Below are 72,089 nucleotides of genomic sequence, written 5' to 3' on the forward strand. Positions count from 1 at the left end.
GTTCACTTAAATCAGAGAAAAATTTCCCCTGCTGGAGACATTTGTAATCTGAAGTAAATGTTTGGACTGTCTTCGTTTCATTCGTTTAATTGAACCTCTTGATAAGATGCCTGAGTTAGGCTAACATGGTACAAAGACCCTTAAGTTGCTTCTCAGTGTTTTCCTCATGTCACCATTGGTCAAATGTAAATGTGACACAACTTACTTGCCCTTATCAGCTAGTATTACTGCAAGACAGTTAAAAAAAGAAAAAAAAAAGAAAAGAAAAAGAAAAAGAAAAAAAGAAGGTGACATTAAACCAGCTAAAAAAAATCTCAAGAGACCTGTCAATCAAGAAAGATATTTACTGAAGCTTCTATTGACCCATATATGCTCTTATCTAGAAACCTTTATCTTCTAAGACAATGTTGACTAACAGCTTTTCCTTTACTCTTGTTTCTATCTTAAAAGAATAACAAATAAGCTTAATTCTTCACAAAATCTTTAGCAAATGCCTTTTAAGCCTAACACAATGGTGGTTATTTTAAGAAGGATGGCTAAGCACTGCAACACTTTTCTATTTTTCTGTCTTCGTTTTTGATATTGGAGCACTTAATCACAGTTAATCTTTGCGCACAAGGAAGACACATTAACTTTGTTTGCACAGGACTGATATAAAAGCTTTCAACTCCTCCGTTCCCTTCTTCGTCTCCCTGGTAAGCTGCACCATTTTAAATAACAGATAAAGGAAATGCTGCAGATTCAGTGATACAGTATATCCTTGCTCATGTAACTGCAGGGACTTCACTCTGCAAGCAAAGTTACAGCCTGACAGATGAGCCAGCTGAAGCTGAGCATCTGCAAATCCCATGGAAGGGTCTGAGCCAAGGAGAAGGGCCCATCTTACAAGGGTGTACAAAAACAGCTGTTGAGAAGATGCCAATACAGCTATGAGGAGAGCACCTCCCTGTACAGTAGAGGTGTTCAGATGTCTCCATTTTCTGCAGACACAAGCAAGCTTCATTGTCAGTGCTGCAGCCACTTCCCAACATTTGTCTGATGGTAACAGCCAATCATAGAATCAGAATTTTGAATTGGAAGAGACCCTTAAAGGCCACCTAGTCCAACTCCCATGCACTGAACAGGGACACCTACGGCTAGATCAGGTTGCTCACAGCCCTGTCCAGCCCAGTCTGTTCCCTCTGTGTTTTTCTTCAAAGGCTATAGTAATGGTTTGCTTAAGAGTCTTGTTTTAATAGGGTTTTATTCTCCAAGGAGGTGAAATTAAGGGCTAAAACTCAGCTCCACTGAAGTCAGTGAGCCTGAAATGAATAGAATTTCTTTTGGACTGATTCCGAATCTCACTGTGGAGGGTAATGGTAATTTAAATGCTTTTTATGGCCTCTTTACTCTGTCAGAGCAATAAAAGGGGGCTTAGTCTTTGGCTACACCCAAAAGTTGTCCTGCTTAATTATCTTCAAATAGTTAAAGTAATAGAAACCTTTGCCATATCATTGCCTCCTCCCTCACACCTACCAAAGCAGATTTGCTGGTACAAATGTACTGATGTGGGGCATGAAGGGAATTAGGCTACACTGGCTTGGCGGTGTTGGCTGGAAGAAGATAGCTGTATGTTAATTCATTAAGTTGGATTTTTTTGTTTGTGTGATCATATGGGTACTACTGAGATGAGGACGAATTATGGTCTCTTGCAGCTGGATGTATGCTCTGGCCACATTATGGTCCCAAATTGTGAGCAGCCAGAGATGTGAGTGGAGACAGGTGTGCCTTCATTTGCACAAGCAAAAAGTCTGGATATGTGACACAGAGGAAGTGTTATTGCAATAGTTCTTAATGAGGGCATGTGAGAATCTGGGCTCTGGAATATGGCATAATGCACATCCTTGACTTTCTCTAGGAAAATCAGTAGGAATAAAGAAGCAAGGATTGAAGACGAGATATCCCATGGCAACTTTTGTAGATGTTAAAACACAACTAGAGATCCTCTTTTGCTGATTCTTGCCAGTTCTGCATCCTGTTCTGTGTTTGCTAGAGTCCAGTAAAGCACAAGGAGTTGGTGCTGTTCCAACATTTCCCATCTCTGTTCTGGCATTTCTGGGAGCTATTCTCAGAGAACAAACTGAAAAACACTGTACATTCTTTGGCTAGGAACGATTATGTTTCTCTATGAAGTGCTGTAGTATAAATGAATGTGTATATATATGCAAACAAATACATAAAGAATATTTGTTTGGTGGTCAGAAGAAGCAAAGCTGCCCTTGCCCTTTCATCCTGAGATGAGAGGACATTAGATCAGGCTAATAACCAGCTAGACTTACTTTATTGTTATTATTTTAAATAAAAATAAAACGAACACTTTTTCTTGTTGCTATGTTTCAGTTGTACTATTTTGTCATAATACTAATTAGGTATATGAGGCTAATGCAGCCGGTGCACTAATTAGCCATCCAGTAGACTCAGAACCCTGAGAGTAAAAAGATCATGCTCAAAGTACTTTTCTATGGCAATAAATAGACCATGGCCCTGGTAGTGAGTGGTACAACATGACTCACATTCACAAAGACTCCCTCTGTTCCCTGTTACAAAACAGTTTTGCCTCCTCTGCAATGCTCACTTTCCACATGTATGCATTTAGTGTCCTTTGAGGTGGTCCAGGGCATGTCTTGCCTCCTCATCTGTTCCAAAGACAGTAGGTCTTCCATAGATCCCTGCTAGTATCTGACAATCTGGTGCAAATATTAGGGATAGTCTATGATGTCACTCAGATGTTGGTGTGTGGCCACAGGAATGAAGCTCCTAGACAGTACAGTCACTAGTGACAAGTCAGTTGATCAGTGGGCTAAATAAAAATGCCTTCTTTAAGGTGAGCTCAGTACATTTTAGAGGTCATTTTAGCACTGCTAGACTCTCACCAATTACAGTCAGAATTTGCAGGTTAATGTGTAAATATCTAAAGCTAGATACCCTAATATTGGAACTAAATTTCATCCTGAATACTCCTCTTCCTACTCTCATCCTTCTCCTCCTCTCATCCTCCTACATGAATATCTAAATGCCACTTGAAATGCATAAGCTTCTTCATGGATCTGACCCTGAGTACCTACGGCTCCTTTGTACTAATGAAAGAGTAAATATCAGGGAAAAAAAAAAGAACTAAGCTTGTGAAGTATTTTCATGTATAGTACAGATAAGGCAGAGGAACCCTTTCTTGCTATATTTCTTTTTATAAAGTGCCCTGTTTTGTTCCTTTAGGACAAGCAACCTTCTATCCTGGGGAAGTAAGTAGGTGTAAGGAGATTATTATTGCAGATATGCTCATTTCTAGCTCTGTGTCCTAATGACGGCACTGTGTGTGTCAATTGGTTCTCACTGCCTTTGTTAAAAAAGAAAAAAAAAACGAAAAAAAAAAAAAACCAAACAACACAAAAACAGGCTCCTTAGGTTTCTTCAGATTCCCAAAGGAAGTTTTAGTTCATTGGCTCTGGGTATCATCCTATGGTGCCTGAATACTGGTGCTACTGGTTGGGTCTTGGAAGGGATTCAAAGGCAGTGCTGTACAAGAAAACTGCACAGGTCTTGGCATGTTAGATAGTGGTGGGTAGTGGGGTTGCTTAATAAAGGAGTTCAGTTCAAAGTGAAGGTAGAGGGAGTGTAGGCTCATAGATCATAGCACACATGCTAGCCCAGAAATGCCAGGGTATTTCAGTTGTCATTAAAACATGCAGGTACATGAACTATTGGTGGAACTAACCATCCTGGGATGCCTGAGCATAGAGCCAATAGAGGTAAAGCATTTCCAATTTTTAGAAAGTTTGAATGCTTTGGCAAATTGTTTATCTTGGAAGTTACTGAAAGTCATATTCATTTAATTAGCTTTCCAGTGTACTGGCAACAGGTCCCAGTTTATCTGTGCTCAGACCCCCTCCATGGTAGGTGTTTTTCAGGTCCCACACACTGAATTTTGGAAGCAACTTCAGGAATTATGAACATGAAGAATAGATGGTACTTGTCTCAGTGAGGCAAGATGTGGGTGGGCTATTCTTCACCTAGCTTGCACAGCCAGTACCTGCCAGTACCTCTCACAACCCACCTGCCAGCCCAGGGCTGAGTTTTCCATAGGGCACGATAAGGATTTTGACATAGATACAGATGCGTTGGATTCAGAATATTTCTGAAGGAGTCTCAGTTTTTAGGGGATGAGCCATTCAGCAAAGAACAGATAGAGGCTCTGGGAGCCATGTTTGAACCACCTTCTATATATTGCATTTGTGTCTCAGGACAAGAAACCAGCAAGTGATTCAGATTACTCCTGTCTCCTCAACCTGAACAATCAGAACTGTGAAACGCCTAAAATACCCAAATTAGGCACTCCATTATACAGTTTGGAGATAATTAGAACTATATGCCAGTTCTGTGGCACTTGAAAAAACAGGGACAATGATTAAAAGAACTGATTTGTTTTTCAGAGGAAAGCAGGGAGGTCTTGACCTTTTCCCTGATGTTATAATCTCCTTTCCATACTTTTGGATGCTCATGAGATAGAAAATCTTTCCAAGTGTTTTTTTTTTTTTTTTTTTTTGGTATATATCCTTCCATTGAAAAATCTTTAATCTTTCATCATTTCTCATTTACATCTATCTCACTACCAACCCAGGAATGCTGGTCTGAACAGCGACAATCTCAGAAAAGAAAATAAGACAGGGGGAGTAGAAATGTGAACTTCATTTAAGACATCAAAGCAGTTGTTAGCTGAGCAGTCCAACTTATAATGTTGGTAAATTTTCAGTGCACTTTCATAGAATGGGATACATAATTAAAGAGTGGAAAATTTATTTTGATGAATAAGTTAAACATTTAATTTTTAGAACAAATTGTTTTAAATAAATTGCTTAAGGTTCTGTTTATAGTCCTGGTGTACTGGAGCACTGTCACACCTTGCTTGGGTAACATCTACCCTGGGGGACTCTGAGGAACCACATCTGGGCCTGTCTTTTTTTTTTTCTTTTTTTTTCAATCTAATCACTTCTAGCACCCTTTGCTTCCCAAAGCAAATACTTTCTCTGAAATTCATGTTAAAAAGAACTCCACAAGACACAATTCTGAATGACATGATGACAGAAGTGATGATCCTTATAGGCTCCATCCAACTTGGGGCAGTCTTTGATAACTACACCTTTATTTATTTACCTCTTCTTCTCTTCACTGAAAGTTGAGGCTTATACTCATGGAGTGTTTCAAGGTTTGGAGATCCTGGTGCAGGCACTACCAGAATGGGAAGATGGAGGAAGTAGAACATGATGGAGAGAGAGACAATCTGCTTGTGGCAAGGGACCTGAATGCTGTTCTGGACAAAGGGGTTTTGTCACAGGATTTCCTATGTGGCACCTTCCACAACCAGGACTCAACCAGCCTCATCTGGGACTAATTAGTCCAGGTGAAGGAAAATAGTACTATAAATTGATTTAAGAGTCCTGGTCTCTTGCTGCAGTATTCATCCAGAGATTACTTTATTCCAATAGGAAAACAGAAGAACTACTTGCAAGAAACATTTTTGCCTTTGTTTACTCTTGGTCGCCTCAAGCAATGGATAAAGCTATCCTGGGAGAGCAATCCAGGCTGCCCTTTTCCTCACTGATGCTCCTGCCAATACAAGCATTCTGCATTTCTCAGCTCACTGAATTCCCTGAATGTCATATGAGTATCATCTTCTATGATCCTTTCTATGATTTTTTAAAGAAGCTCCTGTTCATCTCTGAATGCTGAAGATGAAGTTAATGAAGCTCTCAATGCTCTAATCAGAAACCAAATAAAAGAGGTCACAAAATTGCTCTTTGGGAAAACCTCACTTTTTCTTTTTTAAGGCAGTCTCAGAGTCTGCAGAGCTGGATTCCCTCATTTTTAATGTTTGACATCATCACCATCATCTCAAAGACTTTCTGTTTGAAATTGTAAGCCAGTATTGAGCTGGGCTGGTTATTTTAAGATCAGAAAGGAACTCAGGTCAGACCTATTGGGCCTCATACATTGAACACAAGACTTGCAATATGTCATGCTTCCTGTAGCTGAGAAGAATGGGTACTTAGGGGAGAAGGAGTGTGTTATGGCTAACATTGGCAAACAATAGATACCTTGGAAAAAAAGTTGAGAATAATCATCTAGTGATACTTCCTGAAACACTCTCCCAGGTGTCAGCAATTTGCATTTTCAAGACTTCCTGAGCCAGAGAAGTTGCCTTTGTATTCAGTAGCCCTTGGGTATTTTCTTCTATGAATTTCTCTAGCTGTTCATTGGACCTGGGCAAGCTATTAACAAAGACCTGTCACTCTTGGCTCTGGAGACCAATGTTGCAGCTCCTGTCCTGCTGTGTATTTTCCCCTGCCAGATGATGCTGGTAGGGCTGGTCTGGTGTGCACCAAGCTGTAGGCTTGAGAGGAATCACAGCAGTGAGAGAGGCTGCAGGGCTTTACTATAAATGAAACACTGCACCTGGAAGGACACAACCCTCATAAGAGATCTGACACCCTGGTGTGATACAGATAGAACCCTGTCCCTCTTCCCAGAACCAGAAACAAAGGAGGATCTGGATTCAGGCAAAGTTGGATGCTGCTACTAAGAATACATACGTGCAATCACAAAGTTATTTCATTAATGCCTTCTTGAATTTGGATGTTGTTCCCAAGACTCTCCTTCCTTGCCACTCCACACATCCCTTATCTCCCCAACTTCACACACACCTAACAGAAACATCATCACAGAGTTATAGAATGGCTTAGACTGGAAGGGACATTAGAGAACATTCAGTTCCATGCCCCCTGCCACAGATAGGGTTGTCAGTCACCGGCTCAGGCTGCCCAGGGCCCAATCCAACCCAGCCTTGAACATCTCCAGAGATGGAGCATCCACAACTTCTCTGTGCAGCCTGTGCCAGTGCCACCTGAGTAAAACACTTCCTTCTAACATCTAACCTAAATTTCCCCTCTTTAGTTTCAAGTTATTTCCCATAGTCCTGTCATTATCAGATCATGTAAAAAGTTGCTCCCCTTCCTGTTTGTAAGATCCCTTCACATTCTGGAAGAAAAGTCTGATGTTGACCCCAGTGTTGCACAGGCCTACATGGCATTATAATCCAAGGGGAATATTCTTAACCCAGCCAAGGCCTCTCTTGTGTGTGTGTGCCTTGCCATGCCTCTCCATGTCACAGGTCTGGAGGCATTGCCATCTCCTCTATGTCACTGGGGAAGTGAGCCAGGATGCCACGAGGAGGGCTTTGCACAAATCTGCCCTCTTACAAAACCAAATGAAAGGCAGGATGTTCCCTGAAACAGCCTCTGAGAAGAATGGGTTAACCCAGAAGGTGGTAAAAGCCACACAAGAAGTACACAGGTGCAGCAACAGTTTTTATTTGGTAAATATCACCTCCACAGCCCAATAGGAGTCTCATGAAAGAAGATGCCTCTTCTGCAACTAGGAAGAGTGTGGTTAGGAGAACTTGCTGGGTTAATAAAGGCTGTTGAAGCTTCAGCTTCCGTTGGTGGTTAACCCTGTGACATCGCTCAGCTCCTCTGAAAACAGCACCTGACTGATACACAGCTTAATAGTGTGCAATATAAACACGTCTTTATCACATTAGCCAGCCTCTGAGCGCCCAACTGAAAGAGACTACTTAATCGAGCAGAGGGTAATTTGTACATAACAAGATGGGGTTGTGCACTGCTGAATAATTTAGTGCTCAAGTTGACATGGGTAATCAGGGCTGCCCCTGTCTGTGAGTAACTGCTGGAACGGGTGCAGGGCAGAGAGCTGTGATGCGATAGGAAAATTATTGCCTTTGTGGTTGAAAACCAAAGCTCACCGACCTATTTCCTAGCAAAAGCGTTCTTTTTTTTTTTTTTTTTTTGTTCTGGTGCTTTCTCCATTTGGTGCTTGGATCTCCTGGCTGACAGCTGCAGCTGTCCATTTGTCAGAGATGAGGGCTGAACTCAGGCTTTGCAGCACTGCCACCTCAGTCTGCAGCAGTGATGTTTCCTCTAGGCCAGAGCTCTGCAGAGAAATGCAAGCTGCAGAACAGAATAGGGCCCTGAGCACTGAACTGACTTCTGCACTAGGAGTTTTTGTATCTCTAGCTCTCTGAGCCCTTATGCCCTTATGCATTCACAGGTGTGATGTTGAACAAGACAGAAATATACAAGCCTTGAGCTCCCCATATGTTGTGTTCATGCTCCAAAGCTGCTACACAAGCTCAAGAGCTATATTTTTCTCTTATCTCCTTCCTGGAGTAAACAATGTCAAAATTGGAGGAGGTTACATGAACCTGGGTTCACCCTACCCTATGCTAATATCCAAAATCACTGCTGCATCCTGAGCAGGGAATGACTGTTCTCTCTCACTATGTAATCCCATGTAACTGTTTAAAGGGTTTGTGAGGTTCATAATCTGTAAATATATGTTCATTTCCTTCATTCTTCTGCACTACTAATCTGTATTTCAGATATTGAGGGAAAAGAATTTGCAGTGAGAGCCAAGTTCACCCACAGAATCTGCAAACCAAGAGTTTTTCCCTCTGTAAACATAGACTTCTATTATGGCATTTTATTCAGAGTGAAATATATATTTCTTTCGTTCAGAATATTATTTGTCTGCAAAGCATCATCTGCACACCCATGGCTCTGTAGGTGCACTACAGTTTTAATACTGTGTTGTTCATGTTTCACTCACTTCACTTCAGCACGGAGATGTGTACAGTGTCATAGCCCACTCCAGGCTGGTAAACAGCTCCCTGGAGATCTTCCTTCATCTGCTCCAGCTCTGCTCTTCAGAGTTCAAATGCAAAATGACTGATTTTAACAATCCCTCCCCCACAGAAAACCAGCAGAAATATTCTCTTTTTTTCTCTGATGCATGATCAGGCCAACACTGTACTATGCTGCTGTGGGTAGATGCTACTCAACTTTCATTCCTCATACCTTCACCACAGGGCCTCCATTCATCAATAATGACAAATATCATTACCCCATCCTTTCTTCCCCAATTCTCCATCCTCCTCTCCCAGACACTCTCCCTTGCACAGCTGGGCTTGAAACAGCAATGATTTCTTCAGACATTAATTTATGAATGGTATAGGCAGAGCTTTGGAAATTTTCCCCTTCTTGCCAACATCCTGCTATGTAGAACACCTGCATTTAACAGCAGAGAAAGAAAACAACCATCACAGTAAACCTTGGGTAAAACTGGTTTCAATTAGGAGTGTTAATTGCAAGGAAACTGAAAGGTAACAAAATGGGATTTTTTGCTTATTTGAGCTCTCCTTCTCCCTGCCCACTCACCCTCACTCTTCCCCTTTTCATTCCCCGCATCCTGGGTGAAGCACCCACCCAAGCACTCAGCATCTCCAAAAGTGGGTCTAGTCCTCAAATTTCTGCCATCTTTCTCATCTGCTATCCTCAGAAGAGGCAAAATCTCAGGCGTTGGCTCTTACAGCTATAATGGACCATTAGAACTTTTGGGACAACTTCCACATCTCCAACCAAAACACATATGCTTCTCAGCCTGTTAACGTCATGTTGACCCAGTAACTTGCTTTTAACTAAATGAAGGATACAGAGACCTTGACTTCTCTCCTTTCTTCACCTCACCACTGCTCTCTAGAGCTTGAGATGCTTGACATCACACAGCCAATATAGCTCATTTCTTGACTGGATGAAGATCAGTAGGAGGCTGTGAGCTTCCACACGTGTTTCTCTCTCCCCCTGTGGCAAATATTCCCAATGAAAGAAACCTGAAAGGTGCAATTTCCCTCTTTTAACCCAGATCCGCTCAAGGTGCAGTTACTTTCATATTTCAATCAACACAGTTTCATGTCTCTTGGCAGAGTGAGCCTGGTGCCATATGTGGTGTCCACAGGTGTTATGGCTTTTCTCACACTAAGGAGGTGAGAGGAGATGGTTTGGAACCTGTCACACCTACATTTCATCATAAAAATGTTAATGGATCATTCCAGAAAGTCACTGCAATCATTTCAATTGCTTTTACTAGATGTCGTTTGGGACATTCTTGGCACAAGCACAGTCCATTTGTACCTAGCTGCTGCCCCTGGAGAACCAAAGGTGAGTTATGTAGAGCACTAGCTCTCAGCTGCAAGGGTATGCAGATTTTGGTTTCCTTCATCATTAAACTTGGAAATCGAAAGCACAGTGTTGCTGCTCTGAGCTGGCAGCACAGGACATTCAGCTTCCTCCTCCACCAGGAGATCCTGGTGATGATGGCCGTGCTGGCAAGAGGTTTTACAAATCTCCATCCTACATAATGATTTCTAGACCCAGGTTTGTTTATCCCAACATTGTTTCTGATGGTATTGTACTAACTGGAAAGAAATATATATATGCACTAACCTGACATGTAAAAATATTACCAGATTGCCCTAGCAGGTGTGTTATTGTGAGGCTGTAAGGTTTGCTCAGCAGTCAGGTTGCTTTGCACTCTCTTTCAGCAGGAACTGCATCGGGTTGTGTCTTGTCCTTATTGTCCTATGATGTCCTTTTCATCAGCATGACCTGGTGAAAGCAGAACTCAAGGTATTTAGGCTGATGCATTTTTCTCTAGAAGAAGCCAGGCTGTCATTGCCGGAGTGAATCTGTACTCTTTGTCATCTGATGTCACTGCAGGGCATTGAAGAAAGGTAGGACTCAGATCCCATGCATCAGAGACTAATTCCAACAAAATTCAAGCACATAAAGAAGAATGATTGACTTTCTGTGATACCAAAGAGATATCAAGTAACATTACAGGGCTGATGCAGACTCAGAGGACTCAAGAGCTCTCCTGTCTCTGACTGTAGGAGATGGCCCCTTGGTAATTCATGTGCAGCATGTTGGTACTTAGGGCTAAAGCATGGATGTGTGGTTCATGTTCAGCAAACATACAGTCCATTACATTACTTATTAGGAGATACTTAGATTGGATATAAAGGGAAAGTTTTTTATGGTAAAGGTAGTAAAGCATTGGCACAGGTTGCCCAGAGAGGTAGTGGACTTCCCATCCCTGAAGACATTCAAGGTCAGGCTAATCTGGCTGTAGGTGTCCCTGTTTGTTGCAGCAGTTAGACTAAATGAATTTGAAATGTCCCTTCCAATTAAAATGATTCTATGATTCTAATTCCCAGCAGTGTCTCTTCATACCTCTGCCACCATCAGGTGGTTCTTGTTCCTTTCCATGCCAGTGGCCATCTTTATTTCAAGGAGGCAAAACCAGACTTGTGGGAGGTTATCAAGATGAGTCTGCCACCTTTCTTACAGCTAAGCCTCCTGTTACAGCAAAGCTTCCTGCTCATGACACAGGCACAAAGGCAGTGCAGACAGCGCTCAGCAGAAGAAATCTTTTGCCCAGGCAGGAAGGTTCATCTGCCATTCTCCCACAGCGCTGGGTGCATGTGGTGAAACTGAAATCTTGTTCAGTGCAGCCGAAGGACGTAGCTGTGGTTGCTTTGCAGTGAGGGAAGGTAGATCAGTCTGCGTTTGATCTGGGGAATGTCCCGGTTTGCCCTGCACCAGCATTGAGGCTCCCAAACTTGCTGTGGCCAGGGTGAGCTGAGCATCAACGCACAGTGAGTGGCATGAACCTTCCTGGCTGTGATCCAGCCCTGACCATGGGGGAACTGTCTCGCAGTTCCTGGTGTGGTTACAGCCGTTACCCCCCTTCATTCTGCCATGGCTTTTGTCCTCCCCTTCTCACGGTTATTTTCCTTCTTTGCTTTTGCAAAGCTGGGACAGGTCATTGCTGGTTTTCAAGAAGACCCGCACTGGGGAGCTGGAAATTATGTTGTTTGTGTGAAAGGAATGCAGCAGTTCAGCAGTGGACACAGAAAAATAAGCTTTTTTTTTTTTTTTTTTAAGCCCTATTGCAGATTTTTATAACACTTTCATCCTGACCTTTCTTCTTGCTCTCTGCCTTGTTTTCTCCACTTGTAAAATAAGGAAGGATGCTTATGTTTTGGCCAAGGTACATGCTGTCCCTTGCTGCTGTGCCTTGTCACAGAATGGGAGAGAAATACAGATTGTTCTTATCACTGAGTGAAAGGGCCTTAACAATCATGCTTTTCATAAGCCAAACCCAACCACGTACTTTTAGTGTGCATACCATTCCTACAAGGTTAAGCGCAGAGAATTGGAAGGGGATTTCTGGCTCATCACATTCAGTCCCTTGTTGCGCCTGTCAACTATCTCGTCTACTCCCTCTTCTAAAAAACTTGCCCTACTCTTATCCAAAGCTGCTCCATATCCTAATACATTAAAAATTAGTTACCTTTTTTTCCATAATGACTTGGAAGTGGGACCAAAGAGAAGCAAGACAGGAAAGACTGAAGGTCAAATCTTCATAGACCTTCTCGTGAGTAAGATGTATATCCGGATGGATGTGGCTCTACCATGGGAAACAGAAGAACACAGCACTTGTGAAGCAAAGTCAGAATGATTGCATCAATTTCATTGGAGGGCAGTGGAGGAATCACTTTGGAGTGTGCAAAGATCAGTATGCTTGGTAACATGAACAAGTGGTTGGGTGTACACTGCCACTATGCCACACATGACCATTTCAGGAGAAACTTTCCTATAGCCAGGCTTTTTTCCATAAGGAAAGAATGTCAACTCCAGGAATGGCTGCAGCATGGTCCCAACACTGCTTCCTCCATCAGTGGCAACTTTGCTTTCCACTTGCTTGCCCCTTAGTAGCCAAGTGTTCCCAAGCCATCTGTTTGCAGGGGCTCTCAAGAGGATGAATAAGCAAAGGTGTGAAGCCAATCTACACCAGCTAAAGACCTTTAAGTATTTGTGGGGATACTCTCATTTAAGAATAAAGTGGCCTTACATTGCTATAGCTTAATCCTCCTCTGAGGATTAAGCACTAAAGGCATTTAAATCCTAAATGAGAACATGCACAGCTGTAATTTACAGGCACTGACTTCACATTTGCAGTTAGTTGAGTTGCCTTCACTCACCTACATGTCCCTGTGCAGAAAAGCTCTAATAAGATGCAACTGGAATTCAGGTGATGCCATGGCTATTAGTTCTCTCTTTGAGGTTTCTGGGGTTTGGGTTTCAGTGCATTCCTTTCCCCCCCCCCCCCCCTTTTTTTTTTTTTCCTTTTTTATATATCCTTTCAATTTTGGTATGTATCTAAACGTTTGATTAGAAGAATCTCAGATGGCACACTTAGACAAACACATACTTTTGAGCATTAGAGATGTTTTGAATCCTTCCGGAGGTATAAGACAGCTTCCAGATGTGGCTTGGAATAGTTCTTTGAATGTGAGAGGACTCTTCCTTCAAACACATGCTTTTCCTCCATAGAGGCTCATAACTCTCAGAACTCAGCTAAGCTACTTAAGTTACCTATTTGGACTCCTAAGGCTCTATAAACATTGAAAAAAAAGTAACTTTCTCTGTGGTGGTTCAATTTAAAAGTATTTTTTGGAGAAATCTCTCTCTGCTAGCTAGATGCAAGGTATGTAGTCTAGGCAAATCAGACTCTTAAATTTCAGTAGTGAAACAGTTCTTCACTACGTAGGCTTGCTTTTTTGCTTCCAAAAGGGAGTTCACTCATGATATCTGTAAAGGGGAACCAAGACTGTCTACACTAATTTTCTCATAATCAACAGCCCAGTGTGAGGCAGCTACAGTGAAAGAATTTGGCAATTGGTGCTAATACACCAATACCTTTACTGACTGAAAAATTCTGCCCTAGACATCTAAGAATATCCAAGAACTCCCATTACCATGGAAGTTAATGTCTGCAATGAGAGGAACTTGGACTCATATGATGAACTCATCAAGATGGTGAATTTATCAGAAGACTGGATCTTCAGATGCAGTCTGAAGGTATTGACAGGCAAGGTATTGACAGCGGGATTGGGAACAAAAGCAAATCTCCTCTTCCTACCATGCTTTTTTTTCTTTTTTTTTCTTTTTTTAATATATATATATATGTGTAATAACATCTATTTTCTTTGCTTTGAACCTACTGGTGATGATTGAGGAATCTAAAGTCCTTTAGCAGTGACTTAAAACAGTTACTAACTTTGCAGATCAAGAAGTGTTTAGACAAAGATCTCAAAAATAAAGCTTGATGTTTGTGTGGTTCTATATGCAGCCAGGAGTTGGACTTGATCCTTGTGATTCTCTGCCAACTCAGGATATTCTATGAATTGATGATTCTGTGATTTGATTCATCTCTTTGACAAGCTTTTCTTCCTCCATTGACTACATGGAGAATTGATTTTTCCTAATCAAACAGGAACTTTGAGTAGTATTGAACCCCTTACTAGTGTTCTGGGTGAAAAAAAAATCAAACTAAAATGAAAAAGAATGGTGTATTAAGCTAATGTTATTATAATTATAACATATGCTCAACCTGATATATCATTTCCCCCGTAAGGCATGTGGATACCCTCTCCCATCTGTGATTACTTACTTTATTCCTTTAGCCAAAGGTGTTTATTACTTGATGGAACTGAAAAAAAAAAAAAAAAAGGCTGAAACTGCCTTTCACTCACAAGCACTTTCATCCACTGAAAGGGAAGGAAAATAGACAATTCTAAACTCAAAGGACTGTTCATTTTTGTTTTTTCTTTTGTTGAAGATGATTAGTCCGTGTCTTTATGGGAACTCTAAAATGCCCTCAACCTACATTCTGGTACCTGGAAATCCCCACAGTCCAGGTGACTATTTTGAGCTTTTTTCAGTAGATGATCCTTCTCTTTGCAGGATATGAGCTGATGTCAGATTTTCAAGGCCAGGCTGGATGTGGGTCTGGGCAGCCTGGTCTAGTGCTTGGTGACCCTGTCCATAGCAGGAGGGTTGAAAAGAGGGTTGAAATGGTCCTTTTAACCCAGACCATTCTATGATTCTGTGATTTTAATCATGTGAGTGATAACAACAAAAGCAATGGACTGCATGTGCTCCCAAAATGCAGCACACATCTTCAAGGCTGTTCTTAGAATGGAGCTGGTATTGATTTCTAAAGAATCAGAAAAATTGAGCCATATTGGTAATTATCAATTATCAAAAAGCTTTCAAAAGCAGCAGAAAATCTTAATTTGTACATTAAAATATGCTTAATTACACACAGGGAATCAGAAAACCAAATGATCTTTAAACCAAGATGTAGAAACATACTTCCTTCACTAAGAGGTGCCAACTGACCCTGAGTCTTTAGGGCTGAAAGCTTCCCTAGGTCTTGAGGCAGATGTCCTCTGACTTGAAATGACTCGTGTTTTCATTATAAAGTAATAATTAAAATAATATTTGGAATAAATTTTAAAGTGACAAGTTGCTATATTGCAGGACAAGCTTCAGCACTGCAGGCAAATGAGAACAAGCTGTAGCGAGTATTATTTTCTATCTTCCCCTGTGTCAAAATTCATTCATTTAAATCATCAAGCTCAGAAGAACTTAAAACAATTTACAAAAGAAATTCAATAAATTATATGAATCCTCTTTTCACAGAGGAGAAAACTAAGGCAAAGAGAAATGAAGTAGCTTGGCAGGCTCTGCTGCAGGGGAAGGCAGAATTCTTTGGACTACTTGCGGATGTCACACCATACTGTGCAATGCTATGTGTAAAAAATATATTCTGTCATTGTTATAGAATAAATCCTAAGCAAATAACAAAATACATTAATTCACACCTGACCTTTTTTCGTTTTTAAGCAATATGAGAATTACCCTTTGACCTTCTCCTCACTCTAAAACAAGATGTCACATACTCAACTCTAAGCATCCAAAACTGAGCTCAAGTCCTTCCAAAATCATGAAATCATGACATTCGTGTTTTTCAAAGTAAAATATATCTTTTTTTTTTTTTTTTCCCTTAAACATTTTCTAGCTCTTTGGACAGTGTGACTTTAAAGCATTTCCCCTGGAAAATACCATGATATCCATACTACCATCAGGCAGCAGGACACAGAAAACAGCTGCTTTCAGCGGTGATAATGAGAAAACAAACTTCAGCTCTGCACCAAATAATGCCACTGACAGAATGAGGAAAAAGACAACTGTCACACCCATGCTTGTTATTTATGACAACTTTATTCCTTTGAGGGGATGAATTCTGCCTTATCTTACATAGCTATGTTCCATGGTAAATATGTGCTTGAAGAGAGGTGCATTATTTCATGCCCTGGTGAATTTGGCCTCTAGGTAGCAAGTTCTTCCCCCTGTTATTCCACCAAAATTTCACGTGCTTTCTAGGGTAGGGAATGTCTTTTTGTTCAGTGCATGTAAAGGGCTGAGTGAATTGTGGTTCTAGGCCATGGTTTGGGGCTACTAGACACTACCACATGCTGCATAATTAATATTAGTAATGAATAATAATAATAATAACAATAATAATAATAATGACTGAATGTAACTGAACCTCATAACCTTGCCCTTGGGTGCCTGAGTAGGAAATTCAAGCCAAGACAATTCAAGAGAGACACCAACAGTGATCCTTACAGCAGCCCTAGCAGCTGACTGTCATAACAAGTATTATTAATGTGCCTGGGAGGGGGAGGCAGTGCATAGCAATTTCACATTGCTAGGCTCCATGTGCAGGGCAGTGTACCATCACCAATGGAGTCATTTCAGTCTCAACTGGAAAGCCAGTGGGAATTACTACTGCAGAACAGTTTTCATTGAAGGGAGAGCAGCCCCAGAAGAAACCTGTGTGTGTGGCACTGGGGTGTAAAATGAATTATAACTCTTGCTGTTCCGTCTTCTGTACACAGGTGCAAGTGATGAGACTAGCTATTATGGAAGGTTGCTTTGCTACTGCAGCTGTTGGCTTTCACTGGGATGATTAGCAGCTCTACCTTTTGCCTCTTAATTTAAAGGAAAGGGATGCAGTTTTCTTCCAACAGGTTTCTCCTAACAGTTTGTTTAGGAAGTACTAAACCTTTCCATCTTTCTGTGGTGCCAGTGCTTCCTAAAAAATAAAGGCAATATCCCTTGAGAAATCATATTTATACTCTGTGCTGGTGAGACCTTACTCAGAGTACAGTGCCCATATGTGAAATGCATAATACAAGAGGGAACTTGGACCTGTTGGATCACATCCAGAGGTGGGCCACAAAATGATGCAAGGGATGGAACACCTCCCCTGTGAGGACAAGTTGAGAGCTGGGGCTGTTCAGCCTGGAGAAGAGAAGGCTCTGGGGAGACCAGAGAACAAACTTTCAGTGTGGAAAGGGTTCTACAAGAAAGAAGCAAACAGATTCTTTAGTAGAATGTCATGACAGGACAAGGGAAAATGGTTTCAAGCCAAAAGAGGAGAGATTTAGATTAGCTATAAGGAAGAAGTCTTTTCTACAATAAGGTGGTGAGGCACTGGAACAAGTTGCCCAGAGAAGTGATGCATGCCCCATCTGTGGAGACAGTCAAGGTCAGTCTGGATAGGGATCTGAGCAATCTGATCTAGTTGTAGGTGTCCCTATTCATTGCAGGGGAGTTGGACTGGATGATCTTTAATGATTCCTTGCAACTCAATTGATTCTATGAAATCATATTAAAAAAATGAACAAGTAGAGTTTCTATTTCTTATTCCAATGTTACTATTGCTACTTCACTTTCAAGTTCAGATTTCTTGTGGGTTCAGAAAGCTGTTGGATACCTGGAGAGGAGCAATGAGGTCTTCATGTCATTCTGGCTGCATAGCGTTTCTGGTCTTTTCCTAGGAAAATTTGTCCTTCCATGGCAAAGCCCAGAACACAACACAGGGAAGTTTAGCGCATAAATCCTATGGTAAATAAGAACAGAGTCAAGCCTTGCACTCAGAAAGAAGAAAGTGGTTTGGCCACATCTTCCAACAACAATGTTCTTCATGGTTTCCACTCAGCTTATTGTCATCACCTCTCCTAGGAACATCCTGGAGAAATAATAGAAAAATAACCATCAGAATATGCAAATACAGTATGGTTAAGGGGATTCATCATGGCAGGACAAATTCTGCCCTCTTCCAATATGCTTGAACCTATAAGAAAACTCTGGTGGTGTTGCAGTGAATGTAAATTCAAACTGTGCAGGGCTCTTCCCAGTTATTCCTGGAAGTGAGAGCCTCCATTCTCAACTCCACCACACCCCTGCTCTTGCCAGCATCCAATTCTTAGGTCACAGCTGTTAACCTACTGTCAGTGCCTTACAATTAGCTTTTTCTGCCTCAGCTCCTCCTCCCTGGAAAGCTTTTCCTGAACTTCACTGCTCAGATGTTTAGAAATCTCTTAATTTCCAGCCTTACGGCCAGTTTGTTCTTCTGCCAACATTGTCCTTTTGCTTAAATAGCTCATTTCCCTCAGTGGCGCTTACCCGCCTTCCCCTCCTTGCCACATATTTATAAAGAGTGTTTGTAGATTCCATTTGCTAGTGCATGCTCAGCACCTTCCAGTATAGGTCCCTGGCATCCGTCTTGTAGACATGGCTTGAAGTGCTTCCTCTGTGTCTGAAGGCAAACAGAGTTCCCACCCTGTTCCAAACATGGTGCTTGCACATGCTGGACCTGGTCCAAACAGCCTCAGGATTGCCTATATCCTTCATTTAAATGGCAACAAAAATAAATTTCAGCCTAAGCGGCCTCATGGGATGGGCTCTTTGCAGAAAGGGAGAGCCATGCTCTTCTGCTAGCTCCCTCTGCCCAAAGAAAAGGGCAAGTTCAGATGCTGACTGATCAAGTTCAGATACTGGATACTCTTCTCACCCCTCTGCTCCCCTCTGCCTTGTTTTTGGGGTCCCACAGGGGAGGGGAGACCCTGCAGTAGTGCTGATAGGACTGAATTGTCTGGCTGCCAGGGTGAATCAGAACATCTCTATCTCCAGCATTCCGCCCGTTAATTAATGCATTAATGAATTGCCTTCTAATTCCTATAATAATCCTCATTTTATTTTTTTTTTGGGGGGGTGAGGGGGTGCAAACAGGCTTTCAAGTTTGCTTAGCTTGCCCAAGGCCATGCAAGAAGTCAGTGGCAGAGCCAAGGACGAAACCTGTATGCCCTGACACCTGGCCTGGGCTGTGCTCAGCAGGCAGTAGCTTTCACTCCACAGCTGGGCCAAATGGCTCTCTTTTGGGTAAAACCTCCCATGTACAATTCCCTTCACTCTAGCTTCATGCAGCGGTGCACCTTTTTTCTTTTTGCCTTGCAGTAAGACAACAGAAAGCACGTAACAAACTGAGATTTGAAGCTTCCTTCAGCAGTTCCTAATCTCTACAAATGTGATACTCTTTTTGTGGTAAGGAGCTTGGGAAGCGCTCCCTACCTCCTTTGTGAAGGCTGATATGTTGAACTGGCAGGGTATTGTTTTCACTTCTGAGTTGAGCTTGCCTTCTGTATGCAGATAAAAGTTCCTTCAAAGTCAATAAGAGTTCTGCCGAAGTGCATAAGCCTGATTTGTTTTTAACTTATGTGTTACTTCACTGACATAAACAAGTTCAAACTAGTGCTAACACGCTACTGCAGCAGGAGCTGTGTTGTGATCTGGTTAGTGCATTGCAGGGAGAACTGTTCAGTTCTGATCCATAAAAGTCTGTTTTTCTGTAATTAACAAGAAATGGACTTTTTTTTCATTATTCACACAAATATATTTTTATCTGCACTTCTAAGTAAAAATAACCCGTCAGAACTGCATGCATTAACATGAGTGGGATTCTCTATGGTACCGCTGATACTATCACTATTATTTGTTGTTATTTTACTATCACCATTATTCAGAGTTCATTACAGAGGTAACATGTGAAGACAAATTAGACAGAGTTTTTACTGACCAAATTCATCCTAGAGCTACTCCACAGTCTTTGAATTGACTCATCTGGAGTTGGTTTCATGGACTTTGTATATAAAGTGACAATTACCTTATTTTCAATTTCCTGTGTAGTTGTTATTCACCAGCTCAGCCTTTCTACTCACCAAATGAGGATTTAACTAACAAAAATATGCATGTATCTTATTATATAGATTCATTCTTCCAACACATTAATGTTTCCTGTTAGAGGTGGAGAGTGTTGAATTTACATTGATGGTTATGACTTTTGGGTGGGAAATCTTCACCTCAAAAAGAACCCTGGCTGGAAATAACCTGTGTATTTTAATACTTTTTTTTTTTCTTTGAAAATCTACAAAAATCTATAGTGACACCAACAGTACTAAGGGGTTTGCCTGCTCTCTGCTTATGACTAAAATTGAAAGTGGCCTCAGTTTTGTAGCAAAGGTTATAAAATGCACAGAAGTTTGACCAAGTTCAACTCTGTATCTCATAAGCAGGACTTAAAGTGTCTTGTAATCAAAGGAAAAGAAACAAAACGTGTGAAGTCCCAAACGCACAGATTTTAATTGCTCCAAGGGCTGCTCAGCCTGCAGCCTCCTGCCTGGAAAAGCACCTATCTGGGGCAACGGGCTGAAAAGTGCTGTTCTCACTGCTTACGTGAGAGGAGGCATAAAGACGCTGTTGAGGATTTATGGGGAAGAGGCTGTGGAAGTCCTAAAGAAAGAGATCAGAGGAGGAGGCAGAAGGGAGGCTCCTGCCTGGTGGTATGAAGACTGCTGAATCAGGGCTGCAGCCCTTGCAGGAGTTAGTAGTTCACTCTGTAGTGCGAAGGGAGCCAAGCCACTTATGCAATATTAATATTAATAACTGCTTTGCACTTCTATAGTGCCTTTCATCCGAGGATTTCAAAGCGCTTTACAAACATTAATTAATTAAGGCCCATAACACCCTGTGAGGTAATGCAAGTAGATATTACAGCTCATGCAGAGGCCAGAATTGCCAGCATTACAGGTATAATCCTCTAGCAAGAGTTAACTTATTCTTGAGCAAGCTTTCTGACTTATAGGCATAAACACGCTTCCCTTTAACACTGAGCATGTCCTTTTTTTCCTCCTTCTTCCCCTTGATCCACCAGTCTTCTTACAAGAAAAACTCCCATTACAAGGGATCCAAATGAGGTGAATGTGCAGTACTTCCATCCCTCTGCTCGCTGCTTCCCCTTTGATTGTCTGATAAAATTGTAGGATATGGAGAGGCTGCAGAGTCCTGTCACATATTAGTGTCCTGCTTCTGTGGGGTTTCCCTGTGCTAACTATACTTTGCACCAGGGAGGTTAAAAAAGGAAGTGAACTAAAATATGTTTTATGGCACCTGCTTATCAGATGACCTCCAAGCAACCTGCAGACTTTAGTAAATGCAGTGATCATAGCAGCTGGTCATAAATGTCATTAGTGACAATTTAGCCAAGTTTTTTAGCTGTTCCTAGCTCCTGTGTATCAGGGCCAAGGTGGGAGCAGGCAGGGAAAAGGTAGACCTGCCAAATCTGCCTCCCTGTTGATTGCAATCCTAGCTTAACACTTGTCCTTTCCTCTCTGTGCTCAGCATTTGTGCCTGTCCCATTGTCACTCTGCCTTTCCATGCACAGAGAGATGCAGGTGGCAGAGATATGAGGCCCGGTTGTCCCATGAAGCTCTACATGCACCTACAAAAGGGTCTTTTTTGTCAACAGTCACTCTCTTGCCCATAATGATAAACCCTCTGCTATGGGACTGGATGCTTTAAGTAACCTGGGCTGGAACTTTCCTTTTCTTATCTCTACACAGAAGGAGAGAGTTGTCCATCCTGCACAGCTGTTTTGATAATTGCCCAGTATGGCTGGAGAGGCCTTGAGAGGAATTTGTCCAGAGAACAACTTTGCAGGGATTTGCCCATTCAATTGCATTCTGAAACTGCGCAGACATTAGCTAATTAATGTGGTGAGTTCATTAAACCAATTAATTGCATTTCTTACTGTGAGTGGGCTGGGGCTATCTGTCATCTTCGTAGAGTGCAGTTTAGGGCATTAAAAATATTCTGTTCATCAAATTAAACTTTATTAAATAATAACTCCTTCCAAATTCTAGGTTAGGAATGAACAACGTCACTCTAACCACAAGAGCTGTTTATTGCACATAAACTTCGTTTACTGCCCTGCCAGCTGCGATAAAACCAATTCAGATGCATATTCTCAGTACAGTAAGCACTTTCTCCCCTTTCATAGCCTTGAATTAACCCAAAGACTCCATCCTTTTGTTCAAAACTTCCACTGGAATCAACAAGAATTTTGTGTGGAAAGAAGGCAAGGTTGGGAATTTATATATCCTCTTGGTGGCCAGCAAAGGCACTATGCTTTCCACAAGGGGCTTTTTGGCAGGCAGCAGAATGTCTTACATTTTTCAAAGATACACAGAACTGAAGAAACAATTAAAGGCCAAAAAAAAAAAAAAAAAAGAAAAAAAAAAAAAATATATATATATATATATAGAAAGGAAAAGGAAAGGAGAAAGAAGAAGAAAAAAAAAAAAAAAAAAAAGAGAAAGGGAAAAAAAAGAGAAGAAGGAAAATGCTTGGTCTTTTGCATGTTTTTATTCTGCATAATTCTAAAGTCAGTATGAATCTCTTTTTATTCTCAAAGAATCTTTATAATTTGTGTTTGCCTTTTTGTAAGGCAAAAAAATGTTTTCCCAGATTTAATCAAACCTCTCAAAAATCATGGCTTTATCTGCTAGTAAGAATCTTAGCGTGGCTTTCCACTTCTTTAATGTTTATTAAACAACAGAGAGGTTACTATAAACAAAAAGGGCTATTTTTTAATTGTCCAACAGAAATCCTTTTTTTCCTTAATATATAAATTTTGGCTTTCTAGGTCTAATTTATAATAATGTTTTTGATAGCTTTGTTTATAGCTAGCAGCTCCCAGAAATTTTCTATTTTAAGATATATTGTACACCATGTGATGCAAAATACATCAGAATTAAATTCAGAATTAAAGGATATTTGGGGTTGAAAGGGACTTCTGGAGGTCGACTTATTCAAACCACCTGCTTCAAAAGGGACACCTAAGACAAGCTGTCCAGAACCACACCAAGATGGCAGTTCAGATTGATCTGAACGTACACTGTATTGCCTGTAGATCAAGAACAGCAGCTGGCAGAAGATTGTCCCAGAAACAACACTGCTGCTGGTCGATCTGCTTATTGGCACAGACATTCAAAAATGAAGGCACTCAAAAATAATCATCGTTTAGTCATTTTCCTCCTGTACATTCATTCTTGAATGTCTGCTTGATTTTGTTATATGAATGCCCAGTAGCATGTAAAAGTAGCATAGAAACACTCAGGTTGGAAAAGACCTTAAAGACCATTGAATCCAACCACAACCTAACCATACTACCCTAACTCTAACAACCCTCCACTAAATCATGTCCCTGAGCACCACATTTAAATGGTTTTTAACACGTTCAGGGATGGTAACTCAACCACCTCCCTGGGGAGCCTATTCCAGTGCTTAACAACCCTTTCTGTAAATAAGTGTTTCCTGATATCCAACCTAAACTTACCCCGGTGCAACTTAAGGCCATTTCCCCTCATCCTGTCACCAGTGAGAAGAGACAAACCCCGCTCTTGCACCTTTCAGATGTTGGAAGAGAACATTTTCCAAGATTTATTAAGAAGGAAAGATGTCCATATCTAGGTCTCTGATGAAATCTTCCAATGGTCCTTGTGTCCAAGAGTGACTCCAGAAAGGACCAAGTAGCCATCCAGTGTCACTTTAGGATGTTACCTCACAGAGATCCAAAGAAGGAAAGACTTGTAGCAACCTCTTTAGTTGGAGAAGGACAACTACCTCCTCCACTTCCTTGTCAGCTATCTAACACATTAGTCACTCACTGGGAAAATATCCCAGGTTTTGAGTTCTTGCAATCTTTAAGAATCTATGGGGAGGAAAACCATTAGAAAATTACATCTTCCCTTCTTCCCACTCCTTTATTTCTACATAATCTCTATCTTTCTACGACAAAGCTTAAAATTGCTCAGCAAGTCAGGTTTTTTTGGCTGATGCGTCTTCAGCCAGACATACTTCACCTTTCAGGGGAAAGCTGAGTAGACGAACTCCAAGTTTTCTATTTCTTTCTTGGTCTCAGGTACCTAGACATTACTGTACCTAACTTCTACAAGTCTAAATCTTTGTATTATATCTGTCATTTACTTCTGCACCAGCTTTAGAATAAGAGGATCTGTGCTGCAACATTTAGGATGTTTACAGCAAAGCCTGATAACATAAAAGTTCTGATTCCCAGCTTCTTCAACTCACCTTTCCACAGGGCAATTCATATAAAACATGTTAAGGGTAGATAGTAGACTCTTGGAAGAAGTCCAGTCAATTAGAATGATAGTTAAAAATGAATTCATATCTAAAAGAGAAAGAAACCTGAAAGACCACAGCAGGTTACAAAACACTACAAGAACTTGAAAATAAAGCTGCAGGGAAAAAAAATCAATTGCATTGTGGCCAATATTAATCTCCCATCAATAAATAACCATATCTTTCACTTCTTATGGTAATTGGCTCAGTGATTCCCCTTAAAGTGGTTCTCAAGTACTTAGAGGGCCTTTTGATAGCATCTTATCAGGTCTCAGTGCAATGGTGAGAAAGTGCAAATAGGAACTGCAGCCTAGTCAGAGAGAAAATATGGTCTTTAGAATGTGCTGATTTGACAAAAGGTTGTTGTTTGTCACAGACATTAGTCTTTATCTGCTTAGCAGATAACTCTCCCAGAAGGAACCCTTCAGCCTCTCTGACACTGCCACTCAGAAACACCTCAGGAGGATTTTTCCAGTAAAAACAATTCTGAAGTCAAGTAGGCCCAGAGTTCAATTGCTGCTTGAAATGGTCTTTTTTGGGGAATTGCAGCATGGATGCTCCAGGGTGTTGTGTGACTGCATGGGTTTTTGCCTCAAGGAAGGTGCTTTCTTCAGCCTGAAAAACAACAGGAAGGAATTCATAGCACTGTGGAAGTGTTGCCATGAAAATCATTGTTGCGCTAAGGGAAAGTGGACTTGGTGTTTTTTTTTCTCTTGGAATTAATGTCCATGGAAGCTCATTGCTGACCTTAATTGACTTTGGAAATTGATCACAACATCACACTTGTGTGCCAAACAACATTCACAGTCTCCATTTATTACAAGGTCCAACAACTCTTGTTCAGTTTAGGAGTTATCCAGCGAACTCTCTCTGGATGCCCACTGTTGTAGGTCTGTGTTTCACAAAAGATACAGACGAGATCTGTAGCAAATACATAAATTGCCTTTGGTGTGGAGTCAGCTGATTGAGTCTGGAAATTTTGCATGCTTTTCACAACTGAAATGTCATTTCTCATGCACATTTTACCAATTGCTGAATGTCCCTGCCCATTCTGTCAGTGTAATGCTTCAAAGATGCTTAAAATGCCTTTATTGCTGGAGGTATTGGCTAAATATGGATAGATTTTTGGTCATCTTTTCAGGTAATACCACAGAAAGTCAGTCAGAAATATGTAGGTTTTTTCAGACAATCTTTTGATTTGCTTGAATTCCTTCTACTGAAATATACTTCAAAACTTCAGAAGTATTTGCATGATCACAAGGTAGCAAATGGTTATACCTTCAGAAACTGCATCCTAACAGCATCCAGAGCAATCCAGTATTTCCCGGGTCAGTTTGGAGGTGAATTAATTTGGAGACAATTAATAAGCTGCCCCAACTACACGTATTGAGCATAGTCCTGTGAATATTACTAACATGTAAATATTACTCCTCTTGAGGACCACATGCAGATTTTGATGTCTTCATGTTCCTTCATCAGTAAGTATTATATTTGGCTTATTATTTGGGTTTCCTTAGGCTTCAGTAGCATTTTCTAGATTTTACAGAAATGTTCCAGATTGTATCCCTTCCAAGGTGGCACGTACTATTTGAAATAACACTTGATGCTACTTTTAATTCTCAACTTAGCCATTGCACGCCAAAACCCCAGTTTTGATTGAACAAGGCTTTCTTCATTTTTTTTTTTTTTTAAGTAAACATCTTAATAAAAATTAAATTTTCATTGGCCTGCAACGTATCAGAAAGATTACACAACTCTGATTTACTTTTAGGATCAGAAATTAACTTCAAAACAAAAGAAATGGAAAATGGTGGCTTATTCTCCCATGGCATATTACAGCAATGAGACAGAATGATATAGTGATACAAGAAGCATATTTTCCCTTCAGATGAAGAGAAGAATACCACTTCATTCCTCACCCTACATATTTACTTGCATTTCAGGATGTTTTCTTACTATAATAAGGATCTGCGACAGGTCACAAGCTGATGTTAATATTATAAAATGTCAGCTGATAAACAAGTTAACTTTTATTCTAACAGTGATTCCAGACGCTGTAAGCTCTTGCATATTTTTAAGCTAAATTATGCAAAGTGTTGTGTTCTGGTTTGCGTCCAGCTGTTTGCTTTAACCCACTCAACTATAAGCACAAGTGGTCCTACTGAACCTGGTTATATGCCTTAATACAAGCAAGTTGAATTGCCCAGTTGGGTTAGGGCCAGGGTGCAGAGCATTTTGAGGATGCAGGCCATCCCACAGTCATCTGTATGGTTTCTGAGTATCTGCCTAAAGTCATTAAATTTTTCAAAATGGAATCTCTGTTGTGGTATGTTATCCCTCCTTTCTTCATAAAAACCTCTATTGAAGTTTCAACTCTGTCCTTAAGGCCTGATCCAAACCAGGATAGGAAGCACAATGTTCACAACAGCTGTTGGAACTGGCTGAAGTCATCCACCTGGGTTAAGGTATCTTGCTGGAGGAAGCCCTATTCTGACTCTGCTCAGTTTTAGCTCTGTGGACTTTTCTGAAGAGGGCACCTAGAGAAGAAAGTAGACAGTCTGGAGTGATTCACCATCTAAGAAGGTTATGCCACTTGCAGAACGTCCTAACACAGCAACCTAGGCAGGGACTTCAATGCTTGTTCCAGCAGGGGAACAGTAATAACTAACTCTTGGGCACACGTGCCAATAGTGGGCCCCAAATAGTGGACCTCAGGTTCAGCATGTAAAGAACATTTAATGCCTTAGAAATGGAATCACAGACCTCCAGATTGGGCAGTAAGAAGTGAAGGAAGAGAACTTGAAGTGAAAATGCCCAATTTAGTGCTGCAAGAAGCCACTGCTGGGATGTATGACCTCCAGGCTTTTCCCTTCAAAGGACTGAGCAAAGCCAGCTTTGTTTTGTTTCTGTAAAAGAATGTAGTCACCAAAGGAAAAGGAGGAGCCTCTCACCATTTTTGTTGTAGTCCAGTGGTTAAAAATGCTTGCCCAAGAAAAGCAAGGTGAGTTCTTGGTTTGCCTCTGCCTGGGAGGTTCAAACCTACGTTTCTCAATTGCCATGGGAGTACCCCAACCACAAGACTGCAGGTGACGCTGGGTGGAGAAAACATTTCTGCATTCCTTGGTCAAACTGTGGGACTGCATAAGAAACACTAAGAGATTCCCACGACCCTTTGTAAGAAACAAGAAATTCCTGGGTCCTGGGTCATTTTCCCTTTTCTTTTCAATTTTATGTCTGTTTATCTAGGCATAGTATGAGATTCAGATTTGGGAAGGAGGATTAGCAATTTTGGGAATGAGATGGGTAGGCATTTAGAATCACAGAATCATTTGAGTTGGAAGGGCTCCTTAAAGATCACTTAAAGATCACCTAGTCCAAATCCTCTGCAACGAGCAGGGGATATTAATATATAATAATTTATATTTATAATTAATATAATTAATAGTATATATTTATAATTAATATAATAAGTAAAGAGTCTGCTCCCATATCCTTCAAATCTCAGCCCGTAGCTCAGTAGCAGACAATATCCATGCAGCAATAACCAAAACTTATGACTTTTTAATCACTAGACCCTGGATTCGCGCTGTCCTTGTAAAGTCAGCTTGGGCTACCACAGCTCTTCCATTTCTTCCTCTCTATTCATTGGCATTGCTTGAATGAGGAAATTAATCCTTTCTCCTCCCCTCCTCCCTGTGCCCGACATCTCACCCTCACCTGGTAACTCGGTGTTTAGGATAGTTTCATGGGAAATGAAAACTTTGAACCCCTGAGGCTGAGGAGGGCCCAGAGCCCACTGTTCCACTTCCTGGGAGAGCGCTTTCATCCTGGGGTTATTACAAGAGCGGAGGGCACTGGCACTGCTGTCTCCTCCTCCACCAGCTGCATTTAAAAGAAGAAAGCAACTATGACTGCATTCTTGAAGGGTGTGATCCTGCAAGCAAGCAAGAGGTAGGTGTGTTCCCAGCATACCTCCAGGATTGGGCCCTTCGGGGTACTGCTGTGCTGCTTTGCCTTGCCTTGCTGGCTGCCGGGGCCGAGCCAGGAGGCGCACAACGAGCTGGGGCAGCTCCAGGGCTAGATGGCAGAAAGAGGGGCTTGAAGAATTTTTTTTTTTTTAAATTTTGTATTTCCCCTGTGCTTCTTCTTTCAGCTGAAGGACTGAAACTCTTCAAGAATAGCAGGTCCCGTGAGATCATGAGATCTCTTGATGGAGAGGTGGTCACTACTAGGGAAGGTTTTTCCCACCTGAAAGCAAAATCCCAGAATACACTCTCCTGTTCACAAAGCACAAAGAAAAGCTACAGAGGTGTCTTAATGTAGGTGCCTAATTATATGGGGTAAACAGCTGTCTGAATGTATGCTTATTCACTGAAAATGACGTGTGGGCTTCAGCAGTTTGTGCTGAGTTAAGCAGACGCTTAAGTGATTTGCTGAACTGAATCTTGGACAAGGCCAACTGCAAATTCTCATTGCCAACTGAATTCTCATTTTTACTGAATGAAATCCACGTAATGAAAGGGCTGCATCAGGACAGCAGACAAGATATGAGCAGTTTCCTTTGCAAATTGCCAATTACCTCGTGAAGGGCTGGGCACCTCTCTTTACTCCCTGTGAAATAAAGACATTTTTGTAGAAATGGCTCCTCGCGTGTGTAACTTGGAACAATAATCACGAAAAGAGGGGCCATGTCTTTGTGGAGATAACCCATTTGGCTCCCATACTGCCCATCTTTGCAAATTCCCACTCTGCAAGATGGGAATAGCTTTCTTGTGACTGAAGGTGGCTTCACATACTGTTTCTTTAAATTATCATTTGCAATCCCTCAAAGAGAAAGAAGCAAAGGAACTGGGTGGGAATTAGTTGCTTCTTCACGTACGTTGCACTAGTTACTGTGTGGGAGGATCATTATTTCTAATGATGATGGATGGTTCATATATGAAAGGGTTTCTTGCTTCTGTTGTTACCCAAGTTGGAGCAAGAAAGGGTTACTATTTTAATAAGACAAGTTAAAATACAATTTATTGAGAGGGATGAAAAAGAAGAAGCATAAAAGCTGAATCAAAACAAATGGAATGCTTTACCTGATCACTTTTATGGCATTGCTGCTTTCATAACGCACACAGCACACACGCATGCATGCACACCACTGCCATGCTTTGACTTACACAATTTTGTGCAATCTGTTTTTCTCCCTTGTATCTTCAGAAAAGATACCATTCCCCAAATAACTGTTTCCAGTGCACATATTTTATTCAAAACACAAAAGGGAGAAAATCTGTCTACAAATGTGTCTACAAATGCTTACTCATTGACAAATTCTTTTTTTTAATTCAATATCCCACTGATAGAGACAGTCTCTATCACATAGTGACAAGAACCAGCAAACTTATCATACCTAAGTGCTGCTATTATTTGGAGCACTGAAGGTGCTGTTCAAAACAATGGCAGGGAATGTGCTAAATGGGGAGCCACATATAAATACCAAATTTGCTGAATAAAAGCATCAGTTTATTCCAGTCCATGCTCAGCTGATTAAACTGAAGAGTTGGCAGGAAGATAGATAAATAGATTGATTGTATCATTTTTTAAAAATAATTGCAGCCTTCAGAATTAACATATTTTGACAGGGAAGTATATTAAAAACCATTAAAACAGCTGTTTTGCTGTAGGGAATATTACTAGTAGGTTGAATGCAGAGATATGTGTAGGTATTTATTCAGTAATCAATCATAGACAGAAAAGACCTTGAATTTCAGTTGGAAGTTTTTATTTTTATCCTTTTCCTTACTACTGGTCTTTAAACCTGCTCTGAGGAAAGCTATACATGCCCGGCTGGTGCTCATCAAAAGCAAGCAATCACAGCTAAATCAGCATGCAAAATGCCACTCAACCTTGGGCCTTTATTAAAATTTGCTGGGACTCAATTTGAGATAGCGATCGTTCTTATTAAAAAGCAAAATGTAAGATAGTTTTTTTATATAAATCTCTGGATGGAATGGAATTGTTAATCAGCATAGGCTGATGTGATTTCTCTGTTGCAAATCCTGCCGAGGGCTCAGAAGTGGCACATTACCATAATTCCTAGGCTAGAGCTGGCAGCTTGAAAAAGACCTGCAAGAATCTTTAAAATGCTTAAGCAAAGCTGTAAGTCACAGCAAACAACACACACTGAGGATGGTTACCACAGGTTCTTCGTGTTATATAACAAAGTTTCTTCCTTCGGTCTATTTGCTCCTACCACTATTTGCTTTTTTGTTGGGTAATTGTTTATGTTTTATTGAGAAAAAGGGCAGCAACAACAAAATCCCAGATGTACCCAAAGCTTACTATTTTCCATAAAAACCCAAACTATTTAAATACAATCGTATCTGCTTTACTGTCAGTTCAGCATATTTGAACACTGTCTGTATATTGGAAATATGTTTATATATAAAACCTAAAACTCACACCAAGTAATTCACAATCAGTTTAGCACCTTTTCTTTTTGCCTGTCCTTCACTGCTCTTCTACTGGGACATCTCAGCTCTGCCACTCAGATCATCAGCAAATAGATATTTCATATAACAATTTTAAAATATATTTGATCTATTTGTTATCTTGGGCACTAAGAACATTAAACTATTGTTGCTTCTAACAATGAACACTGAGTAGCTGAAATTATGATTATTTTGCACTGTAAGAGACAACGCTGAACCCTGCATATAGGCACTCCTCAACTCCACTATGCATTGCCAGTATATTTATGATTTATTATTAATATAGCATTCAAAATCTGCTATTGTAAGTAAATTAGAGACTGCACATATATAGAGCAAAAAGACAGTTTTTCTACATAAAAGATTCTTATATCTGTAAGTAAACACAGGTAGGTTCAACCATGAGCAAATTACTGCCAAATAGATGTCGTACTAATAACAGGTTTTGGGAGCTGTGGCATCAATAGGAAATATTTTCATTTACTTGAAAATTTTTGGCTCACAAGACAGACAGTTGGTTGTTCTCTTCTTGCCTCTAATCAGGAGTGCACAAGAAGCAAGGAAACAAGCAGCCTTTTAATGACTTATTTCTAGCTTGCTATTGTTGGTCCAAATTTAGCTTAGGCCAATAACAGCCTAAATATATATATTTTGTCTGATTTGTTTTTATTAAGGATTGGGAAAATAAAGATGTTACTCATACTTCAGTTCTCCCATGAGATGTGTCCACCCATGGTTTTGTTGAGGTGTTCTTTGTTAAGACACCCAAAACTCACTGCACAAAGAGCGAGGTACCTGCTGACCTACCAAACAACAAAAGGATGCATATGGAAACAAAAACTTGTTCTGATGCTGATTCTTCTGTACCTGCCTTGAAGACTGTGAAAACAAATCAGTCATAGATTGCTGCCTGATAGTCATGAGCAAATTTTAATTCCAGCATGCAGGCACTCCCTTTGGAAGGGAAAGATAGATTCAATTGCACATGGAGAGCCAGAACTGCAACCTTGCAAAAATCGGAGACTTTGTTTCAAGAGCCAAACAAAATTGAACATGTTGCCCCCCCTCCCTCCCCCCCAACATACACACACTATCATCAAATATTATCAATTTAATTGCTCAGCTTCTGCAGCTGTGAGCACAATAAATTAGCTTGGCTGGAATGGAATTCGTAATTCTCTAAGACATGTTCGAAAATAAAATACTGAGCAAAATTCTCAGCTAATGAGAATCAGCATAGTTCCACTAACCTCAGATAAGCTACTGAGCAAGTAGGAATCGTTCGAGTTCCTCTGACTTAGTTGGAATGCCTTCACTCAGATCAGCAGAAGAATATAAATTTACCCCAGGAATTTGCGTTTCTGTGCCTTTTAGGGATCTGATATAAAACCTGTGCTTGGAATTAATCAGTACAATGTGATATACCATAGCAGATCTTCACCAAACATCAGTGGGTCTCGTAGTACTGGGGAACTGACTGTCACAGGACGTTTCAAAAGCTCAATATCTACATTGTTTAGGGGACTACTGGAGAAGTTAATAGAGAAAAAAGCAATTTTATGTTGCTAAACACAAGGACACGATTTCTGGCTCAGAAATTCTTGATCTGCAAATTGCTGGCATATTTGGGAAGTACCATCATGTGCTTGCCCTTTCCTTATATCATTCTTCATGCATTTGTTTTCAGCCATTCCTGAAGCGGGATCCAAAGCTGGGGGAAATCTGCTCTGGCCAAGTAACACTGTTTTTATGTTCCTCAAAAGTGGATTATGAAACACAACATTTTTTTTTTTCTCGTTAGCGCTTTCGTCTGCTCTTCCCCCACTCTTACGCACTTTTGCCTTTATTTTGGGCTTATAAATTGAGAAAGGCAGCTAAAACAATGAAATGAAGATCAGAAATGCAACATGCTCATTTTCGGCAATTAGAGGAATAAGATAAAATTTTTACCCTGTGTGAATTTCCTGCTCTACATGATACTTTTAGCTCACAGAATTGCAGTAATGGGAATTTTATGAATTAAGCAGAGTATTATTGTCTTCTATGCTTTAGTGAAAGCATTATTCCTAGATGAAGTCTACATTATCTATACCTATTATGGAAATGCACACACACCATATATACGTGTGCACATATATGCATATATATGTAAAAAGAAAAATGGATGATTTGTTTCTCTCGGTTAACAATGAGTGATTGCACAAAGGAGATAAAAATGATAACACCTTTCACTTGTTTTGCTCTTGTCAACGCTGATTTTCTTAGGTGTAAAGCCATGGAGTATTGGGCCCTTTGCATTTAATTCTCTGTGTTTTCCAACTACAGCCATGTGGCCTATTTGAGCAAAAGTTTAGCATTCTTGAAGGGTTATGTAAATGTATACATTAGTGGATAAACAGATGGTCTTTAATGAAAAACAGACTTTCATGAGCTGTGTCACACTGGTTTGATTCTTCATTCGTAGTATCAGATCTTTGATATAATGGAAAAATGCACAGAGTAGTTACACAGTCCAAATTAGTTCAAGTATAAGTGGACATCCCTTAGAAAATAAGAAAATGTATACCTCATCAACTAGTGGTGGGTGAACTCGTGTAGCTGATTTTTCATTGTTACTGATTAAGAACGAGAAGACAAAAATATTAATCCAAGGATCTTTGCTCAGTAGGTCTATTTTCTGGTCACCAGAAGTGCCCGAACACATCTAGGAAATGTGCCACCTATTTTCTGTTTGAGACAGTGATCAGATTGGAAGAGACAAAAATTCTCTTTCAAAATGAGTAGAAAGAAAAAAAAAGGAAAAAAAAAAAAAGGAAAGAGAAAAGGAGAAAAAGAAAGAAGAAAGCTATAAAGAGGAGAAGAGAAAGAAAAAATAGAAAAAAGAACAACTTTCAAACTAAATATGCAAAGAGACACTTTATTTATTTCCATTTGTGTCAAGTCAAAATGGAACAGGAGTTTAGATGCCAGTGCTTTGCTTATTTATTTATTTTTTGAATGACTCGATATTTCAGAATCAGGTTGCGCAGCTGGACTTCACATTGCATTTGCTGCGGCTGCTTCATCAGAAATGCTGGTAGTATTTGTCAGCCTGGAAGTGTCTTGAGGCTGCTTCTGAGAGATACAAGGAGGCAACTGATAAGGAGAGCATCAGAAGGGCAGTTAATTGCCTCCAGTCTCTCGGTGCCGGGGAATATTTAAAATCTATGGGATTAAAGGCAGATTAAAAACTGTGGAAGCAGGAGCCCAATAGCGCTGAAAGATCATAATCAGCAAGGGTAATGGCAGAGCAAAAATGAATGTGGCAAATAAAATGACAGATAGGAAATTCAGATCCGCTTCTAATGCTCGAAGTTCCATCTTGTAAGCACAATTCATCTACGTGTAAATCATTTTTTGGCTTCAAGCTTATCAGCCAATCGGTGAATTAAAAATGCTCTTTCCTTGGAGGATTAAAGGGGTTGATTGAAGTCAGTGTGAAAACTGGCTAATAAGTCTGGAAATGTCAGGAGGGTGCTTCATAGGAACTCAGTGTACTTTTTCTATCAGTGCTATGAAACAGGAAGTTTGAAAAGCTCTGTAGTTCTGTTACTTTGAGAAATGCTTTTGTGCTGGTTTTTTTTTTTTTTCCTTTCTCTCCCATGTGTCAGAGGTGTCATGCAGAAATATTTTAATTTACAAGATGAATGGTGATAGATGCAAATGCTGAAAAATGAGATTGAGAGAATTTGCTAAAATATGCGCACAAGTAAGAGAAATTGCATTTCAGAAAGCAGAGCAAATGCCTGTATCACGGCCATGGGAAATTCTAAGTTCCAGGCCGTGAACTGCTTAGACATGTTCCACCTTGAAGGGGGTGTTCAAACTTTGCTCCCATACCATGCCTTAAAACCTAGCGTAGGTGGTAAGGCCAGAGGTTGTGTTAAGGCAGTCTCCCTGCTAAATAGGAGAGCTGCCAGGCCATCTCCAAGTACGGTGTGTATACGAAAACACACTCATGTAAAACATGAGAGCTTTCAGTCACTGCTATTAAAAATCGAACAAGCCTTTCAGAGCTCTACATGCACAGACTATGCTGTTAGTGTTATTTCTATCTTTAATGCCCACACAGGCAAGGGCAAATAGACTTACATGGATGTCTTCAGAGAATTTCACCACAGTTGTCAGCAGTGGTTGCATAGATTTTCTGGACTGCAGAATAATGCCCTGTCTTTGTTTCAGTCCAAAAGCACAAAGGAGGTTATAAGATGTCTGCAAATAAGTGAAAAATTTTTCCAGAGGGAAAGCTGCTACCTTGCAAGTTCATGATGTCTGCTGCTGACCACACCGGATTCTCTTCTTTTGAGATAAAGGAACGTGTTCATGAGAGAATCCACTTTATTGATTTTATTTTTCATTAGTATAGAGACTGCTTGCTCATTGAGTTTTTTAGCACTATGAAAACCAGTGAATGAATGAGGAATCTGATGGGGTGGGTAAGGAATGAACTGGTCATTCAAATCTCACACCCTAAGAATATCATTCTCATCCTTGGCTCTCAAAAAGGCAGGCTGGTATCCTTCCTGCTAGAAATGCAATATTATGCTTTCACAGCTATTGCAGCAGTCAGATGTCTGGCTAGCCGAGTCTGGAGGCTTACTGGGAGCTACAATTCCAGCAGCAGTTCTGAGCTAGGAGTCTTGTCCTTTGCCACAGGTACATGGCTCACTGCCTGGTCCCAGAAGAGCAGTTGCCTCCAGCATATCCTCCTTCTTTTGTGAAATTCTGGGGAATGTATATAAAAGTGATAAATACAGCTGATTGTAAAGAAACCTTGCTTATGGTTAGCTTGCAAGGCCTTGAAAATGCCAAAAGTAATGAACACAGATCACCAAATGAAATGGTTGAGCTAGGAAAAGACCTCTGGATGTTTACTTGCTTCTAATCTGTAATTTTATTTACCATGCCTCATGCCTGGGCTTGGAACACAAAACTGGCAGTCTGACTTATGTTTTCATTTGCCAGTTTGTTTATAATCACAACCAAAGAAAGGACAAAGATGCCCACAGGTTCACATAACCTGTGTTGAAAACTATACCTCTAAACACTCTGCAGCTGCCTGAGTCTTTGACACATTATCCTCCAGGGGGAAAGGCAATGAGAGATACTGGATTCCTCTCCTTCCAGTGAGGAGAATTTCTTTTCCTTCTGCCCAATGACTGCTCTCCAACTAAAAGGTGTTAAGCAGTGCAACTCTAACACAGAGCTCATGTCAGCCAGCTGAAAGCCCAACCACGAGGCGGCTGAGCAGTGCTCTATGCGTGTCTGGATTATGGGAGGTTGCTTTGATTTCTTCATGCCCCCTGGAATGCATTTCTGCGCAGCTTCAAGAAGAGGCGGCTGCGCATCCTATCTCCCCAATCTCAACCTCACTTTACTCCCGTTGGTTCGGGCCCTCTCTTGGGAGGTGGAAAATGTGGTTTGGATTGCTCCAGGCTGAAGAAGAGGCTGAAGCCAGATTTCTCACTCTGTGGGCCAGCGCTTTTGCTAACTCGATTCTTGATAAAATGTAAAAGGTGTGTGCACCTCTGCCTTGGTCCACGTTTCAAAAAGAGTGAGCAAAGCTCAGTTCCGAGTGCTTGCAGATGTCTCCCCTCAGGAGTGGGCTCGGCCCTTTGGAACCTAAGTGGAGGGAGATATTTTGCTTTGCAGACCTAATGCATGTACCTTAGGATGAGTTGGAGCTTGGACACACCCTGTGTGCTCAGCATTTCCAAACTGGTTTGCTTTCAATGGCTTCCAATGCACAGTATGGAGTCTCGCCCCAGGGCTGCTCCGTGTTGTGGCAGACTTCCTGGTTTTATGCCTCTGGGCTTGAGGCTGTAGCAGGACCAGAGAGGAGGTGTGTGGAAGTGCTCCATTCTCCTAGATAACAACCTTTCCTTATGCATTAGGTAGGGAGAGCCTAGAGGCCTAACGCTGCGATTTGGGTTTCTGTTTTGGGGCCAGGCAACAAGAAAAAAATTAGTATGTAACTCCTTTCCTTGGATCTACTGTTTAGTTTTCAATATGGGAAAACCCTGCTCAGAACCTTACTACACCATGTATTTTATCCCACTTCTGAGGTGCGATTACTGGAAATAGTTAGCCTTGTTAAAATGGAGAGGAGAGCATAGAAGGCTTTTCAAACTGTAGTGGATATAGGCAATAATTCCCCAGTCTTGAATGGTTCTGAAATCAGCAGGATTTTTGATTCCTAATTAACTGTCTGAAGTCATAGAATCATAGTATAGTTTGAGTTGGAAGGGACCTTAAAGGTCATCTAGTCCAACTCCCTTACAATGAACTGGGACACCCACAACTCAGTCAGGAGGTCAGCGCCCCATCCAGTCTGACCTTGAAAGTCTCCAGGAGAAGGAAATTCATGATCTCTCTGGGCAATCTGTTTCTGTGCTTCACTACTCTTATTGTAAAAGACAGTGAGGTTTGCAAACCTCACTGGATGCCTGTGTACAGTTGAAGGCAAAAAAGTATAAATATGGCCCTCAGTGATCCTGAGTGCCTCTTGGGTGAATTTGGTAGAGTCTTTCAGGTTTACAGGTGCCTTACCCAAAATGTTCCTTGTGTACAGGACTTTGCTAACTTTCAGGCCTGAACCCGATTCTGTACAATGTTTGACACTACCATCTGGGGATCTTGTATGGCCTTGTGGCAAAATCTCTCATGTTGGACTTGTGCTTTGAACCAACTTGCAGTTACCATCCATAAGGACAGATGGGATTTAAGCTGGGTATTGAGCCTACTTCACTGCACAAATGTGGTCCAGAAGCACAAAGTGTGATTTTTTTCCCCTTTAGAGATTGTGAAACTGAAACTCTTCAATTGTTGATGATGTTAAATCAAATTACCTTTGCTGAGCACTGAGTCAAGTGTACACAAACATCTACGATATAAATATCTATAGCTTTAGGTAGATGTAACTCAATTCAAAACCTCAAGGAACCTCCAGCTAACCTCAGGGTACCTGTGACCTTAAAACATGCTGAACTCCAAGACATATAAATAATAATTGAAACAATAATGGTAGTAATAATAACAGTAATTGCAATTCCCTGAATATAGCTGGACTTTTGTGACAGAAATCATCCTTAATAATGGCACGCATTAACAAAATATCTGATAGCAGTGGTTCTCCATACACTTTCTATAACTGATAGTCACAAAAACCAGAAAGCTGAGGTTCTCAAGCCCACTTGTCAAAAATGGACACCTCACTCTCTATCTTTGTAATTGCAGCTCTTTGGAATTACCATCCTATGGAAGACTGAGAGGACTTCCATGGGACTGATGTTATCTCAACCACATTATTTTCTTGTGGTTGAAATACACTTGTGAGTGCCATGAAAGTGTACTAAGGACATTTTAGACAATAGTTTATGGTTTCTGTCCTTCTGTCTGAGAAGATGATGCAGCTTTCAGGTAGATGACTTGTACATGGATGTGAGCTTTGCAGGTTTTGGTAGGATGATTGGTGTTCTTGATGTTGCTTAGTGTACATGCTTGCTAAATATTTCTGCAGAAAAAGCTCAGTGCCACAGCCTTCAACTTTATTTGATTAGCTATCTGGCTTCTCTGTATATCTAAAACTGCTAATGAATTTACGTTTTATATTTTTACCTGCTCATAAGCTTCCTGCATTGTGGCATGAAAGTGGTACTCTGGCATAAAGGTGGGAATGAATACTGCTGTGATGTATACAGTATAGTGGGTGAATCCTACACCTTTGTGTTTTGGCTTTGTACCTTTTACTCTCCCTCTTCTTTTTTTAGGTTTTGCACGGATCCACTCCTTCTGAGCCCTGGGTCCACGTCTCAGCCTCCATTTCTCTGCATCTCTCTGAAGAGAGTAAACTGACTCTAAAGTACATCGGGGCTGACTGCAACAGCAAAACCTGCAAAGAGATTCTCCTTCTCCTCCTCTTGTGAGGGCTTTCCTTGCTCAGTCTATCCCAAGGGCATTGAATGCCTTCTGCCACCTCACTCTCGAGACATTAAGACCTTGAAATTTGAAAGAGGAGTGGTGGAGTATGGAGAAAAATGGTTCTGTGTTCTAACCCATGCGGCTTGTGATACGCACATTGTCGGATGATAACAAAGGATTTACATAAGATTTACATTTTTCTTAGGGGACGTTTAGTGGAAAGGGAGCAATCAGTAGCAATGACAGCTGAATCCATTTGGCGGTGAAGGTGCCTCTTTGACAGAAATAACAGGCTTTTTCTTAATCTACAATTTGTCACTGTTTATTCGGCAGGGCAAGCCTTTCAATTGCCCTACAGCATCCTGTTTGTGATCCCTGAGAAGCAAGGGAGTTGTCTGGTGGAGTTAGAGGGCATTTCTGCCTCTTGCATCAACCTAGAAATCTGAACAGGGCTTTCCAGTGTTCAAGCAATACCTCTGGGCAATAATATAGGTGGAACATGACTTGATCTGTCAAGACTCAGCCAGGAGTATGGTGCGGGAGGAAACAACCAGGCTCCCATCAGCAGTTGGCAGGCTGGCATTGGTGTCCTTGCCTCTCATCACTTGTATTGCCGAGTTGGATGGTGAATTGGATTTGTAGCTTACTATTAGACTTCTCAGATCCTATTTAGCTTCTGATATAAGAACTATGAACATTTGGCTAGTTATCTCTGTTGCTTCAGGAAGGCAGATGTATAGGAATGGGAGGCAGAAGCGATCAAATAGATAGCTCCTTGTCAGCTTTAATACAGTCCTTCTTGATCCAGCCTCATGTTTACTCCCCATTCACATTTCACTCCTTGGTGTTTGGGATGCCTGTTAAGTATAAAAAATGCTCAGAAAGTTATGGATGCCTCATCCTTGGATGTGTTTAAAGTCAGGTTGGATGGGACTTTGGGCAGCTTGGTCTAGTGGAAGGTGTTCCTGCTTCTTACAGAGGGTTGGAGCTAGATGATCTTTAAAGTCCCTTCCTTATCAGATCTTTCTGATTCTATGATTTCAGGCTAATATTCTGGCTTCTGTTCTCTGATTCTGTTATTAATTCCACTCCTGTCATTAGTAGTTTATACTATTAATTCAACTTGCAGTTGTAAAGAGTGTTCAGGAATAGCAGTGATTTTGCCTTGGGGCTGGGAATCTATGTGAAACCTCTCACATCTTTCCAGGGCAGTCTGCTGGGCATGACTATGGATCTAATGCTCTATAGCTTTGGATGTCAGTGTCATTCACCTTGAGGCAAATCAATGTAAAGCACTGCTCTTCTAAAATTGTTCTCCACTCAAGTCATGAAATCAGTATAAGAATTAATGATCACTGCTTGGCTTATGCCATTCCTTGCTCCCCTGCTAGCTTGCTTATATAATCACCTTTCAAGGTATGTCTGGAAGATGCCAAACATTATTCAGGAAAGAGTGTCTAATTAAATCAATAAACTCAGTTGTACTTCCACACAGCAGATAATGTTTACTCCAAGCTTCAACATGTTTCAGGCTGGGTGGTCAAGCAAGAAATGCAATATTAAGGTTGGGAAGTCATATGCTTGAATATCCAGGTGGATCTTTGTCATCCTGTATATCTGTTGGAAAGTTTCTTATTATATGACTGAAGATTCTTAGCCCCAGAGTACAACATTGACTATAGTGTGAGCATTAGTTTAAGTATATCATTAGATACAAATATTTTTTCAAGCTTGATAGGGTTCCTGAGTCTTAATCGGATTTATGTATCAAACTAAGTTTGGAGAAATGATTGTTTCCTATTTCTTCTGTATTTATTCAGTGAAATTAGATAAACTTTCTTCTACTTTTTTCTGAATTAAAACAATTTCTGTGAGGGAGAGGGTAGTATATTTCAGAGAGATATGAACTGAAAATTGCCTTAAGAGCTGAACTTAATTTTACAATAGTAAAACCAACTTGATGTACATGTACAAAGAAAGCTCAGCTGCATGCTCAGTGGAATATATTGAATAATTGTCAGTGTCTACAGTGGAGTACAGATCTTTGTCTTATCTAATAACTTCATGAAAATATATATCAGTCACTGTAGTGGATTGGCTAGTTAAAATGTGTAACCTCAACTTTGTAAAAAAACCTGCATATGATTGAAAATCATCTATTTATTATCATCTATATTCATCTATAATAAAATCATCTATATTTAGTAGCAATAACCCAATATATTTAATTGCCAGGTTCTTTGGCCCAAAGACGATGTCTTTAAATCCTCTTCTTTAGAGGTGGTTCCAGATTAGTGACCATATCTCCTGTAAGAACATATTTACTATAGAAATTTGAAGGTATATACAGAACATGAAGAGATTTTCAGGAAAAGGAGACTCTTAATGTTAAGGAAGTTGAACACTCACCTGGAGAAAGAGAGACTCTTTCCCTCTGTCAGTTCCTTTTATTTAATTCTCTAGAGTCCTATGCAGGATTCCCTGGCTTGATTTGCAAATATGCCTAGACCTCACTGGAACAATCTAATGTAATGGCATCTGTACATCTGGAATGCAGAAAACTTTTTCTGCAGTGCTAAGGCTTTGGAAAACTCATGCCCTAGATATCTCAAATGAGGCACCTAAAATAAGTGGACATTTTTCTTACTCATCTACTTTGACTTCAATCTATCATTCTCAAGCATACATTTTCTTCCACCTTTAGATGGTATTGGAATACAGATTCAGGTATTATTACTATTACTACTACTATTATAATCACTATTTATATTAAAAATATTATTATTGCTAATATTATTTATAATATTAAGATGATCATTATTGATTACTGACACTAATACTATGAATAACAGTGGTTATGGTTTTGCAGTCCAGCTTGGGTAGGTTATTCTATGCACAGTCATTGGTAATGATCTCAGTAAGAAACAGGCACAAATGACCTTCTTTTCTTGAAGATGGGATGAATAATCTCTTGGTCACAATCAAGGCCAACTGGTAGAGCACTGTGAGTAATGTCTACTGTTTTCTTTCTTTATCCCTTCTTTTCTTCTCATCTGTTTCTGTTATATCCAAATAAAGAAGCAAAAAGATCTAGAGGAGGAAACTCCAAATATTCACAGAGAGGAGTAGAGCCCTGCTCCACATACCAAGGACCACTGCATTGTTTTGTTGGGGCTTCAAAAGGAATTGAGGTCATTTCACGTGCACATGTGACTTTGGAGTAGCTGTGACACTGGGCAGGGCATCCACTGAGCTATGCCTGCAGTCAGAGGAGGGACCTAACGGTGACACCCACAGCTTCCTCAGCATCCTCAATGAAACTGGACAAGATGAACACGGAAATACTGAAGTATTTTTAATGAGTACTTTTGGTCATAGGCTAAGTTTGCTGTGAAGCACTGTTTCAGCTATCATGCACACTTCAGGTCAAATCTATTGGTAACTTCCCCTGGGAAAGACATTTGTGTAGTAAGTTCACCAAATGCTGAAGGAGAAATAACAATACAACACAAATATTTCATCAGAGATTTCTCAATTGCTGTCATTGTTTCTTCAGAATATGGCAAATGCAGCTTCAGTTTTTCCTCTTTTCTAGAGAATGCCTGTGCTGCTAATGTATGAAGAAAGAGAGTGAATGTACTCAACCCTTCCAGTCCAAAATGTCTTATTTCATGTGATCTTGCAGTCATGAGAACCACAGACAATGTGTTAAGCATCACACTCAGGAATTAGCCTATTTACTTTTTACATCAACTAATACTTTAATATTTTTTTCAAGGCTGAACTAAATCCAATGGGATGAGGAACGAGCACCAGGCTCCCATAGGGAGCACTGCTCAGGGAGCTAAATAGGATATTCATCAAGAAGGTAGCTGAATCAGGAAGAAAGTTGGATTTAAGCATGCATTTCCCACCCAGCTGGTGAGTGTCCTAGCTTCTGAGCTGCAGGGTATCCAAGGGCAGCGTGATCCGGGATGGCTCTGGAGCTGTTCCACTTGGCAGGAAATAATTCAGAGTTCACACAGAAAAAAAGGCCAAGGTGAGTCACCAGTCTGCTGATTAGGCTGCTCTCCTGGGAGGGAGGCACCTGGATCTCAGATCCACGTTAGGGCTGTGAAGTGGAACAGCATCTACTGGGAGGGATTGGCAATACTTTATGCTGCCTGGTTAGGAGGCTCTTCTTGCGTAGGAGGCATGAATTTGAATCCACTTGGAGAGGAAAGAGAGTTTAATTCAGGTCTCCTAAAACTTAAGAAAAACTCTTATCACTACCGTGTAATTATGGGAATAGGATGGCTCTTTAGACATTGAGTACCAATGTGGATATTTGACATAAGTTTCTTATAAGTGCTGGAAATTCAACATGTGTTTCTTAATCCACTTGGACATTCTGGGAAGAGAATAAACCAACAACCCAACAATTTTAGTCTTCCTTCATGCAAAATAAACAATTATTCACACTCCCCTGACCATCAATGCCATCCCATACCCTGGAAAGTGCTGAGAGCATACTTGTGTGTGCAGCTGGGTAGATTATCTCTGAGAATGGTTTGGTGGACTAGGAGCCAGTGATAGCCACAGATAAGTCTGATGGGCCTAGAAGAACTTGTGTCTATGAAAAGAGAATGGGGAATTTTATTGTCTTGGCAAAGCCTCCATGTTTTCCTTTTGAATGGATATGCTAATAGTAAGTGGTAGATGTGTAGAGTTTTAGAGTTCTCCCTTTGAAGCAGCCTGAGACTGAGGACAAATCAGTTCAAACCCAAAGAATTACTCTGAGTTACTAAGAGAAAAGAAAATGGCCAAAACTATTCATTTGTGTCAATCCTATAAAACCTGTAGAGTCTTCCTGCCATTAACAGTCGTGATCTGAAAGATCCTATCTGATCCACCTTTGTCAGCTTGGCATCTTTGCAGTAGTCAGTGGTTGCACAAAACTGGCCAATTTTTCCATATATAGTGTTGCTAAATTACCCTTTCTGGTTTTGTTTTATTACCCCCTCAGAGCAATGATCTCACCCATCAGTGTTGTGTTGCTCTTCGGGAGTGGCAGGGGTGGAGTGGGGTGGGATGAGCAAAGCCCTGAGCTTTTTCCAGAGTTCCCTGCATATGCAGAACATTTCATTGTCTTCTCTAACACGCCCTCACCTTTCACACAGACTGGAATTTGACACACCGGGTTAGAGAAAGAAAGCAAAAAAAAAAAAAAAAAGCACAACACAAGAAAAAACCCAGCAAACAAGATCTTATCATAGAAAATATCCATCCACCCTCCTGATAATAAAAAAGGCCTCAGGTTAGGAAAACAAAAAAATGACTCTAATGAACACTCAAAATTAACATGCAAATACATTCATGGTTCCTGGCACAGATGGAAGGACTGAACGTAGCTGTCTTCTAAAGGCAATATTTACACTTCTTGTAAAAAGAAAAAATTATCCCTATTACTAATGCTCTGCATCATCCTGAGAAGTTTTTCTTCACTGTTGAGGAAAGCTCTGGATACTCTTTCTCCCTCACCCCACCCCATACCCCACATTCATTTCACCAGGTGGCATGACGAAACTCTCCAGATCAAGGCAGGTTTCATCAACAAGGCTTCATGCCATGCCACCCATAATTCTTCCCAGCCTGCTGTGGCTTTCTTTCAGTAAGCAGTACCTCTTGCAAAACCAGCCCTCACCAGTGTCTCACACTCCTTCCGAACTTGTGTTCCTAAGCACCAGCAATAGAAATGCATGATTCATTAACAGAGCACACAGACCTTCGCTCCACTCCGTCCAGTTTGTGTCATTGCCTTAATGTTAATTACACACCATAATGTGAGCATTTAATTTCCGTGGTGTTTCAATTAAATTAATCAGGCAATTAAATTAATTAAAATTACAGAAATCACCTGCAGAAGTGCTCGAAACATGGGGGAGGGGAAGGGAGGGGCTGGGAGGGAGCTGGGAACGTAGATGGCTGTGTTTTCACAGACCTTCCTTCCGTAGATTAATTTAGGGGATAGACTCTTTCAGAGCAGGTTATTTAAGGATTTAGAGGCTGTTCCAAGGTCCATTGAAAGCAATGGAAACCGTTGGATTGTCACTGATAGGCTTGGGACCAAGCCACTAGCCCCAAGTGCTGAGGATAGAGGCAGTTAAGGGGCAGGTGATGAAAGACCTGATGCTGAGCAGAATTCACCTTTGAGAAATAAGGCCAAGGCCTTGAGGTACCAGCCTAGGGTCAGATTTTGGAAGGCCACCAGTTCAAGATGAGAATGATGTCTGTGGGAGTTGGGTGTGTCAGTACTTCCAAGAACCTGAGCTAGGGAGGTATTCTAAGAAATTAACAGGTCTTTAAAGTGTGATAGGACTTTTAGAACATGGCCATATGTATCTCATCCTGAGCTCCCAATGACTTGATGTGTTCAGTGGCAGGGGTCCCAGCTCCCAGCTTATAATCATGAATTCATCCCTCCTGAAACCTCTGGCAAATTACTTAGCCAGTCTTTAGCAGCTCCCATCTATTAAGAAGGGAATAGTGCATTCAGTTGCTTCGCAACTGGAGAAGAGTTGGAAGAATCCATGACAACCTGGAAAATAAACCCAGACAGATCCCTCAGCTCTTATGCTCTTTTCACCAGGCAAGCGCAGATGTACATTTGCCTTTTAGCCAAGACAATTTTTTTCCTACCATGGAAAGGACAGCTTTTGAACAGCTACATTCCCCATGGCATTTTACCAGCCAGTCCTAGCCCAACCAGTGCCTGTGACTGATAGACGGGTTACTTCCTTCCATGTTTTCCTGGAAAGATTTTGCTGGCACACTCCTGTCTCAGCAGGTGACTCACCCATTCTTTGCTCCCATTCTTTGACCCACACTTGGGATTGTTTATATTTCAGTCACCAAAGCTCATGCAGATATCCCCGAGCTGCCTTTAAATTAATATGCTGGACTACCATGGGTAGGATAGCTGTAGTTTCAGGGAATAATGTGTGGGCTGAAAAACCAGGGTATGAAGTGAAGTAAATACTAATAATTAGGCCGAGCCATGCTGCCCTGAACTGGCCAATAGATCCTGAACTAAATCTTTTAAAGACCTAACTGGTTTTATGCATATTACAATTTCTCTCACACCATTAGATAAACCCATTCAGTTCCATAGGCAATTACTCATTCTTCTTGGTGTCCAAGAGGGAGTAAAACCTTATCTATTACTTCTGCCATGACAGTGCCTATTGCTGCTCTACACTTGTAAGCTACCTTACCCTTTCCAGTTGTTTAGATGATTAACATAACACAACAAATGCTTAAGAATTTTAGTTAGACTGAAGTTCACTGCCAGCCTCAGGTCTGAAAGATATAAGCGAATCAGAACTCATGTGCTTTTCACAGCCCTATCAGCTGATATCTTCTCTTTCTGTAAACTTTACATCTTTTGCATCTTCAGGCCACCACAATATTCACATTATTATTAGCAGCTTTATCACAGTTGTATGCTACACTTTCCATTTACGAAGTCACAGCAAAGTTTTCTCTGACATAGAATGTTTTTTCCATCTTTTCAGCTTTTGGATATTTATCTAGAATTTTTTATCCTGTATCTCTCTTTCTCCAATCCTTCCCCCTACCCCAAAGATAGAGATACAACATATTAGAAAAATGAAAGACAAAATAGAAAGTGAATGAGAAAAAGATCCCCCCCAAAATGGCCAAGAACACAAAATTTTAGAAATTATGAATTTGAGGAGAAAGGTTGTGTTTTTCTTCTGAACAGCCTGGAATTTTAATTATAAATCTGATGAACTTTCTTCTCTCCATAATTTCCTATCTAAGTGATGAAAAACCCTTCTCTCCCCTTGCTAATCCTTCTCCATCTGAATCCTTTGACATGACTTCTTGTGTGGCCTTTGGCACGTCACTTCACCTCAGTTTCCTCATCTATAAAATGGCTATTAATCCCTGTGTAGTATCACCCACACAAATTGCCAAGGCTTATGCCTGAACAGAGCTTTGAAGATAAGTGAGGAAACTTTCAAAAGTACCTAAGAGATTTAGGAATGAAAGTTTCATTAACTTTCCATCAGATTTGTACTCTTATATCTCCGAGAGCCTTTTGAAAGTCCGCAGAACTGCAAGACTTTACTAATCACAGTCTTATTCCTTGTTCTCCTCAAGGAAAGAGACTGCTCCAGGCTAGTTTTGGTGGAAGAATTTGTTCCTCAAAAGAAGCAAGGTGAGACCTGGGGCTTCCCTCATTCTTCTCCCTTTCTGTGTATAAGATATGAAATCTTGAATGCATGCTCCAACCACTTCAGGCAAAGTGGTACCTCTCAGACAGTCGGTATTTATATCAGTAGATCTACTTGGTTTATTTTGACTGAAAATGGGAGGGCAAGGCCATATCAGCAGCTTTGCTGCTGGATTTAAGATAGTAGCTTTCAGCTGGGAGGCAGTGATCTCATCTGGAAGGTGCACAGGTGGTCACCTCTTCACTTAATACTAGTTCCGGAGAAGAGATTAAAATTAACACTGTGTTCTCTTGAAGTGCAGCTGGATGGAGAGGGCCGGCAAATATGTCTAGTTCATCTTGGGATATGCTGGTTGATTCAAGAAGAGTAATGAGGTTTCTTTAACCACAAGAGGGTAATCTTATCAACCCTTTTTTTTCCATTGAATGGAGGCCCAAGGTATTTTTTTTTTTGCTAAAAGAATGGCAGAATCAAGGAAAGTTAAAGATCAAAATTGCTAGAGATACACTCTGAATCAATTCCAAATATTTGCCTTTTTGTCTTTCTTTTTTGTTTTATTTTGTTTTATTTTGAGATTGCTACCTTGATTCTCAATTTATAGCCTCTTTCAAAAACTGTACAACTGGGAAAAAAAAAACACACAAAACAACTACTCTCAAAAGTGCTACAGATAGCATCTGGTTAGTGGCTTTGGTATGTTCGGCTTCAGTGGCTAAACCACTGTCCTGACATCAACTGGAAATAATGTTGCTTTCCTCATAAAAACGAAAGTGAACTAGTATAAAAGGAAACATATTCATTGGCCATAAATTCAGTATTTTACTTTGATTTTCACTGTATCTATTGACATACTTGGTGCAGCTGAATTTGAGAATGAAGCATGAATTGAAAGAAGAAACATGGAAGGTTTCATTTACAAAGCTTTGAGACATATTGATTTAAAATATATTTTTTATCTGAACCTGTTTGCTGTATTTCATGCAAATTTGTTAATGACTATGATCATTTTGCTCACAACTACATTTTACCTAAAATAAGGCTTTCCAAAAAAAAAAAAAATGCTGTCCTGAGTTTGGAAAATGGATCCTTAAGAAAAAGCAGCAACGATTACTATAATGTCAATAAAAGCTAGTTTCCAGGATTGGCAGCACAGTGGGGGATACACCTGATATTTTCCATTGATTTCTTCTAATTTAATCTATTCTTTGATTCTCTAATTATCTAAATGTCTGTGTTTGGTACCTTGTCTCTATTACCCCAAGATTTTAATACTTTCTAATTGAAGGTATTTCATTTATCCTTTATCCCCAATTTTCAAGTTGTCTTCCATTTACAGGAGATGAAGTAAGCATAGAAAGAGGTAATGTTGCAAACTTCTGACTGAGCAGGCAACTGACCCAACAAGACTGAAGTCTGAAATCATCATCACAGTGTAGATTTCCCATTTTTTCTTCAGATGTACCAAGTTGAATAAATATTAGAAGTTGAAGAAATCTCTCTAAAATGTTTGTTTGGAAAATTCTGAAAAAAAAAAAAAAAAAAAAGAATGCCTTGTGGGATTTTTACTTTTAATTTTTAGGTTTATTTAACTTCGATGGAGTGCAGTGTTTCTACAAGGACTTTGACAGTATCCATGCCACTGATAACCATAACTGAGAAAAACAAATTCTCCTCCAAAAAGGAGGAGAATTTAGCTTGTAATGGAAGATTCTTGGTATGCTTCAGAGTTTCTTTTCACCTCTAGAGCTGCACACTGAATTTTAATTAGAGCTGTTAATTAGATACATTTTGTTAAAACATGTTTCATCAAAGCTGAAGCATTTTGTAAAAAACTGTCTATTTTGTTGACATTTTTCTTGAACAGAACTTTTGAGGTTCAAGGCTCTAGTCAAGGAGGAAATTCAAAGGGAAGCAAAGCCTGGGTCTCTGTTACATGGGTAACATGAAAGTGTTGTTAAAATTCCAGTCTCATTAAAATTTGCCAAAATATTTGAAAAGCTTTTATTTATTTATTTATTTTTTCCATCTTCGTTGTGGAGGAAATCAAATTTCATAACCTCAAAAAGTGTGGTAAAATGGAATTGCTGTCCTGTGGACAATTCCTGTAATAAGGCCAACAAACTTGTTATGCTGACTCTGGTTCCTCCCTGTTAAAGCCCAACCATTCATGTACACATCCTTACCAAGTGTCCAAGCTGTTTAATGCATCGTTAATAATTATGGGCACATTTTGGTGGTCACATTGAATCCAATGGCAATTTTCCCACAGATGTTATCAAGAAGAGAATTTATCCTTATATGCTTTGATTGTATAACTTAGTTTCTGTTATTCTTTAAGACTCCCCAGTCTGTGCCAGCATGTGAAATTCTGAGGAAGTTTTATGTTAGCAGCTGCTGCTAACTGTTCTTAATTATTTGATAGTCATCTGAGGCCTGAATTTCAAAGACGTGGAACTCCTCTTGTTCCAATTCCAATCAATGGTAATTTGGATACTTCGTCCACCTTTAAATGAGTCCTTAAAAGGATATTCCTGATCCCATTGTCTCTAATGGATGCACGTCCATACATGCAGGGCTAAATCTTCAGTTAAAAAATGAGGTAGAGCTTGTTAAAAACAGACAGAATTATCTTCTTTTTTGAGGAATTCAAGATTTTCCCTTTTCTGGGGAGTGGGGGGAGGAGGAGGGTTAATCTCAAATTTAGAAAAAGTAATAAAATCACAGAATTGTTCATAAAGCTAAGTATTTGGATAGGCTTTGTTTAATCCTCATTGAAATGTTCTCTTTTGTCTGTTTTATTCCAGCCAATATGAGGCAATGATTACCCTGCATTATATTTCCTGATCTCATCACAAGAATAAAAACACAATGAATATTTTGACTTTAGAGGAATGAGACATTTAATAGCTGCACATTGAACTCTCTGGTGTAGCCAATGCATCCCTCCGCAATACCGTGATTTGTAGAATCAGTATTTTCTGCAGGAAAAATTAGGCTTTCAGTTCCAACCCTCAATCATAAGGAGTATCAGGAGAATCATAGAATCATTTGAGTTGGAAGGGACCTTTAAAGATCATCTATTCAAACTCATCCAGTGAACAGGAACACCTCCAGCTAGATCAGTATGCTTAGAGCCTGCTCCAGCTTGACCATGAGTGTCTCCAGGGATAGGGCATCCATCGCCTCTCTGCAAATCTGTTCCTGTGCTTTCCTATCCTTATCACAAAAAACTTTTTCCTTATGTCGAGTCTCAATCTTGAAGGCTGAAGTCAAGACGTTTTGACCACTGTGAAAAAGAGCACCTCTTGATCCACTGAAGCTCTGCCACTGAGGTTGTAGCATTTGAGGGCCTGATTCAAAAGTTAGCCAAAAATAGCAGGAATGTCATAGAGGCATAGAATCATAGAATGGAATGGTTGAAAAGGACCACAATGATCATCTGGTTTCAACCTCCCTGCTATGTGCAGGGTCGCCAACCACCAGACCAGGCTGCCCAGAGCCACATCCAGCCTGGCCTTGAATGCCTCCAGGGATGGGGCATCCACAACCTCCTTGGGCAACATGTTCCAGTGTGTCACCACCCTCTGTGTGAAAATCTTCCTCCTAATATCTAACCTAAACCTCCCGTCTCAGTTTAAAACCATTCCCCCTTGTCCTATCACTGTTCACCCTTTTAAACAGCCGTTCCCCCTCCTTTGTATACACTCCCTTCAAGTACTGGAAGGCCACAATGAGGTCTCCCTGGAGCCTTCTCTTCTCCAAGCTAAACAAGCACAGTTCCCTCAACCATTCCTCACAGGAGAGGTGCTCCAGCCCTCTGATCATCTTAGTGGCCTTCCCCTGGAGCTTCTCCAAGAGCTCCACGTCTTTCTTGTGCTTGGGTCCCCTGGCCTGGACACAATACTCCAGATAGGGCCTCACAAGAGCTAAGTAGAGGAGGACAGTCACCTCCCTCTCCCTGCTGGCCACTTCTCTTCTCATGCAGCCCAGAACACAGCTGGCCTTCCGGGCTGTAAGTGCACACTGGTTCTCGTCCAGCTTCTCGTCCACCAGGACCCCCAAGTCCTTCTCCGCAGGACTGGTCTCAAGGAGATCTTTCCCCAGTTTGTATAAATATCCGGGACTTAGCCTTGTTGAACCTCATTAGGTTCACATGGGCCCACTTATCCAGCCTATCCAGGTCCCTCTGGATGGCTTCCCTTCCTTCCAGTGTATTGACTGCACTGCTCAGCTTGGTGTCATCCACAAACTTGCTGAGGGTGCACTCGATGCCAATGTCTGTGTCACTGATGAAGATGTTGAAGAGTCCTCAGTGTTTTCCCCAGCTTGAAGGTGGAGACACGAATGATATCTTACCCTTGAAACTTTCACATTTGCTCAGTACCATGCTGATGCAAACACTGACTACTCCTTTTCTTTTCCTTTAAGGGAAGCTATAAGAAAACCAGTGCTCCAGATACTTGATTTAAATTAAGGATTCAACCTAAGGCACCTGAAAACATATTTCTGAAGGTTTGTATTTTTATGTTTAGCCTACTTAGTTTTCACAGGTTCTCTGTTTTCTTTCTTCCTATTTAAGAACTGATTTTCTATCAATATTTCAAGGAAACTTAGAGCTACCAGTGCTCAGTGGATATGAAGGGATAAAATAGGAGCTGCTGGCATTGTATGAGAAACTACAGCATCTCTGCTCCTCGCTGCCTTGTGGGAATAGTGAATTAGGCACTAATGCACATAAGGAGGTCTCTACAGAAAATGGCTTCACAGTAGTCTGGTCCTCCTTGGGTTGTACATTCATGGCCAAATGCATGGCTGGATGAGGTATTATGGCATCATGGGTTTTTCCAAGCCCTTCTCAGCTTTAGAACTTCAAGTAACAAGATTTTCCCTCAATGGGAGCAGAACATAACTTTAGCACAAGCTGTCCTTCTGTAGAGATATAGCAGATGATCTAAGAAGCTAGAAGAGAGGGTTTTAGACTCTTCTCACTCAGAAATCATTAATGTAGTCAGACTTCATATCTAGACTAACATCCTATCTCATCTTAGCAATAAATGAAAATGAAAAGCCAAAATTACTCCCAAGCTGACACCTTACCAACCACATTCCCAGCCTGGTAGGAACACTGCATATGAAATTGAAAGATTTATCTCAGAAATGTTGAGACAGCCCTACACTGAAGTGCTTTGGATATCACGGACTACTGTGGAGTGAAGGCTCTTCAAATCCATCCTTCTTTTAATCCTTAGAAGGGACTCGTAGAAAAGATTTGTTTTCTATATCGAGTTTCTCTCACCAAAAGAATTCCAAAGATAAAACTCATAAAATATGCAAGCACAGATACAATGTGGGTGAAAGAGTTAAAGGACTGAAGAAGACTCAGTAATTCTCACAAATGGGAACCAGATGTTTCTTGACATTTTTCAAACATGCAGTCTTATCTATCCCTACTTATCCTTCTGATACTGTGACTTTTTAAATTGAGATCAATGAGAAATTACTGAAAAGGTGGTTTCTTTCCCATGGTTTCTTCTTTTTGTATCAAAATATACATGGGCAAAAGAATTAGGATATATTAGTAACAGTAAGAACAGTTCTCAGCACATATTAATTGACATAGCTCTACAAAAGTAATAGAAAAGTTCTGATTTACAGCAGGTGGGCTTTTGTCCTTCAGTGTGATTTGCTGTATCACTGACATGACAAGATCTTTTTACAGACTGTCACGTTGTTCAGCATTATAATTGTGCAAGGCTGTGCCAAGTCAAACACCCAGTACAGAACTAGGCTTGGTGTTTGCACAGAAGTTTTGAAATTCTAGGAAGAAAGAGTTGCACATTGAAGAATAAGAATTGTGTTGACAATAGCATTGCATTTGAACTTCAAGGTACAACAGAGGTGATCAGGAGCAAGACACATTCATACATTAGATACATTCTTCCTATAACATAAAATAAGAGACAATGTGGAGCTCAATGATAAGCAAGCAAAAGCAAAACCCACTGTCTTTTTGTTTCTTCCCACATTAAAATTAGTTAAAACTATATGATGGAAAGGAAATGAGGGCTATGTTACAGTTCTGCTATAGCAGATAGGTCACATCATGCTTACTCAGTCCAGTCTGATTCCTTCTCTAGTATGACTCACTTCTGCATACTCATGAGAGGATGCTGAATTTGGCAGGCAAAACCCTGACACAGCCATATCACGTTTTGTAAATCTTGCTGGCTCAGTTTAATCTGCATCCGAACAAGATTTCCCGTTTGACAAAAGGGTTGGGCTAAGCAGCGGAGAGGCCTAAAGCAACTTTCAACATCATTAACCAGGACCACCTTCCTCTTAAGCACTTCAGTTCATTCCTTTGTCCACTGTGGACTGGTGGACTCTTTTCCCAGGTGCAGGAAATTGTAGCAGCAGAGAAGGGAGCTAAATGAAGTTACATCTCTGTCAGTCAGATTGAGCAATTTGGGAGCAGTGTGGCTTCTGGATGTTTCCCACCACAATTACGCTGCATTGGAGAAGCATGGCACTCAGACTGTGGGGAAACCGGATGAGCCAATCCCATAGATGTGTTGAAACTGCCCTCTAGCTAATGACTGAGAAGTCTTTTAAACACTGTGAGCTAAGAACACAGTACTGTCAGAAGGAAACTGCACAGTAGCAAACTTAGATCATCATTCTGGTCTCAGATGAGTTCTGTCTACGGATGCAGTAATGCAGTCCTAGTACACAGACTTTTCTATGGAAAAGCTTTTTTGGAAAGTGCCCATCATCTGTCCTTCTTGCTTTGAAAGCAAGCAATATGACTTTGGGAAGAGGGGACTTGAGCCAGAGCTGGTACCTTCAGAATACAATAATATTTTTGTAATCTAATAAAATACTTGATGAAATATATACAGTACTTAATTACTATATTTTTGTAATTTATTTTATATCTTGGCAACTTGATATCTGGGTACCTTTTACCTTCGTTTCAGTTCACCCTGTTTACCCAGTTCTTTTTAATACGTTTTAGAAAGAAATATCACAGATGGTGCCCTGTCACGTAGTGCATCATAATCCTATGTGTATTAAATATCCTATTTCTAATACTTCTGATACTCTGAGTATCAGATTCAGTGATATTTATTACTGTAAGTACCAAAAAGTAAGAGTATCAGTATCTGATACTCAGTAAATCAATTTTTTTATTTACTGTCTCTTTTTATCCAGTGTAATACTAACTAGTCAGTGTATTACCTTGAGATTTTTCTTCTGAAACTTTCTCTTTCCCTTTTCACAAACTTGAATAAATGTTGGCCAATGGCCAAGTAATTTTCCATATCAGCAACCTCTCTGCTTGCGTGCAGTCATGAGCAATGTGCTTCTTGCAAAGTCTGCTTTACTCTAAATGCAGAGTTCTTGTACTCTGAAAAATCCCCTAACTTTCTATTTAACTGGTCAACTACGCACTGGCTCCCTGCTTTTGATTTCATTATTTTCATATACCTTTCTTCAGATTTCCCTACCACTACTTAATACCAAAGTAATACTTTATTCTAAATTTGCTCTCACTGAACTCAGTGGTTAATTCATGATGCCAGGTATCATGAAGAGATGTAAAATTTTATTCTTATTGGTATGAATTGCTCTGCCATCTCTGATACTACTCTTGGAAGCAGCTGAATATAGAGCGATGAACTAATATTAATGGATGATTGTTATAATCCACAACCATAGAATCATAGAATGATTTGGGTTGGAATGTACCTTTAAGATCATTTAGTTCCAACCCCCCTGCTATAGGCAGGGAGACCTTCCTCTAGACCAGGTTGTTCAAAGTCTCATCCAGCCTGGATTTGAATGCTTCCAGGGAGGGAGGCATCCACAGCGTCTCTGGGTGACCCAGTTCAATGTCACACCACCCTCACAGTAGGTGAAATGAGGAGTTACCAATGTTAAACCTGAGAAAGTTGAGAATTTGGTGGTAAGTCTGCAGAAGAAAAGGCCAAATGTAGCCTTTAGATTATATTATTTGTGTATATTAATGTAGAAAAAAAAAAGCAGAATCTGGCTCTATGTTTTAGAATTATTTATTTTTAAAGAGGCTGAACTCCTACAGGTACACTAAACAGAGTAAGTAAGGCACAGACTTGAGCACTGTCCATTTTCTTTAATTTCTAGCATGCTCCCAGGGAATTTTTGGCACATGTTAGTTAGCACTTTCCCCAGTAATGCCCTGCCTGACACAGCCTTGTGGATAATTCCATCTAGCGTGAAAAAAGACTTCTCTCTCTTTTAAGGGAAGAAAAGGAAATGCAGCCTTATGGGCCTGTCCTGAAGCATTTGCCTGCAGGGCCAGAGAATTAGACTATGACATAGACACAGATGGTGTAGACAACAGGCAATATTGCTGTAGAACACGCACTCTACTAGAGCTGGTAGTGAATCATACGCAGACACACAGATTGTCAGTACTGAGCTAAAGACTCATTTATGGAAGCTGTTCTTGAAACTGGTGTGACTCCTTTGTGATTCAGGCACAGAAAGGAAACCTGAAATGAGCAGCTGTTATCTGCAGCACCTGTTTTAATTCTTCACAAATTAAATGAATTGCATGCACACGAACAATATGTGTGAGTGAAGTTTAGGACAGGGAAAAGAGGATATGTAAAGGGTTAAGGCAACTCTATATGAGGATGATATGGTTGAAATGGCCCAGTGTGTTTCGTTATAGGTAATTCTCCTTGAGCAGGTACAACAATAAAAGGAGACAGAAAGCAGCAGTGGAAATCTAGTTGAAAACATGTGTAGTAGGAAGGGACTTTTGGCATGTAAAGACAGCACGTAAAGGTCACACAGGCTTGTGTGGGTGGTGGGAGACACCACAGAGACTAGCGCCCACATGGAGGTACAGGGATGATATTTATCACTGTAAGTACCAAATACTCTGCAAGTACCAAAACAGTGACAAAAAAAGGGGCACACACGCACAAAAAAAAATAGAGACAAAGGGGATTGACTGTTTTCAGAAGATAAAATCAGGTACAAGTTGAAGGGAGAAGAGGAACTAAGCACTGAAGTGGAAGTTTTAAGGTGCCTTTAAAATAAGGGGAGAGCACTGTACAGGGAAAAGACTCAGAAAGTTTCAAGTTGTTTTGACTTCATGGTCACTATAATAGATAAAGAACATGTGAGGTGTGACCCTTCATCCCTTGAAGTCATGGAAAAAGACTGTATTCTCCTGAGTGCAGAGTTGGATTTTAAGTGCACCGTGTAAAAATGTAAGTTATGTGATGAAATTTCCTTTTCCTCTTCTTTCAGAAGGCCCTTCAGTGTTAGTTAATTTAGTCTGATTACTGTTGAGTGAGTGAAGGAGACAACAATGCCCTAAAATGCAAGGTTTAATATGAAGAGATCTCAGGCCCAGTTTTGACTACAATTATTTTTGATTGGCTTAAGAGAAATCAGAATCTGATCCAAATTGTGCTGAAAGCCTCAGTGCATGTGTTGAGCAACAAATCTTTGATGTGTTTTGTAAATCAGAAAGTGTTAGAGTATATAGCACATGGCTTCTGCTTTTTGCCTGATGGTGTACCTGGCACAGCAGCCTCGCTTTTCTATCTGCCTAGATAATGCATTGGAACCCAGAGATGAATAAACCATGGACTCCCACTTTAACTCTTAAAATTCATATTGTTGTGGCACTCAACCAGGCTCTTGGTTTCTCTCATAATCTTGAAGAAACTCCATTTAAAGTCAAAGCAAATCCCCACTGAAGCTCCATGCAGAAGAGCTCTCTAGTTGTCTGGATAAAATGTCTTAACATGACGGGGCAGATAACTCTCAGAGGGACAGTGGAAAAATAGGAAAAGAAATGCTGAGAATGATGTTACTGAGAGCTTCATTTCCGTTACTCGTTACTCTTAAGCTGCAGTAGGCTTATGGATCCTGTGTCAATTATGAAATCTCTGCATTATATAGAATAGCCTATATAGTGTTTTCATAATGCAAGTATTTGGTGGTGATGCTTCTGTTCATTTATTTAGTTGTATCTACCTCCATTTTTTTACTCCTACAGGTGTTTTCTTTGGATCTCTTAATTCTTCTGAAAAATCATTGTCTTCCCCAAAGCATCTCCAATGGACATTTCCAGCAGAGACAGAGTTCCTTTGTTGACAAGTACATTGTGTTCGTGATAGTACCAGCCATAAAATCAGAGACTGGTACTAGAGTTTTCTGACCCCAAAGCGCTCATGGGAAGTAAGTTCTGTGGCTGATGTAGAGGAAATTATATTAATAAAAGTATTTAACAAAATTCTGGATTCCTTCCAGACAGGCAGATATTTTTATTATGTTTAAATACTCATGTCAGGCCCTCATTTACCACAGACTTTTAGGAGAGCAAGGGGCATTCCTGAATGTTACATTCCATATTTTTCCTTTCAGTCTCAAATACATTTTATTTCATTTCATCAAGGGAGTCACTATTTTCCACAAAGGTAAATCTGCTGTCACTTTTCTACGCTTCTGTTTTTTCCTTTTTTCCCTTCTAAATAACAAGAAGAGTATCTGCCTTCTCTCTAGAGACTTCAATGAGACAGTCTGAATAACTCCTGGAAGAACATGACCATAACTACATTTGACAGATGGGGCACTGAGGCAGAGGGAAGTGATTTATCTAGAATCATGTGGCAGTGATTCCCTGAAGCAGAGCTAGGAGCTAGGAACAGGATGCAAATCTCAAAAATTTCAGGGTGAGCAAACACATCTCACCTGAGCTAAAAGCTAAGGGGATGGAAGCTTTGCATGGGTAATGGATTTTAACTCCAACAGTGTGCATTTGATTAAAGCTTTTTCTTCAGGTTATTAGTCCCCTGTGATACTAGATGACATCACTGGACTCTAGTGTCCTTCTGCAAGTAAATATATAGAGTCTGATGCATATGTATGTGTGCATTTGAAGCTGGGTAGGGCACTAGAAACCCAAATTTGATTTCAAGCTTTTGTTTGCCTCTCTCCTCAAACTGTGTGTGCCATCATGGCAGGGTCATGGCCATGATGTGCGCTATTAGAAGGACAGGTCCTCTTATGATCTGACCCTACATATACTGTGTGGCACTACTTCTACTTTATATACATGATCCCGAAATATAATATTTGCAGGCCTGCTATTTACCATGGATCGTTCCTATTGTAAGAAGATATCATTTTTAGTTCTTGGCTTTCTGCATTAGTAAACAGTAGATAGAGATATCCTTCCTAATACAATATGAAGTCTACAGGTAAAAGCCCTGTAGATGAAAGGTAAATATTTTAACTGTGCAGAATACTGCACTCTAAGTATTATGTATTCCAGTCACAGGAGCATCCTTTTCTTATGTAGCAGAGCAAGCCAGAAGTTACCCCTATTGTGTGGTGAACTCCAGCATTTCAAAATTTGTTTTGGCAATTACAAATTGCAAAGTTTCATGGAATGGAAAATCCAAGTTGTTTTAAGACTGAAACATAGAAACACACTTATCTAAAGGGAGGTCATTAGCCTGTGCTACTTGGCACAGGTAGGGACTCAGCTGTCCTGAGGTATGTGATCTTAACCACCAAACTCTAAAATAAGTAATAAACCATTTGGAAAGCATCCAGAGGAGAGTAACGTGAAGGAAAAGAGGTTTAAGAAAACATGACCTATTACGAAAAGTTGAAGGAATTGAGTTTGTTTAGTCTAGAAAACCAGCAAGAGAAGGGAGGCATGATAAGGGTCTTCAAACGTATAATAGGTTTTTAAAAAAAGGACAGTGATTGATTGTTTTCTGTGTCCATTGCTGGTAGGAAATGGGAGAGTTTTAGGTTAGTTATCACAAAAACGTTCTAACTTGATGGGCAGGAAAAACATAACCTTGATGGGCTACAGAATGACTTCCACTGGAGGTTTCTTAGAGCAGGTTAGAAAAATGTCTGTCAAGGGTAATCAAGATGTACCTGATGTTACACCAAGGCAAAGGGTCAGACTGGAAGTTCTCCTGAAATCTTTGTCTCTTTGCTCTCCCATCATGCTACGAAATGCTTTATCTCATAATGTCTGCACATTGTCATAGAGATGACAGTCTAAGTGAAACCCCCTGTACCATTGTGTATTGTCATTCTAATTAGTTGTGAATATTATACATTTTTTAATGTTAAAAGTCAAAGCAGAAAACAAAATCGAAGAAAACAAATTCTGAACAAAGCAAAGTGAGAAGGTCAGACTCAGTGTTCCATTTCATCTTGCAGTTATTTTGGAGTGCTGCCAACACGTGTATTACCACAGTTAACCTGCTTCTCAAAAAACATCTTGATTTTGATACATCAGCTTGTTCCTGGTAGAAAGCTATATAACCAAATCAGTATTAGCCAACCCTGCTACATCAGGAGGAATGACATATGTTAATAGCACAGGCCTCCACTGTGTTACTCTAGCTCTATACTGAGAAAGCGTTTTTAGCAAAACTTTACACCCTCTATGGTGGATTTGAGATGGGAAACGGTATTTATAGTACAGTCATTCTCCTTCCAGAGCTTACAAAATACACTTCTAGCAGAGGAGTGGGCAGATGAGGAGAGTTCTCCTTGCTCTTTTTGGAGTCTCAAGGCTGAAGATAACAAAATCTTGGCAGCAGCTGAAGGAAGCTGAACAGCTGAGGGGAACTAGTGAAGTTATCATCTCTTTATTTAGAATTTAAAGTGTGAAAAAGTGATCCAGTCTCTGATAATTTCTCCATGGTTGGAAATGAAAAAAAAAAAAAAAAAAAAAAAGTTTGTGAGAGTAAAGACCTAATTATCTCTGTCTTTTAAGCCTGCAGGTTGCATGGAAACTCCTTTGGGGTCAGAAAAATGCAATTACTGAGTAATCTGTGGGGACATGTCATCCTATAATCACCTGATATTTGTTTACCAACAATTCTCATTAATTTTCCCTTAATTAAGCAGCAGTTGCCTTGTACTTAGGGTCTTGTGATTGAAATTATCATTGACACTTCCTGAGAGTGAAAGTTGCTTTAGCCTGCAGAAGTGGATGCACTGCAGTTAAAGCCATATGCTTTGGTTTTGTAGTGGAAGCTCTGGACCAAGGCTTCCTATATGCTTTGGGATTATTAAGCTCTTTATGGCATTAGGCTTTATTTTACTGTAACTATGACTATTCCTTGAATACAACCTTGCCCACATCCAATTTCAGAGTCTCTATGATACAAGAATGTGATTCAAAGTTGTATTTGTAAAAGGATCTGTGTTAGGTAGACCATACTTTTCCTTGAAAACGGGCCACATGGGTACACTGTAGGCCAATATCTACTGATCCTTCTACATGAAGATATTTTTACATACATCCATGGGTCATCATCAGAAGTGTTCTAATCAGGTAGAGCAATCTCTTGAGAAACGGGCACTAGACATTGTCACTATAGTGTTGCGTGTTTCCTGCTATCAATGACTCCACTGCAGGCAGTTGGGCTGTCACTATTACATAGTGACTCCTGTTGGGCACTGCACACAGCTGGTAAGAAGTGTTGCAAGAGAAATTGGTGAGAAGGAATTGACCAAGAGACGGCAAAGTGAAAAACTGTATTTTTGATCCAAACACTTTGGAAAGCAATAATGAGAACTTTGGGCCCATTTCTGGCTTTGCCCAGGAACTGCAGCAACAGCACACATGACTTATGCAGAGATTCTTCTGGAGAAACTATTTTTCTTCATTTGACTACAGTAAAAAAAGAAAGCAAGCCAGGCGAGCGTGGCTGAATATTGGACGTACAGCCCCCAGAGCAAATCATTCATAATGAATGCCCTATCCCATTTTTATTCATTCTGTGTTGTCTCTATATGGCAGGATGTCTAGAGGCCAAACACTGTTCTCCATAATATTGGTGCAATCCCATTGATACATTGATTTCAGGAGGTCACACCAGATTATCATAATGGCTCCTTCAGGCCGTAAAAATCTATGAATACGAAAGCATGAGAGAGCAAGTTGAGAAAAATGCAGAAAACTTAACTTTGTATTTTTGTGTGCAGGAGACGGTGGAGTAGAGGGGCTGTGACGTGATAGACACAGAGTCTTTTGACTTTTGATTATGAATATAAACACTTTTCAGTTTGGTACCTGATATTATTTGATGGCTCAGAATTGGTTTATGTGAGACCAGCTGGCAGTTTCTGAGCAGTTCCTTGGAGCTAAAATCTGGTGAAGTCAATAAAGAGATTTCTTTGACTTCAACAAGTCTCAAATCAAGCCTTCAGTTGATAAAGGTTTTCAGTAACATCAAACTATCTACCAGTGGATGCGTTCTGCATTCAATTTAACCCACACCTTTCCTCTCCCTCAATACAACCCAGCTTTATCTATTTGCTTTGAAAAGCTGAGAGAAACAATGACATCCTTTTTAAAACTGGCTCTCAAACAGATACTACTGTAACAAAAGATTGATGCTCTTTAAAACAAATGTTGCAGCATAACAACCTGAATTTCATCCATAAAGGTGTCTTAAATACCCACATCCCTTCCTCAGGGACAAGTTTTCCATAAACAGGCAACATTCTTTTGTTGTTCTTGTATTTTTTAACAGTCCTGTACAGTATTTTGTTGAGATGTCATCAATACAATTGCTTTGACATTTTTAGTGTAGCATTTGGAAAGCAGGTTGGGTTTTTCAGTCCGGCAAGCCAATATAAGTCAGTCTCTGATACTTAATTTCTCTATGAGATCCTTCACTTCTATTATAAACAGATCCAGCAGTTGAGAGATAAATTTCTTGGTAACAGTTTGGACTTTTTTATGAACCACCTGCAAGTTTTCTGCAAACAACATGTTTTATGGGAGCTCAAGGCAATGTTCACCCATCAAGACCTGACAGTAAGAAGTGGATGAATGAGGCCTTATCTCAGCCACACATGTAACCTTCTGTGTCCCCTGGCTTGACCTCCCTCTGCACTCATTTATGAAAATGATTCATCTTTAAAGAGCTTCCTCGCTCTGCCTGGAGGCTGTAGATCTTTCTGCACTGGACTTGTGTAGGCTGAGGTTATAAACTTCAGCATGGAAGTCATACAGAGGGGCTTAATTTTGAACATTAGGGAAAAAAAAGGAACATCTACACTGTGTACACACTTAAAGAGGAAGGTTGAAATGTAGACATTTAAAACATCCCTTTCTGTGAATACTGAGAGTTTTTAAATGAGGGTGATTTAGAATGGGAGTTTCTTTTAATAATGTCCTATTATAATTTTATTTAACATCAATATGATTTAAAAAAAAAAATCTATTCATTCTCATTATTTGTGCTGCTTGCATCATGTGTATTTTTTCCATAATGAGCATAAAATAATGTAATATTATTTTCTGACTCTCAGACATTCAAACTATGATGTACTTCATACAAAGCAATAAGAATTTATTTTTAAAGCACAGTGCAATATCTTACAGCGGTATAAATAATAATATAAAAAGTCAGGAGCAGAAAAACACAGCCCAACATACCAGTGGATTTTTTGCAGTATTTAAATTTCTGTTAATGAAAAAGTTCAGCGTGTCTTAAACTCCTTTCAGGTCTTTCACTGCTACACGAAGTAAACTTCGTTGCTTCTCAGAAAGCCTGAACATCTGAAACTTAACAGTAAAAATAACCTTAACAAAATAAAACCTTCTGTCAGCTTCTGACTTAAGTTATACGTTTGATTTTCTTTCAGTATTAGTTTAGGATTTGTCTCTTTTATATAAACAATCTACCCAAACTGTAATATGAAATTTTTGACCATTCGTGCAGGAAAAACCCTCACCTACTGGGTCTTGAAGATAGTGGGATATCATTTAAACTTAAGCACATTTATTCAGCAAGGCAGAAGTTAGGTTACAGACTGATTCCATTTTGCTTGGAGGTAAAACTTGTATTTTGGAGCATCTATGAGCAAAAGGTTACTCCAATACTGATAGTTCCTGCACTTAGACCTTTTAACAGCACCTTTCTTGAGGTCCAGACTAACTTTTGCACCACCAATACAATGGAGACTAAGAAGAAAAGCTCCTGAGCTTGTCCTCAGATTGATGCAAGAAAGGACAAACACAAGCAGATTGTGTTTGTGCAGATAGAACTGCACTGTGGGATAGAGTCACAGAGCGGCTTAGATTGAATGGAACCTTAAAACCATCTAGTTCCAACCCTCTGCCATGGGTTGGCTGTCACCAACCAGATCAGGCTGCACATAGACCCATCTAACTTGTGCTCAAACACCTCCAGGAATGGGGCATCCACAGTTTCTGACACTGGATGTGAACCTGAGAGCAAAACAGTAGCATGGCAAGTGTCTGCACTCACTGGCTTTGTCTTCACAGCAATCATACTCTATAAATACATACTATATCAAACAAGAAAATTCTAACCTCACACATACTACATCAAACAAGAAAATTCTAACCTCACAGCATAGCATAAAGGAAATTTTGCTAGATATTTTGTGACAAATAAAAAGATTACAAGAATATTCTTGTTTACTCCCTAGTAAGGCAGTATAAAATGTCTCATATCTGGTAAAGAAAAAAAGTTCCCCTACATGATCTCTTCTCTGAAGCTATGCAATGAATCAAACACACCATTTTGTTGTTTATCATTCTAGAATAAATATGGCATGCGATGCTTCCATGTGTACTATGTCATTTTCTATCTCAAAAAGCCTATCGCCAACTCCTTTTACTTGATGATCAGGAGCTATCTCAGAACTCATGCTGTTTTTGTTTTTTTTTGTCCCTCTTACATGACTAAAGTTCTATAGATCCTGACTGAATTGCATTCACAGCCTTTCATTCCCATTGGATATCCTGACAGCATTGGCCATTAGCTCAGAGAACTTTTCTTACTCTCCCTTGCTTATCCTCCAATTTATTTATAAAGAGCACTTCTAACCCCTATTTGTTTCTAACCTCTTTGTTACCGAGCATTTTTTTGAAAGCCAACAAGCTAGCTTAGACATGTTATATTGATGTAGCACAAAAGACAGATGAGAGCATAACTGATATGCCTATGTTGGATAGCACACTGGGCTGCAGTGGTATCATCTGGGGTCTTGTAAACACTATAACTATGTCAGTATCAGCTCTCTGGTTGTTACCATAGTTAGTTCAACTGGATGTATACCCTCTCTCCTTTGTCCCTAAAACCTCTCTTTTGTCTCTTTTGAAGTAAGCACTCTGTCTCTCTGATCATCCAAGTAGTTTTTTATATCTCATTTAATCTACCCATGTTTTTAAACATAAGTTGACTGTGGTTGTACATGTCCAGAATATTCAAGTGAAGTTGTCTTTAAATATGCAATGCAAACTATATTTCCTACCTTCATAAATCACTGAGAAGCTTTAGCAGTTTTTGTCTGGTGAAGATGAAGATATTTTAGGTGAGGTTTGTTGCTGGGATTTTTGATCGGGCTGTGTTTTTGCAAAATCATTACTGAATAAATTTCAGCTTCTTCCTGACAAGTCTGCGAATATCACCAAGTGAACAAAGGAAGCCTGGTTTATTTGTAAATCATCTGTCACTGGCACATAGCTTTGGGAGCTAGTAGTTGAATACAAAAGTCTTATGACTATGCTTATGGCACTTGATTGGGCATATTTAATATGCTTAAGAGGAGGGAAGATTGAACACAGTTTGACTCAACTAGATCTTGGGAAGAACTGAATGTCAGCTTAGAGGAGGGAGGAGAGAGACAGACAGACGGCAGAGCTCTCATCTGTAAAAGATAATAAACAGCATGCCTGAGGAACAAGGAGTTTGCCAGCTTAGGTAGATCAAATGTACTTGAGCCATGTTAAATAAAGTAAACTGATTCAGATAGGCTGCAGATATTAAAGATGCTGGATACAAATGAATAAAGATTAAAGTTCCTATTCTGTTTTATTATTTTCCATTCTAATCTATTCCAGCTCTTCTATCACTGATGTACTATCTAAGATCTTCATCTATCAAGGGACTTACATATCACAGCACTGAATTTAGTAGCTTCTAATTCTCAGGAGCTTTGTTGGTAGTGTATTGCCCAGTTTAAGCTTCTTATGCAATATGTGGGGAGGGGAACCAAGCATCTAAAGAAAGGATCAGCACATATCAGAGTAAGGTAAAAGCCAAGTTTAATGGTGCAAAAGCCAAGGATAGGTCCAGGGATTTTGTCTCTTCTTGTTAGAAAGCCAGGTGCCCAGTTCCAAATTGAAGGGAGACCTGAAAAGATCACAAGATCAATTATTTTTAACCTCACGGCCGTGGGCAAAGTTGACAGGGCTCCATCCAGCCTGGCCTTGAACACCTCCGAGAATGGGTCATCCACAGCTTCTTTGGGCAGCCTGTGCCATTGCCTCACCATCCTCTGAGTAAAAAATTTCCTCCTAATATCCAGTCCAAATTTCCCATCTTTTAGTTTAAAACCATTCTCCCTTTCACTCATATCACATCATCATATCATCTTTCACTCATATTTCAAAGTCTAGGAACCATGACTCCAATAGACATCTGAAACATTCACTTTATGTCTTGGAGAATCTCTTTGGAGATCTCTGCAGACTTACTGGAGGAGGTCTGTGTCTCCCACTTGAATGGACTGAAAGTTAAAATACATAGTCATTCCATGTCATTTGAATATTTCATACAAAGGGGGAGCACAGAATTGCTGGGTGACTGGACAAATCTCTGCATTTTCATTTTAATCATTGAGTGAAAAACCTAGGTTCAGTTCCATCCCTGCCTGTTATGAATATCAGGGCTTTAAATGGGGTCATACCCAGACCAAGAATGCATTTAATCACCCAATTATTGAGATTACCCGCCCAAATCAGGCTTTACTAAGAAGATAACTGAACAATTTCCCTATCTTCCTGCCTCTAGATGCTGATTTCTTCACAGCAATCAAAATCTAAACTTGTGCTCATGTAAGGCTAAGATCTGGAGCCCTAGAGCATCAGTGAATTTAGCAGAGATTTGCAACACCAAAAGCGTGACCATCTTTGTTCCAGAATCATGACAGTTTTTCCCAGTGTCTACCTGCATGCAAAGACCTTGTGATGCCTTTGAACAACCTCTCATTCCATGTTTCCCATCTTTTGAATGGTGTTCAGCAGTATGAATGGTGTGACAGAAAGAAAGAGCAGCAGCCGCAGGGCTTTTCTGGGGGTACAGGGACAATTTCTGGCTATTTTGTGTTTCACAGAATATCACACCTGAACCATGGGAAAAAGATGGTCACTGAATGCATTTCCCATGTTACATCAGCAAGCAAACTAGAATTATCACTATTATATATATATATGTTTATATCTATCTATATACTTAGGTAACTTCCTCTGATCATCTCTACTTTTTTATTTATTGGCATGCTGACAGCATGCCAGTGGCAAGACAACTCCCTCCAGGTGTTCCCATCATTAGGAGCACAGCTTCCTCCCTCTCCACCTACTGCAGCTATTAGGCACATTCAATATACACCCAGGCATGCATGCACTAAAATGCCTAGTGAACCCAAGGAGAAGCCAACTCTGAATACAAAGTAGGCCTCTGAATAATGATACCTGTGGAGCCTGAAGAGTTGCCTTCCTTGGCCAAAAGGCTTTTTAGAGGTGCTGGGAAGGATGGCTTTTGAAACCTCTGTATAAATCCTACTGTGGAGATTTTCATTTTTGAGTGCTTCTGTGGTTTTGGTGTGACCAATTTGAGATATCTGCAAGTGGCCTGAAGCTAAATATCTTCTTCATCATTAAGATCCCATGGGAGCAGTTGAACATCATTCAACTAGCCTTAGTTTTGCAGCAGCTCTCCAAGACCCTGCCTACAAAGTGTCAATCTAGCCCATAAAAATGGGTAAGCTTGTGGGACCAAGGACTCCCTAAAAAGACTTTTAACCAATGAAGGTGCAGGAGTACTCCAGTGCAGGACAGGACTTGTTCCTTTATTAACTGTCCTCTAACCTAGCCAGTAGGGATCTGTGGGAGTGAAGGGTGGTTAATTCTCCCTCCAAGGCTTTGTTGAAAGGAGGGTTTTCCAAGTAGAGCACCAGGACACACTTTGTAAGAAGGAGGCACTTTTCCCTGACTCTTGTTTGATTTTCCTCATTACCAGGCTAACTTCGATCCTAAAAGGTACTGGTAGGCTTGCCAAGTGCCAGAAGTAACAGGAATAAATAGCTTTCCTAGGGGATTTCCAGCCAGTTTTCACTTAACCAAGCATTTTAAATGATGCATGCATTCTACTCCTGAATCACTACATTTTTAGGACTGGTGTGGCTATTTGGACAGCCTGTTTGCCCAGAGAGGTAAAGAGCTGAGACTGGCACCCATACAAGTCTACCTGAATCACCAGTCCAAGCACAGAGAGTGCAGAGGGCTCTGAGAGGCAACCCTCCTTTCTCAGAGCCAGCCAGCCAGCTTCAGTTTTTTTTAACCTCCTAAGCAGAAATTTGGGAAATTAAACTGTCTCAAAATAAAAGTATTTAGCAATACACCTCTTTTTTGATAACTGCCACTCAGTCAGAGGAACATATAGAAATGAATAGTAGTGAATAGTAGCTCTACCAATGGCCATCACTCCCTGACTAAAACAGCATTCTACCAGCTGTACAAGGACCCATCTAAAGCATTAATCTCTTTCTGACTGGGCCCAACAATAAATGCATGCTTGGGGAAGACTAAAAGAGACAAATGAGACTTCCTCAGAACACTCTCCCAACATATAGAGATTTGTGTTTCAGCTTCTTCTGGAGCCAGTGGTAATGCCTTTGTATTTAACAGCTCATGATGATTTTTTCTTTCATGTAATTGTCCAGTTCTTTTTGAACTCATGTAAATTTACAGCATCTACAACACCTTGTGGCAAGGAGTTCAACAGCTTAGTTATGCATTATATGAAGAATCATTTCCCTTTTTTTGTTTTGAACCCTTCTCCTCCTTGTTTTATTTGATGTCCCCTTGCTCCTGTTTTGGAAGAGACAGTGAGCAATTGCTCTTAATTTCCATGCCACTTTGATTTCATAGACCTTTCTCATCTACCCTTCATGCACAATCTGGTTCTTAATGAGCAATCCAAGGGTATCACACTACCGCTTGATGACTTAAAATTATTCTTTCCCACCTAATGAGAATTCCCATTAGGCTGAGAAAAGTGAAAGCGTTTTGAGAATGAGGAAGTATAAATGTCTGGTTGGATTTGTAATATCAGTAATCGTCACCATTTACAGGGAACTATCTTTGATCTGTGGGTATTTGAGAAATTCCTCTCAACCATCTGTCTGAGGAATTATGAAGGAGTTCCCTGTCTTGCAAGTATGCTGCAAAGGCAATCAGAGGATAATACTGCATCTAAATCTCCTTATCAAAACCACTATCAGGAAGAGATGACAAAAATATACTATATGTTTACCAAAAGATCAGTTCTCTTTGTTAACTTTTGGTTCAAATTATATAGCCAGTAGACACTTAACATGTTATCTCATTGAGATATCAGTGATACTGTATTACAACATTACAGAGAGCTTTATAGACCAGTGACAAGAAGCTGAAAGTTTCTCAACTGACATATAATTATCTAATGTGCTTGATGTGCCAAAAATTGCTGCTCTAAATGGATGAACTGAAAGCACAGAGAAACAGAAAATACCTGAAGCATTCAGTAGGCAGGAGGAAAACATAATCTTTGTAGCAGAGTTTGTTTCTTAGAGGTGTATCTATGGCAAACAATAAATAACTACCAGCATTTTCTTTTAATAAAAACTTTAATCATTAGAAGCTCTCATCAGCTTATGTTTAGCACATTTTTAATTGCCCTGCTTGATAAATTTCTGACTGGTTCACTTTCAGAAAAACAGCCTATTCATTCATTCTGAGGTTCTCAATCTATGAACAGTATCTGATTGGAAAATGTAAATCCAAACAATTTCAGGTTTTGCGGGAGCAGTGGGTGGGCATGGGAACCCACAAAACGTTCAGCATTGGATTTAAGGCCAGTCATCTCAGTGGCTTAGCTAATTGCTAGTCTGAGTGTTTATGCAGTTGTGTTTGCAACACCAAATGATTGCATATTACTGCTTGCCTCACGTGATGTGCTCACTCTGATTAATTCTGATTAAATTCATTTTGATTAATGGTTATCCTGAAAGTTTATCAAGATTCCAAGAAGTATTTCAAGATATCTGGGGAAAGAAAAAGAAGAGGGGAGGAAGAGGAGAGTGAAGGAGAGTGAAAGGAAGGACACAAGATTTCTTTGAGAGCTAAACATATCTTTACCTAGCTAAATTAACTATAGGTTTTCAATAAAAGAGAAGCTGGGTTGTTAGTTTCTGTTTTCCTTTTTCTTCTCCAGAAATGCAAAACTCTGGAAAGCAGACCTCTGTTTTAGTGTGTCTTTTTTCTTTTTTTTTCCCCCCCTCAGGTTTGTTCAGCTGTTTATCTTTCTTTTATACATTTCAGTAAAATTTGTGTACTCAGATCAGGTACGAGTAAAATGACACACTCATACTTACTCAGATAAAAATGAATCAACTTGCTCTGCTTATTAGGCAAGGAGAAAAAGGAGGGAAAAACATACTGCATTTTTAACTGCATTTTTTCCCTTAATTACAACTTGAGAACAAAAATAAATTCAGCTGCTAGGCAAACAATTATCTTTCTGTGAAATTCTTTATCTTCATTTGTGCTAAGGTACTTTCTGTGCATCAGACCACCTGCTTTTCACAAGTTCCATAAAAGTATTTTTTAAGGACCCAGCTCTATGCAGCCCGTAACTGGGAGAACTAGAGGGAGTGAGGTAGACCTATTAGTTACAACATAGCAACATATCTCATACGAATTACAGTAAAAGTAAGTAGGATAGAAGAGGAGGCATTGCAGTTACAATAGCCCGTAGTCACCTTTTATTGCTATTTTGGCAGAGGATCATCAAGAATTTGGGTGCCCTATGGCCTACAGGTATCTTTATTTCCCACAGACTTCACTGTGTGATTTTCAGTGTCTCCTGTTTTTTAAGCTGACTGCAAAAATCAGTTCCATCACTCCAGTACAGCATTTCAGGTAAAAGTTGGAATGGAAGAGTGCACTTTTTGTTGCTTTGTGGGTATCATTTTCTGGACTCTTAACCATATTTTCTGTAATAAAAGGGCTAGCCCAGGTATAGAGAAAATGCCTTGTGCTAGGACCACTTTCTTGTTCATGAAGCTTTAATATACATGAGGAGCAGGAGAGAAGATAGTTCTGGATGCAACAGACAAGCCTGTCTGTATCCCTGAGAGCTTCATTGCAATACTTTGCAAACCCACTCCTTGTTTACTCAGTAATTGAGGAAGGGAAAGGAAAGATAACGTGACCTTTGGTGTTTTGAAATAACATGATAACAATGTGCATCTTCAAAGATATAGGACTGTTGAAGAACAGCTGGGACTGGTGGTGGGAACAGCCTCCCCCTAACATTCAGGCCTGGTGGAGGAACCAGAAGAACCTGCAGAGCTTGTGAAAAGCAGTAGGGAAAAGTAGGAGTGGCCAGAACAAACTCATTGTCCCCTTTCATTATATCTGAGATTGACCTTTATTAGTTGCCTATGGATATGGATTGGACTGAGCTGAAGCTTTTCAGAGGAGGCAGAACCCAAGCATCCATGCAAAGCATGGAAGAGGAGGAGAGAAGGTGAACAGGAAAGTCAAAGGGATATTGCACTGCGTGATGATGTTTCTCCCTTTAGGGCTCTGTTTAATCTCTGTAGATGCTGAGCAGTTTTAAAAGGACTAACCTTTATAACACTTAACTTCCCTAGACCAGTCCTTCCCAAGGATTATTATTCCTCTTTGTGTGAAATAGGAATGATGAAGCAGAAGGCATCTGAAGCTTCTGATAATGATGGTCAGAGAAATTAAGCTGCAATTATCATCAGAATATCCATCGTTTGTGGGGAGAAAAGAGCGATGACCTTTCATCTGCAGTTCAGGCAGTGAAAAATAAATATTTTGATTCTTGGCAAAGAAACACATTTCATACAAAATCTGTTTTGGGCTGACTGCTAAAGAAAGAGGAGTCTTCAGCAAAGTTGGAAGAAATCAAAGCAGCTACTTGACTTCTGGTTTCTTTACTAAATTTGAAAGCGCTTGACTGAAAATAACAGTGACCAAGATTGCATATTGCCCTCTGGAATGATCTTGTGAAACACCATAACCAGCACTGGTCATCCCATCTATCCCATTTGTGACTATGTAAAATCTTTGATTTTGAAAAAAAAAAAAAGCTGATTCTTAAGGGAAGATGACCTGTGCATGAAATTTTTGTTCAAAGAAATCATTCTTATACAGATCTCTATTGCTTTGGGCCAAGAAATATGCATGTGATGCCCAGAGAAATCTTCTCTTTGTTATCTAAAGAACTCCTCTCAATGTCCTTATCTTCATGCAATAGTGTGCTGATAATAAACCCAGAGACAATGGGTCATATTAGGCTTCAAGTTGTTTATAGTTAAATTTATGATACTGAATGTCTCACATTCAGTGAATCTATATTCTGTTTTTCACCTCTTCTTGGTGCTAATAAAGGCTGGAAGTTTATGGAGCAAGTTCTTCACTTCTTGCTCAAGTGTAGAAAAGGCGGTGGAAGATGAAACTAGACTCGACTCCTTCCAACATATTTTGCTTTTTTTTTTCTCTCCCTACAACGTATTGTTGTGCATTGTGGATTGCAGTTGGAACAGAGCAAGGCAGATGAGTGCCAATATTTGCTGCTTGAAATCACCTAGCAACAGAAAGGTATCGCCTTCCAGTGACTATGGAGATATTACATGGCATAAGGAGGGACCACTGTTTTGAAAGAAAAATCTTCCACTGTTTCTTCTGAAGCAGACATGGTTGGTCTGCTATGGTAGGGGTGTTAAAGGATGACCTGGAAATTGGGACTAAATTCATAAACTAAAAGACATTACATCCCAAGAAGTGACGTTAATGCTTTAAAACAGTGCATGAAATACCTAAGAAGAACGAAAACCCATCTAAGTAAGCTTTTTGTTTCACTGAAAATTATTATTTACCATGAGTGGAACTCATTTTGATGTAAGGAGTGTTTGGCAACTTAGAATCCCCTCAGCACTGGTGCTGCAGACACAACGCACCTGCAGCTCCTCCAGAGCAGCTGCTGTGACCTCCAGGCACGCTCAGGTCCTCTGAGATTGCAACTGGCCACTTTGAAAGTGGAGGAGCCTCACCCTGTTGCTTTTTTTTTGGC

This window comes from Lagopus leucura, unplaced genomic scaffold (genome assembly GCF_019238085.1).
Source record: "Lagopus leucura isolate 7727_CA_CO unplaced genomic scaffold, USGS_WTPT01 Super-Scaffold_100008, whole genome shotgun sequence".
NCBI classification, from domain to species: domain Eukaryota; kingdom Metazoa; phylum Chordata; class Aves; order Galliformes; family Phasianidae; genus Lagopus; species Lagopus leucura.